At 46.6% G+C, this 65,628-nt stretch overlaps 1 protein-coding gene across 1 annotated transcript; it reads right to left on the reverse strand.

Moving 5' to 3' along the window:
- Nucleotides 1–29,385: 29,385 nt before the first annotated feature.
- Nucleotides 29,386–60,359, reverse strand: LOC115085846 (E3 ubiquitin-protein ligase TRIM39-like). Its single transcript, XM_029592348.1, has 5 exons — nt 60,311–60,359; nt 55,279–55,374; nt 54,592–54,822; nt 52,731–52,753; nt 29,386–29,577 (listed from the first exon to the last, which is right to left on the reverse strand). Exons 2-5 carry the CDS (start codon nt 55,360–55,362, stop codon nt 29,421–29,423), a joined length of 495 nt encoding a protein of 164 aa, XP_029448208.1. The 5' UTR covers nt 55,363–55,374; nt 60,311–60,359; the 3' UTR covers nt 29,386–29,420.
- Nucleotides 60,360–65,628: the final 5,269 nt, after the last annotated feature.

The following is a 65,628-nucleotide window of genomic DNA, read 5'->3' on the forward strand; positions in this document are numbered from 1 at the left end:
TACGATTACATCGAACAGGGAGATAAAACTTGGATCAAGTAACTTGGGAATAAAGTACAATGAATACTAAATGGTAATGAGATTCTAGACTGAAACCTGGCTAAGTGTCTAGGAGTCACGGTACATGGTGTACATGTTTGGATAGATTGAGGGGAGATTATTGGTATGGATGAAAAGCTTGTTCGAATAGCCAAGTTTTGAGTCTCTTTTTAAAGGTGATTGGGCAAGGTTCCTTCTGGAGTTCTTGAGGTAGAGAGTTCCACTGCGCAGGGCCCGCTGTCGATAGAGAACGTTTATTTAATGAAGTTTTGATGGGTGGGGCGAGGAGAGTATCTCTATAAGCTGTTCTCACCGGTCTGGAGGTTATATGTGGATGCAAAGGGATATTGAGATCCAGTGGAATGAGCTTGTGTATAGATTTGTGTATGATTGTTAGTATTTTATAAGAGATTCTGAACTTAATTGGAAGCCAGTGAAGGTTTCTTAAGATGGGGGTAATATGATTTCTTTTGTTAGACTTTGTCAGAATCCTGGCTGAAGCATTTTTAAGCATTTGTAACGGCTTTATGGTGTTAGCTGGGAGGCCGAGTAGGAGGGAATTACAATAGTCAATTTTTACATCATAACAAAAGGTGGAAATTACATAGAACAGGGGCGAGGGGCGAAACTGGGAGTAAATATAAACAAGGGAAGGGGGGCTCTAGGGGGGAGCATGTGAGTCAAACAATAGAGTGGAGGGTAAATGAGAAATTAACATATTAACAAATTTACAAGTAGGAGTGGGAAGGGAAACATATTTACAGAGAAGAGCATTACTACATATATGAGTAGAGAAGGAGGGTAGGGGTACGTATACTAGTCTGGGAAGGCCTGGTGGAAGAGCCATGTTTTGAGCATTTTTCTGAATTTAAATGGACATGGCTCAAGGTGGAGGTAGGAGGAAATGGCATTCCATTGCGTAGGGCCAGCAATTGATAGGGCGCGGTCCCTAGTTGCTGAGAGGTGTGCTTTCTTGAGGGGTGGGACTTGAAGTGAGCAGGTGAGGTTGGCTCTGGTGGGGCGGGCAGATTGTGTGATTTGGAGAGGTTCGCTGAGCCATGAGGAAATATTTTTGTAGATTGTTTTGTGTATGATGGTGAGGGTTTTGAAGAGGATACGGGATGAGACAGGGAGCCAATGCAGGTCCTTAAGGTCGGGGATTATGTGGTCTGTTTTGCCAGTGTTGCTGAGGAGTCTTGCTGTAGCATTTTGAAGTATCTGTAGGGGTTTGATGGGGGAGTGGGGGAGTCCAAGGCATAGGGAGTTGCAGTAGTCCAGCTTAGATGAGAGGGTGGCTTGGACGACTGTTGAGATCATGTGTGTGAAGTAGGGGCTTGAGCTTTTTAATGATATTGAGTTTGTAAAAACCTCCTTTAAGGACGGAGCTGATGTGATTTTTTAGGTTCATAGTGGGGTCGATGAGGACACCAAGGTTACGGACTGGAGGCCGTGATATTAAGGAGATAGTGCTCGGATCATTGGGTGGGAGGAGCTTGAGAGTTTGATGGTTATGGATAAGGAGAAGCTCGGTTTTTGAGGAGTTGAGGGCGAGTTGGAGGGAGGTGAGTAGGGAGTTGATGGAGGAGAGGCAGTCCTCCCAAAAGCTTAGAGTAGTGGAAATGGTTTCACGGAGGGGTATGATAATTTGAACATCGTCTGCGTAGATAAAGAATTTGAGACCCAGGTCTGAAAGAAGATGACAAAGTGGCAGTAGGTAGATGTTAAAGAGAGTGGATGAGAGAGAGGAGCCTTGGGGTACTCCTTGAGCGAGGAGAAATGGGAAGATTCTGAGCTGCCTAGTTTAACAGAGAAGCACCTGTTGGCCAGGTAGGATTTGAACCAAAGGAGGGCAGTGCCTGAGATACCAATGTCTGCGAGATGGGCGATGAGTAGGTTGTGGCTTATCGTGTCAAAAGCAGCTGAGATATCGAGGAAAGCTATGAGAAAGTTGTGACCCTGGTCAAGGCCAATGAGAAGGGTGTCTGCAAGGGAAAGTAGGAGAGTCTCCGTGCTCAGGTTCTTGTGGAAACCAAATTGGGAGGAGTGAAGGATGCGGTTGTCTTCTAAGTAGTCCATCAGTTGAGTGTTTACTACCTTCTCCATAATTTTGGCAATGAAGGGAAGATTAGATATAGGACTGTAGTTAGCGGGGTCTTTGGGGTCTAGTGATGGCTTCTTGATTAGGGGTTTGACTACTGCGTGTTTTAGTGTGTCAGGAACTGCGCCGGTGGATAAGGAGCAGTTTATAATATCTGCTATTGGTTTTGCAATGATGTTGGGAATGGAGAGGAGTGCCTTGGTGGGGATGGTATCAGAGGGGTGGGAGGCCGGCTTACTTCTTTCGAGGATGGACTCAATTTCCTTGGGGGATGTGGGGTCCAGGGAGTGTAGCCCATACATGGGGGATGCGGGGTGGTCATTACCAGTGCTAGGCATGGGGGTAGTGGCCGTGGGGGTGGATGTAGGGTGGAATCTTAGGAGTAAGTTGGCAATTTTGTTATGAAAGTACTGAGCTAGCTCTTCACATTTTGTGCTGGCGTCGATATCAGATGTGGGAGGGATGACTGGTTTGGTGAGCACTGCAACATAGCTGAAGAGGGCCTTGGGGTTGAAGGTGTATTGGTGAATCTTGGTGGCGTAGTAGTCATGCTTGGTTTTTTGGATAGCGAATCGGTATGTGTGAAGGTAGGATTTGTAGGCAGAGGAGTTAGGTGTAGAGGGGTCCTTGCGCCATATTCTTTCTTTGAGTCTAAGGTTGTGCTTCATTTGGAGTAGCTCGGAGTTGTACCAGGGCTTTTTGCTTGAGGGTGTAGAGTGTTGTCTGCGGGTGATGAGTGGGCATAGGTTGTTGGCTATGTCCCGGGTGAGGTTGTCCCAGGAGTTGAGTGCAGAGTTGGGTGATGAGTGATCAAGCTTGTCGAGGGATTCCGAGAATGCTAAGGAGAGTTCCTCAGATGGGCAGGATTTGCGGAAGGAGAAAGTGTTGTATTGTGGCTGTTTACTGATGGTGGTGGCGCTTGTGGTGAGGTTTATTTCAATAAGGAAGTGGTCAGACCACGGTACTGGGGTGCATGAGGCTGTGTTAGGGGTCTGTATGCGGGAGTTGATGAAAATGAGGTCTAAGGTATGCCCTGCTTTATGAGTGGGAGTAGCGATGATTTGGGTGAAGCCAAGGGCTTGTAGGGCAGCTAGGAGGGTTTCACAGGAGGGTGATAAAGGTAGGGAGTCTACATGGAGATTGAAATCTCCCAACAGGATGGCGGGTTTTTCATTGTTAATGTTGTCAGCTATAACTCCTCCCAGTTCTATTACCTTGTTATTTGTAACTGCTTCCTTCTACACAAATAGGTTATTGAATTGTTTACTGTACACCCCTGTTATATGTAAACCGGCATGATGTGTTTGCAACATGAATGCCGGTATATAAAAAATTTTAAATAAATAAATAAAATAAAATAAGTTCAATGAGTGGCGAATGATTGTGTTCCAGAAGGCCTGGGGGGGGGCGTAGACAAGGCATATTTGAAGATCCGTGGATTTGAAAAGGCCAATTTCTAGCTTTGGGGGGCAGATGTTCAGAGGCCTGAGGTTGAAGGTTTTTTTGGCTACTAGGAGTAAACCACCTCTTTTTTTCAGCTTAGGCAGTGAGAATATGTCATGTGTTTGTGTGGGGAGTTGGTTCAGGATCACGGTGTCGGTGTATTTGAGCCAGATTTCGGTGACTGCACATATGTCGGGTTTGTGGTCATAGAGGAGGTCATCAAGGATGTGGGTTTTTTTGGAGAGGGACTGGGCGTTTAGTAGCATAACGAATAGCGTGGTGAGACCAAGGAACTGGGTTAGGGGGGAGATGAGGATGGGCAGGAGGGAGTTACGCCGGATTGGTGGAGTTGCATAGCTGGGAGTGGGAGGTCTGCACAAAGGGTGGTGTATGCGGGGGATGGGGAAGGAGTTAGGAGGGGTGCAGGCCTGGGGAGGCATTGGAAGGGAGGGGAGGGTGGTACAGGAGGGGTGGGGGTTAGGAGTGAAGCAGGCAGGAGGTGGAAGCGTGGGGGGTGCTTTGAGGGAGCGTGGGAGAAAAGGAAAATGAGTAATGAGCAGGCGCTCGAGGGTGAGGTTTGACTACTGCAAGCGTAGAGATACGTAGGAGGCAAATGGGACTAAAAGCAAATTCAAGTCAGTCATGAGAATATATCGGTCATGAATATAAAACAGCAGAATATTGGCAGAAAGCAGATGAGCACAGTGCGGATTCAAATTCTAAGCATGCTGGCACAAAGGTTGAGTTATATGGAGGCAATAATAGGTGAAAAATGGGCAAAACAGTTGAAGAGTTTTATACAACCAGCCAGTTGGAGATCCGAAGGTTGGTCTTGTCTTGCACTCTGGCTTGCACGGAGAAAGGAAAGGAGAGCAAGGAGACGCACTAATGGACGGGCCCCTTAGGTCGTGCTCCTTCGTGCTCTCGATGTGCGGCACCGTTGAGATGAGTTCAGCTATAAGGGTCAGAAAGGCCTGCCTCCCAGGCGTTGGGTAGGACGTAGCTCCCACCCAGGATTGGAGGGTCGGGAGCGCAGGGAGGGTAGGTGGGTGGCACGGCTTGTCGGTGTCTGCGCGGTCCTTACTTTCTTTCTTTCTGTCTTGCTTTTTTGTTCGCTGGGCTTCCTTTGTTGCAGCCTTTTTCGGTGGGGTTCGTTGTTTCTCTTGTTCTCTTATTGGTTTTCTTTTCTTTTTTCTCCCGGCATCTCTCTCACATTGCGGAAAAAAACAAAGAAATGGATGCCACAAGATAGTCCTTTTCAACGTTTAATCAAGGAGACGTAAGATTCTTATAAACATGCCCGACTCTGGCCGAGTTTCGCCACCAATGGTGGCTGCCTCAGGGGCTTGTTGGTCACAGAGTAGTATTCAGATGGTGGTCCAAATAAGATCAAATGTATATCTATGTCAATCGCGCGTTTCTCGTAGCGATTCGTCTCCTCTCAATAACAGTCTGTTATTGAGAGGAGACGAATCGCTACGATAACAGTCTGTTATTGAGAGGAGACGAATCGCTACGAGAAACGCGCGATTGACATAGATATACATTTGATCTTATTTGGACCACCATCTGAATACTACTCTGTGACCAACAAGCCCCTGAGGCAGCCACCATTGGTGGCGAAACTCGGCCAGAGTCGGGCATGTTTATAAGAATCTTACGTCTCCTTGATTAAACGTTGAAAAGGATTATCTTGTGGCATCCATTTCTTTGTTTTTTTCCGCACGGCTGTACTGGATCGCCTACCCTGCTGTTTTTTGGGCCCATCTCTCTCACATTGACGCTTCTGGTGTCGGGTCCCTCACTTCCGGTGGGCACGGGACGGCTCGGGGTCGGGTCCACAAAGCGTGGCGACGGGGTAGGCTTCGTGTCAGCCGAGCTGGCAGGTTTCGGGTCGGCGAGGGAGGGGCATAGATCCAGCTGGTCAAATTCTTTGGTTAGGTGGGAGCTGAGGATTTCCGGGTTGCACAGTCTCCTGAAGTGGACTGGAGGTTTTTTGTGGTGGTTGGGGGGTGGATTGAATGATTTTAAAGACTGTGTTGATCAATTTGTGATCCGACCATGGGATTGGTGTGCATGTCGGTATGGAGGAAGGAGTGAGACCTTCATTTACAAAGATTAAGTCCAGCGTGTGTCCTGCTTTGTCTGTAGGGCCGTTGATGATTTGTTTGAAGCCCATATCACTAAGCGTTGTGAGAAATGATTCGCAGTTGGAAGAGAGAGGGGTCTTGTCGACGTGAAGGTTGAAATCTCCCAATATTATAGCAGGGGCATCTGTGTTGATGTATTTGGCTATGTGTTCAATTAGGGGCGGATTTTAAAAGGAGCGCGAATAGCCTACTTTTGTTTGCGCTCCAGGCGCAAACAAAAGTACGCTGGATTTTAGTAGATACGCGCGGAGCCGCGCGTATCTGCTAAAATCCTGGATCGGCGCGCGCAAGGCTATGGATTTTGTATAGCCGGCGCGCGCCGAGCCGCGCAGCCTACCCCCGTTCCCTCCAAGGCCGCTCCGAAATCGGAGCGGCCTCGGAGGGAACTTTCCTTTGCCCTCCCCTCACCTTCCCCTCCCTTCCCCTACCTAACCCACCCGCCCGGCCCTGTCTAAACCCCCCCCTTACCTTTGTCGGGGGATTTACGCCTCCCGGAGGGAGGCGTAAATCCCCGCGCGTCAGCGGGCCTCCTACGCGCCGGGACGCGACCTGGGGGCGGGTACGGAGGGTGCGGCCACGCCCCCGGGCCGTAGCCCCGCCCCCGGAACGCTCCCGACACGCCCCGAAAACGCCGCGCGGTTCGGGCCCGCCCCCCCGACACGCCCCCGACACGCCCCCCTCCGAAAACCCTGGGACGTACGCGAGTCCCGGGGTCTGCGCGCGCCGGTAGGCCTATGTAAAATAGGCTTCCCGGCGAGCAGGGCTCTGAAAATCCACCCCTTAGTTGGGATGGATCTGTTTCCACGTGCCCCACAGATTAGGCAAATTTGCAGAAGGTTGGATTTAAAAACGGCGAATTCCAGGGTAGAAGATGAATTTGTGTATTGCAGAGAGAAACATAGCTCTTTTTTTGCCGCAAATAGAAGACCGCCGCCACTTTTTTAAAGTCTGGGGATTGAAAAGACATCGTAGGTAAGAATCGGACTGGCAAGCGGCAATCCCTTGGTGTGTGAACTCGAACTGGTAAGCGACGACCCTCTGGCACTCGACCTTGGACTTCTTCTGGACCATCGTCTCCAAGGGCCCACCTAAGTCCCAGCGGCCCGGGTCCCTATGGGCCCCTCCCGAGGGGACCACGGGCTTCCAGGGGTGAAGCTCCAGTTGGCCCTTGCACCGACCTTACGACTCCTTGACCTCTCAAAGGTCCACCTAAGTCCCAGCGACCTGGGTCCCCATGGGCTCCTCCCAGGGGCACCATGGGCTTCCAGTGGCGAAGACCCAGTTGGCTTCTTCGACGCCACAACTTTTCATCTGCCTCCACGGTTTCCTCAGTTTCCAGGGCCGAGGGTTAGCCGATCACATCTTCTGTTCCGCTTCGCCACCCAATGGGAGAACCTAAGGATCCACCTCCTAAGGTATACCAACCTCCCTTCGACCCAAGGGTTCACAAGCCTGAGTATAACACCCCTGAACCACAACGAATTAGGCAATTTCGTTGAAATTGCCTAATTCGTTATAAATGAATGCACATGCCTAATGTTAAATACATGCTGTTCTGTTTGCTGTAAGCTATTTCTAGCATTCTCTTGCTTGCTCCGCTGTTGATGCCTCTGCACAAGTCTTTTCTCTTGTTCTTTCTTCTGCAGCCTGCATTTATGGTAATCACATTGCTGGTCTTTAATATCTTATTCCCCCTGCTCCTAATCTTACCCAATATACTGAATTTGGCTTTTCCCTTTCTACCTATTAGGTTATTTACTAGAGTTTGTTGACACCCTCTCACAAATGTTTTCTGGTAATGTGGTATTTCTGTTTATCAATATTCCTGTTTCTACCTATGACCAGAACATCTTATGTTTTTCTATGTTTTCTTTTTCTTCTTTGTCCACTACAATGGACTGCCTCTTATTATTCTCTATGTACCCTTTAAGAATAATTTCTTCCTTCTACCAGTTTAATGTTTTTTTATACTATCCTTCTATGCTCATGTAATGTGAACTAAAGCTTAAGACTAATGTTATGATAATGCAGTTATACTTGCAGTTCAACGACAGAGCTGACTGACTTTCATTTTAACTTCAGCCTTAATGCTGCCATTTGCTACCTGAAGACTACTTGTAACTGTACCTAATTTAGGGATTTAGAGGGACACACCCAATACAAACCAAGGGTTAGTTGCTAGAATACACTTCTTGGCCTAGTTGCCATGGACTGTCTGTACATACCTGTCACCTTCTCTGATGTCTTCGTGTGCCACTCTTGCATTTGAAAGTGGCACAAGAGGGAAATGATATATATGTGTGCCTGAAGTCTGAAATCAACACAGAGATTGCAGCTTGGCCTAAACCAGAAAGGATTTTGGGTAACTGAAAACTCTGGCCATAAGACTGACCCTAGCATGATTAGACTCTGGGAGACATCTGGAATGAATTTGGAGCTGTTCAAATATGGAGGAGGGTCAAGAAGTCACAAAGAGCATATGGACGAGGCCACGTCTCACAGAATACCGTCTCGACTGAGCGGCCTCAGTGAAATCAGAGAGTCCAGGAGATTCCCCTGAGATTAAAAGTCTGATTAAGAAACTGAAAGACTGACAGAACAAAGAACTAACAGAAGATTGACAGTAATCAGCAGACACGTGAGTCTCATCTAGGCCTTAATTGGATCTCAAGGTGGGAGGGAAGTACAGGGCAACTTAGATTTAGTTTGTCATATTTGGACACAAGACATGTGGTACCTGATACTCCCATTTTATGGATTCCAATTAGGGATCATTGTATGTTTTACCTATAAAAAGCCAGCACTCACTGGCATACGGGGAGACACACAGGAATAGCTCTGAAAAAGATGGAGCTGTTACTCCGTGTCTTCCAAAGGTCCCCTAATTGCTTTTATATGCAAAAATAAACTTAAATTTGTTTCTACTAAATTTGGTATTGGACCTTTGTGTTCTTGGGGCAGCACAGTCAAGCTGATTTTAATGGCTCCACATTCTACATACATCCTGCTTATCTGGACTGATCTGGATATGTTCAAGAAAGGAAAATTGGTTCTTACCTGCTAGTTTTCGTTCCTGTAATACCACAGATCAGTCCAGAGGCCCATCCTGAGGATCTCTGCCGAAAGACTGCTTGGTCTACTGCTGTATTTATTTGCAAAGCAGATTTGCCATTTTTTGGCTTCAATTCCTAGGTTTAGCATTTCCACATGGTTATCTAGTTGGTCAGGGGTATCCATGTTGGGAGCCTCATTCGCTCTTTATTTTTTTCTTAACTTGGCTTGGGTATCGATTAATACTGAGGGACTGCAGGTGGCATTCTCGTGTATGTGGCAGTACCCAAAGTTTTGTTCTCTACCTCCATCTGCTGGTAGGGATGAATAAAACCCGCTTGTCTGGACTGATCTGTGGTATTACAGGAATGAAAATTAGCAGGTACGAACCAATTTTACTTTCTCTGTTTTTATGTACATCAGAGGTATAAACCCCCTAGAATTATTCATGTAGTAACAGTAACGAGGGCAGAAAAGGACCCAATGGTCCATCCAGTCTGCCCAGCGAGCTTCTTATGGGAGTAGCTGCCGCTCCGTGCAGGTTACCCCCAAACCTTATGTTAAAGGCAGTAATATTTACAATCCACACCCAGCAGCCGTCACACCCATAACAAAATTACTGCTAGCAACATTTTTACAGGGTGAGGAGCCGTCCTGGTGATTCAGACAATGCTGCTTGAACCTGCTTTGCGTTTGGACTTGGCCATAGAAGCCGTCCTGAGCTTTTCCCTAATGTCTGCGTATCAGGACCCCGGACCATAAAAGTCGGGCCCAGCATTGGTTGCTGTCTGAATCCAATTCCCCTCCCCGACTGTTGAAGTGGAGAGCGATGTTGTAGTTACATCAGGATCAGGTCAGTTAATTGGCTGAGGGTAGTAATCCCCATGGCTTCTGCTAGGGGTTGCAGCTGCCACTCCCTGCAGGTTACCCCTCCTTCTTAATTCCCAGCTCTAGCCTTTAGGGATCCACAGTGTTTCCCCCATGCATTTTTAAATTTGTTTACTGTTTTTGTCTTCACCACCTCTTCCGGAAGGACATTCCAGACATCCACCACCCTCTCCATGAAGAAATAGTTCCTGATCTTGGATCTGAGTTCACCCTACTGACTTCTTCTTATTGCTATTTGACAGCTAATTCAGAATTGCCAGTGCGCCCTCTTTGGGATTTTACTGATTTCTGCGCCAGAAAGTTCTCTCTGTACTGATTTTACATTTTTTTCTCCTTTTCTAAGGCTGTTCCCTGTACATACCCGGATCAGTCCAGACAGTGGGTTATGTCCCCCTTCCAGCAGATGGAGTCAGAGAAAAGCTTGAAGGGCACCTTCTCAGTCACTGGTGCACCCTCTGATTCCCTTCAGTATTTATCTGATTCCAGCAGATGAAGGCTGCAGAACCTGCGGTTCCCTAGTAAACTTTAAGAAGATTAGATTATTAGCCTTTTCCTCTCTAATTTCTTACTATTTTTTTTCTCTCTCTATTGTCGATGGATCAAATAAAAAAAAAAAAAAAGTTTGAGGGAGCTAATATTTTACTAGTGTTTGGTCACTCCTTATCTTGTAAGAAAATCTACTTCAGGCAGATCCTGCAGCAGGCTAGTTTAGTACTGTTTAGGCTCTTTGGGTAAGTTCTGTAATTTTTTATTTAATAGACTCAGTTTTGGATGTCTGGGGGTCAAGTTGGTGGTCCAACCTCTCCCCCCTCCCCCCTCCCCCCCCCCCCCCTAACGACCCACTGCCCTGAGAAGTCGCTGCCTCGGGGCAGTGCTAGCAGAGAGGCAGCATTCCTCTGCTTTAAAAAAAAATAGCCTGCTGTGTCCATTTGAAAGTGTTCTTGCATTATGAGTCTGCTGAGGTAAGCAGCCATTTTACTTCTGTCTTGTTGGACTTTTTGCAATAAATATAATGAAAAGCAGAACAGACTCCAGCCTGGTCAGTTCTCTGACTTTCCCTAGTCTTAGACCGCTCCAATGATATCACATGCACAATCATCAAACCTTTTTCTGCTGGAATGAAATCAATAGAACTAGAGGTCATGAAATGAAACTCCAGGAAGGACAACTCAGAACCAATGTCAGTGATAAAAACCGTGGAGCCCTAAACACAAGAGGATGGAAATAAAGAAAAGAGTGCAGGGGGGTAACTGGGGGTAACTTTCTGCTGTGGTGGTTACTACCCTTAATAAATAACAGTAACAATGCTTAATGCAGCTCCATCGGCAGTGGGAAAAGAGGAATTGGATTCCTACAGCAACCATAGAGGGCCCTGACTTTCAAGGTTTGGGGAACAAATAAACATGGGGGTAACTTGCTGATACGGCTGTTACTACCCTTAATAAATAACAGTACCAAGGCTTAATGCAGCTCCATCATTGCTCTCTGCTTCCACGGCAGTGGGAAAAGGGGAACTGGATTCCTACAGCAACCAACGAGGGCCCTGACTTTCAAGGTTTGGGGAACAAATAAACATGGGGGTAACTTGCTGATACGGCGCTTACTACTCTTCATCACTAAGCCTGATACTTTTGATTCAGCTCCATCACTGCTCTCTCTACTTCCATGGCAAGGATTAAGGGAAACTAGATTCAAACAGCACCCGAGGTCCTGACTTTTACAGTCCGGGAAACTGATGAGCCTGGGGGTAACCTGCAGAGTGCAGCAGATACTGGCATAAGCTTGCTGGGCAGACTGGGTGGATCACTGGCTGCTTTCCTGCCATCTTGTCTATGTTTCTATGTAAGAGGATTAAGGAGAGAGGTTTGTCCTCTTCATCTTCAGGCAGATCTAGGCCGGGTTTGAAGGGAGAAGAAGTCAGTGCTCCCGGGCAGGACAGGGGGCATCCAGCTTTGGTGGCCTTTATGGAGTTATGGGAAGGGCTTCGTAAGAGTCTCCGTAGGAAAATAAAGAAAAGAACATATATTGACATTTTTAAGTTGTTGGAAGGGAGGAGGGGTGCTAGGACAGACAAACAGAAGGGGAAGAAGGCGGCAAAGGGGGATATGGGTTCTAAGGAAGTCCCATGGAATATGATAAATTGGGTGCAATGTTTTCTGAGGTTGGCCAGTATGGGAGGTCATTTTGATCCCTCACAGTACGGGGCCCTCCTTGCTTATGGGGATAGGATCAGAGATTGTTAGGGATGGGTTTGGTTGAATTATGATGAGCAGTTCAGGGATAGAATGGAGAAGAACCAGTATGTGTCATGGTGACTCAGGTCAGCAATCCCTGGCTGACCCAAATGAAGAACAAGGGTCACAGTGGTGGTGTTAAAGCTGGTGGGGCAGGTCAGAGTGGATCGGTAAAGGATTAGAGTTACAGGGGTGCTTCCCTTCATGATTTTGGGGACAAAGCATGTACGCAGGTTAAAGGACAGTCCGTGGGACAGGAGGTTTGTTGGAGAGTTAATAAAGCCACGTGCTTGATCCTGGATTGCAAGTTTAGACATGCGAGCTCAGTCTGAGGAGCCTGGCATTCTGCATCCAAATGTAGTCATCAGGGCACAGGAGAAGCGGGTACAGGAGGGGTGGGTAGGGTAACCAAGTAAGGAGGCTCTGCAGGCATTGGCACCATCACCGCTTAGGGTGAAGGAGATGAGTGCTTGGTTACAAATTTATCTGAATAAGGACGATGCTGTTTTATTAAGGGAGGGATTTGAGATGGGGTTTGTGATTCCTTATGTAAGCCCGGGAGGCAGGGGAAGGGCAAGAAATGTGAGTTCTGCCAGGCATTGGGGCAGATTTTAAAAGCCCTGCTCGTGTAAATCCGCACGGATTTACGCGAGCAGCGCGTTGCACGCCGGCGCGCCTATTTTCCATAGGCCTGCCGGCGCGCGCAGAGCCCCGGGACTCGCGTAAGTCCCGGGGTTTTTTGTCGGGGGCATGTCGGGGGCGGGGCTGATCGACGCGGCATTTTGGGGGCGGGACGCGGCGTTTTGGGGGCAGGCCCGGGGGCGTGGTTTCGGCCCGGGGCGGTCCGGGGGCGTGGCTGCGCCCTCCGGAACCGCCCCCGGGTTGCGTCTCGGCACGCCAGCGGCCCGCTGGCGCGCGGGGATTTACTTCTGCCTCCGGGAGGCGTAAATCCCTGGACAAAGGTAGGGGGGGGGTTAGATAGGGCCGGGGGGGGTGGGTTAGGTAGAGGAAGGGAGGGGAAGGTGAGGGGAGGGCGAAAGAGAGTTCCCTCCGAAGCCGCTCCGATTTCGGAGCGGCCTCGGAGGGAACGGAGGCAGGCTGCGTGGCTCGGCGCGCGCCAGCTGCCCAAAATCGGCAGCCTTGCGCGTGCCGATCCTGGATTTTAGCGGCTATGCACGTATCTACTAAAATCCAGCGTACTTTTGTTTGCGACTGGTATGCCAACAAAAGTACGTGAACGCGCAGTTTTTTAAAATCTACCCCATTATGTGGAGGTGGTTAGGGACAAGTTGGGGGTCAGAATAGTCTTGGACGTATCATTGGTCCTGTCGCAACACAGCCATTTGTGATTCCTTATGTGAGCCCGGGAGGCAGGGGAAGTGCAAGAAATGCGAGTTCTGCCAGGCATTATGTGGAGGTGGTTAGGGACAAGTTTGGGTTGGAATAGAGTCTTGGACGTATCATTGGTCCTGTCACAACGCAGCCATTCCCAGTGATGCATTTGTCCCCTCTGGGCCCGAAGAAAGAAGATGGTAAATTCAGGTTAATACTGAATTTATAATCTCCTGAGGGGTCTGCCGTAAACAACTTCATCCCTAGGGAATGGGGTTCAGTCCTGGGTGCATCTTTTGATTTATTTATTGATTTATTTGTTTAGTTTTATATACCGTCATTCGGTTCAGCCATCATAACTGTTTACAAAAATCAAACAGAGAATAAACCATTAAAAACATTGATGCATAAATTAATAGGGAAAAAAAGAAGGGATCGGGGAGAGGTTGGTGTTGAAAAAGGGAGCATAAGGAAAAGAAGGGAAAAGGATAGTGGTAACAGTATTGGTATTTAAACATATTCAGGATGGTCTTCTAGTGTTAATTATAAGTTCATACTGCTATTATGATGGTCGTTGCCAGACGATATTTCAATATCTCTTTTGCATGAGTATGGTTGGTAGTCTTGGTTAAAATTAGATTGTTGAAATAAATAATCATTAACGTAGACTTTATGAAAAAGAAAAGTCTTTAGATCTTTTCTGAAAGTTTTGATATTCGTTTGAGTTCTTAAATAAGGTGGTAAGGAGTTCCATTTTTTAGGACAGGCTATGGAGAAAGCTCTGTTTCTTGTTGAAAGATGAGCATCTTTGATGGATGGAATTATTAGACGAGAGGTATTATTTGATCGAAGATTCCTGTTGTTGTTCTGTAACGTGATTTTTAAGCTTGTTTGTTTGTGGTGATCGGAATGAAATAATTTGTGTATAATTATTAAAATCTTATAAGCAATTTGTGATTTAATAGGGAGCCAGTGTAGTGAAGATAATATAGGGGTAATGTGATCATTCTTTTTTTTTTTTCCAGTTAAAATTCTTGCTGCAGCATTTTGAAGAATCAGTAAAGGCTTGATCTTGTTATATGGAAGGCCAATCATAAGGGAATTACAGTAGTCAATGGTTGAGAAGATAATTAGTTGTAAAACTGTTCTGAAATCTACTAAATTTAGAAAAGGTTTTATCTGCCATAGAATTAGGAGTTTGTGATAACCTTCTTTGATTTTGGTGGTAATGTGGTTATTATAAGATAGGTTATTGTCAATTATTACGCCAAGGTTTCTGGCGTGATTGACAGGGGATATTGGCTTAATTTGATTGTTAGTTGTGAATAATGGTGGCGGTAATACAATGGGTTTTTTGTTCATTATGGGGCGGATTTTCAGCGCCCTGCTCGCCTAAATCCGCCCAAAACCGGGCGGATTTAGGCGAGCAGGGCCCTGCGCGCCGGTAGGCCTATTTTACATAGGCCTACCGGCGCGCGCAGACCCCGGGACTCGCGTACGTCCCGGGGTTTTCGCAGGGGGGGGCGTGTCGGGGAGTGTCTGGGGGCGGGCCCGGTCGTCGCGGCGTTTTGGGGGCGTGTCGGCAGCGTTTTGGGGGCGGGTACGGGGCGTGGCTACGGCCCGGGGCTGTCCGGGGGCGTGGCCGCGCCCTCCGGACCCGCCCCCAGGTCGCGTCCCGGCACGCAGGAGGCCCGCTGACGCGCAGGGATTTACGTCTCCCTCCGGGAGGCGTAAATCCCCCGACAAAGGTAAGGGGGGGGCTTAGACAGGGCCGGGTGGGTGGGTTAGGTAGGGGAAGGGAGGGGAAGGTGAGGGGAGGGCAAAAGGAAGTTCTGTATTTCACATAAGGAGTTGCCGTAATAAAATAATAAATATACAACGTTTTGAAAATCTTCCCAGGAACTCACTCTGTTCTTGCACTTGTATTGTGGCTAAACCATACTGTCCCAGAAAGTCCTATAAGGTATTGAATTACACCACCTTCAGCAGAGATTCCATCCAACATCGATCTCCCCAGCCTTGCAGATTCAGATTTCTTCTTCAATAAGCTTTATACCAACACAAGAAAGGTTCCCAGATGACTACATGACGGGCTACAGTGTCATGCTGTTTGGCTCTTATGTAGTAATAGTGCATCTGCCACAATCTCTTTATGACAGACAATGCTGCTGGGGCCCAATTCTTTCGCCAATGTGCCGCCAGCTCCTGTCATCCAGTATAGCTGTGTTTAAAAAAGGATTGGATCAGTTCTTGGAAGAGAAGTCCATTACCTGCTATTAATTAAGTTGACTTAGAAAATAGCCACTGCTGTTACTAGCAACGGTAATCTGAAAGCAAGTAGATTTCCGGCTGAAGAGATATAGTAATACTCAACATTTGGGATATCATATGCTGTATCCACTTCCAATATGGCACGATCTTAGGACATTCCCACCAGATATGTATAAACATGCCAACATAATTACACTGTCTCCAACAATTAGCGTCTTGGGCGGGATAGATTTTATGTAATTTCTCAGGAGTGTAATACCAGCGAGACAGCAATTTATAGTTGGTTTCCATTAGGTTCGCAGAAATGGACCGTTTAGTAAGATTGAAGATACAGCGCTGCCATCGAGTAGGTGACCATTGTAATTGTAAGTCCTTTACCCATTCAGACTGGTATCGATGGGTCGCCTGAGTTAGCCTGGTCAACCACACATAAATATTAGAGATTGCTCCTTTGAAACCAGTTTGGGTACAGCAAAAGTTCTCAAAATTAGTTCTCGGCCTGGTCACAGCTTCCATGATGTGGGAGTCCTGCAGGCAATGACGCAATTGAAGATAATGATAGTATTCCTTGTCCGGTAGACCATATCGTTGTTGAAGTTCCGCATAAGGGATAATTTGTGAATCCTGAATGAGCTGCCCATAACACCAGATTCCCCACTTGCTCCACGTGAAGTGCAATGTACCCTTCGCATTTAGCAAATACCCATCTTTATATAAACCAATCGGTAACAATGGTGAAATTATCCCCTTCCCAGACAGAGTAGATCGACACTTGTGCCAAATATTCAGGGTAACCAGAGTAAACGGATTGTCCCTTTCCCTCTCTCTATCCTTCATCAGGAGCGCCCATACTTTTTGGTACAAAGAAACCCCATTGCCTGTTGACTGTTCTATAATTGCCCATTGTTTAGGGGTTTGGCCTGCCGACCATTCCGGAATTACCCTTAACTGGGCAGCTTGATAATATTGCAGGAAATTAGGCACCGCTAGGCCCCCCTCCTCCTTCGCTTTATAAAGGACCTGTCTGGCTATTCTCGGTGGTCTCCTGCGCCATATAAAATGGAATACCCTTGCATGTAAGGTTTTCAAGAATTTTGTTGGCAGCTCGATGGGTAGCATCTGGAATAGGTATAGCCACAGTGGTAACACATTCATTTTTATAGCCGCCACTCTCCCCCACCCAAGAAAGCATATAGGGGCACCATATCTCTAAATCCCTGGCTGTTTGTGTCATCATTGGTGTATAATTTAAAGCAAACAGTTGTCTCCAGTCTGCACTCAGGTTAATACCCAGATACTTTAATCCGAGGTTTGACCATTTAAAAGAGAAGTGATCCTGGAGACAAGCGATCTGCTGGTTAGTGAGCGACACATTCAATATCTGTCTTATTCATATTGACTCTAAACCCCGAGACAGCACTAAACCTATCCAATTCCTGGATCAAAATAGGGAAGGTAAGTTGGGGATATGCCACCGAGAACAAGATGTCATCCGCAAATAGCAATATTTTATATTGGGCATCCCCACTGACAATTCCTTTAATATCCCCATTGTGTCGAATAATAGTCGCTAAGGGCTCCATGTACAGAGCAAACAATAATGGGGATAGTGGGCACCCCTGTCTGGTACCCCTTTCCAAATTAAATGTAGGGGAGTGAACCATTAACTTTTATACAAGCCTTGGGCGAGGCGTACATAGCTGCGATCCACGTCCTAACGTTATCCTCCAGGCCAACATTTTCAACACACTAAACAAAAATCCCCAGTGGACACGGTCAAATGATTTCTCTGCATCCACCGCCATTAATATAGCTGGGACCCCATGTTCACGAGCTGTCCACATCAAATTAAGCACCTTGCGTATGTTGTCCCCTGCTTGTCTACCCGGTATAAATCCAGATTGGTCCGGCTGTACCAGCATTGGAATCACCATATTTAATCTATGTGCCAAGACTTTCGCCAAAATTTTTAAATCAAGATTAAGTAAAGATATGGGTCTATATGACCCGCACAATGATTTATCCTTTCCTGGTTTAGGTAATACAGTAATACCTGCCAGTTCCATAGTTGGTGGTAACATTGGGGCCCTGAGAATATCATTATAGACCAATTGCAAATATGGAATAAGGAGGTCCTTCTCTTTTTTATAAAAGAGACCCGAAAAACCATCCAGGCCCGGGGCCTTGTGAGGCTTAAGATTAGAGATAGCATCCAAAATTTCCCCTCTGGTGATAGGCTTGTCCAATATTTTTGACTGTTCTGCACTCAAGGTTGGCATCTTTATCCCTTGCAAATATGCGTCAATTTCCCCTACTGGTATGGACTTTTCTGCTGTATACAATTCCTTATAGAATTGGGCAAATCTGGCCCGTATGCCTGAATTGTCCAGGAGATAATTTCCCCCAGGCCCCTTTATTTTTAATATAGTGCTCTGCACTATTTGCTGCTTTAACTGCTTGGCCAGCAGCCTGCCCGGTCTATTGCCCTCCAAAAAATGGAAGCCTCTAATTCTATCTAACTTGTCCATTATTTCCCCATCCAATATATTGCGTAACTCGTTACGCTTCTTATCCAGGTCCCTAAGGGTACGCCCCCCCCATATCTTTTATGTTTTTTCTCCAGAAAATCAATATCTTTAATCAAGATCAGGCGTGCCTTCCTGGATTCTTTCAGATGTGCTGCGGCCATGGCAATAAGCTTCCCTCTGATAACTGCCTTAAAGCAGTCCCACAACCTACTTCACCATTGTTATTAAGAGAGAAATATTCTCCAGTCTCTGACCGCAAGGTATCACAGATCTGGGCATCCATGAGCAGAGTATTATTTAGTCTCCAATATTTGACCCCTGGCTCATCCTGTAAAATACAAAAGGAGCCCTGAATAATTGCGTGATCAGACCATGTGATATTTCCTATCTTGGATTCTTGACACCCCGCACACCTTAATTTACTACCTAGCCACATATCTATTGGGAGTAAGTCCCATGAACTCTGGGAAAAAAACGAATAGTCTCTTACTTTTGGATGTTGTAAGCGCCATATATCCACCAGTCCCCAATGTTCCATTAGAATTTTTAATCTCGCTCTATGCCCTTTAGTCCCGCCCCCAGGCCAATTACTGTGATCCAACTGAGGCTGCAATATGGTGTTGAAATCACCCCCCATCCAACGGACCTTGGATAAAATCGCTCAAGGATTGTTTTAACTGAATGAAAAATGCGCCCTGATTCTGGTTAGGCGCATATATATTAAGTAGTGTCACAAGTACATTATCAATTTTAGCCACCAGAGCTAGGTATCTACCCTTCCTATCTCTCCTGCTGTCTATAATTTCCACTCTTAACTCTTTGGCAAACAAAATGCCTAACCCGCATATCTTCCTCTCCTCACAATTAGAAGCAAAAAAGACCTGCGGGTAGGCCTTATTTCTTAACAACCGCTCATCCTTTCTCAAGAAGTGAGTTTCTTGTACAAAGATGACAGAGGCCTTATAGGCCTTCGCGTCCTTAAATAATAATTGGCGTTTCCTAGGATGGTTTAGGACTTTGACATTAAGAGATACAATATGCAAATTAACCATCTTCTCTATGGACTAGGACGCCGTTATTTGAGCCCCTGCCCCTCTCCGAAGAATCCCCCTTTACAACCCAACATGAAACCCCATTTTTATACACCAGACAAGTTTCCAAAAAAAAACCCCAATCCCTTCCCCCTCCTCCTTCCACCAACAGTGAGGCATCCATCCTCACCCTAAATACAGTGGAGGAATGACATCATCCTGTGTAGCCTAATAGCAAAAACTATATTACTCATTCAACTTTTCCAGATCTTATACTTGAAATGCCCCCCCCCCCTATGCCTGAATGTAAGCCCCATATATGTGCCTAACAGCATTCTGTACCCATTGTCAACCTACAACAGAAAGGACTGGTCAACCCCTCTGCTTTTGCACAGAAGCAGAGCCAACCCTAGGGGAATAATGAAATACTCCACCCCCCCCTTATTTAAAAAAAAAACAAACCCCTCCATCCACATCTAAACACTGGAGAGTATTCATCCCTCCTTCTGACCAAATCCTCCTTTGTTGCTGTCGTGTCCTCGCAGGCGTTTTCCCCCTTTTCTCATACGTTGCCATTTGGGTGCAAGACCAGTCCCTGCTTGCTGAGTCCCGGCTGCCTGCAGTTTCACTTCAATTCCATGCTGGCATAAAAATTTCTCCGCTCCTTCTGGTGTTTTCGCCACACACGAGGTCCCACTGATGGTGAACATTAAGCCAAATGGGTACAGCCACCTATAACGCACATTCTCTGCTCGCAGCGTGTCAGTGATATTTTTCATCGCCCTGCGTTTTTGCAATGTGACTGCCGACAGATCATTGAATATTTGGATCGCCGCCCCATGCCACATGATGTTCCCAATAGAGCGTGCCTTAGCCATTATCGGCTCCTTGATAGCAAAACTATGAAGGCATGCAATTACATCCCTAGGCTTATTGTTTAGAGGCTTACCCAAGGCCCTATGCGCTCGGTCAATGTTAATCAGCTGCCCATAGGGTGTCGCAGACTCAGTACTGAGCACTGCTTTGCAGATATCTTGTACCAGCTTCACATAATCTGTAGTTTCTTCTGTCTCCGGGATTCCTCGAATACGAATATTGCAGCGCCGCTGTCTATTTTCCAAATCCTCAACTTTAGTGATCAGTTCCTCTGTGGCCTGTTGAATGGCGTTGATCTCTTTAGTCTGTTGCGAAATGGCTGCTGCCTGTTCGTCTGTACTCTGTTCCACCACGTGCATCCTCTCCCCTAGCTCCTCCACCTCGATGCGAAGAGCGCCCATGTTTTCTTTTATTTCCAGCTTCAAGGACTGTATAATCTCTTTTTTTTAGCTCTTGTAGCCACATTTTCAATTCATTTCTCGTGGGACTTGGCTCATCAGTTGGCGTGTTCTGGGCCGCCACCTCTGCCGCTGACCCCTGCGCCATGTTGCCTTCTTCCCCAATGTCGGCATGCTCGTATGCGCTGCGTTCCCACTATAGGAGAACTCCGATAAATCAATTGTGCGCTGGCGAGTTGACATCCGAATCACCTATTCAGCGGCACAGTTAAAGGATCGTCCAGGGACGATTTCACTGGTTTTTTCCTCTTTTAAAAGCAACAGCTACACGGAGCTGTAAGCTTAAGCGGCCATTCACTGGGGCTGACGTCACTTCCTCCTGGCAGATGAAATTTAATGTGGATAAGTGCAAGGTGATGCATATAGGGAAAAATAACCCGTGCTATAATTACACAATGTTGGGTTCCATATTAGGTGCTACAACCCAAGAAAGAGATCTAGGTGTCATAGTGGATAACACATTGAAATCGTCGGTTCAGTGTGCTGCGGCAGTCAAAAAAAGCAAACAGAATGTTAGGAATTATTAGGAAGGGAATGATGAATAAAACGGAAAATGTCATAATGCCTCTGTATCGCTCCATGGTGAGACCGCACCTTGAATACTGTGTACAATTCTGGTCACCACATCTCAAAAAAGATATAGTTGTGATGGAGAAGGTACAGAGAAGGGCAACCAAAATGATAAGGGGAATGGAACAGCTCCCCTATGAGGAAAGGCTGAAGAGGTTAGGTCTGTTCAGCTTGGAGAAGAGACAGCTGAGGGGGGATATGATAGAGGTCTTTAAGATCATGTGAGGTCTTGAACGAGTAGATGTGACTCGGTTATTTACACTTTCGAATACTAGAAGGACTAGAGGGCATTCCATGAAGTTAGCAAGCAGCACATTTAAGACTAATCGGAGAAAATTCTTTTTCACTCAGCACACAATAAAGCTCTGGAATTTGTTGCCAGAGGATGTGGTTAGTGCAGTTAGTGTAGCTGGGTTCAAAAAAGGTTTGGATACGTTTTTGGAGGAGAAGTCCATTAATGGCTATTAATCAAGTTTACTTAGGGAATAGCCACTGATATTAATTGCCTCAGTAGTGTGGGATCTTCTTAGTGTCTGGTTAATTGAAAGTTCTTGTGGCCTGGTTTGGCCTCTGTTGGAAATAGGATGCTGGGCTTGATGGACCCTTGGTCTGACCTGGCATGGCATTTTCTTATGCTCTTATGTTCTAAACTCCGCCTTACATAGAATGGTGCCACCTACCCCAGGCGTTGCAAACATGTTATTGCTATGTTGAGATCCGATTCCAGCGTAATCGGGTTCGATGCTACTATTAACCAGTCGTCGAGGTAAGGGAAAATAGTTAGCCCCTGTAAGCGAAGATGGGCCACCACCACCACCATGCATTTTGTGAACACCCTGGGGGCTGCCGAGAGTCCAAAGGGCAGGACTCTGTATTGGTAATGTCGATTGTGGTACTGGAAACATAGGTACTGCCAATAGGATTTGTGGATTGGAATGTGTGTGTACGCATCCTTGAGGTCTATAGAACACATCCAATCCTTGGGTTGTATTAAGGGTAGGATGGATTTCAGAGACACCATCTTGAACTTTTCCCGAACTAGGCACTTGTTGAGTTCCCTGAGGTCTAGGATGGGTCGAGTGCCCCCCGTCTTCTTTGGAATGAGGAAATATGGAGAATAGAACCCCTGGCCCTGTAATGCCCGAGGAATTGGGCGGATTGCTTTTTGTTGGAGAAGAATGGTTAACTCCTGGGCCAATTGGGTTTGTGATGGATGTCTCTTTTTCAGGGGAAAGTGAGGAGTGATTGGTTTGGATAGGAAGTGTAACTGATATCCGTCCTTTACGATGTCGAGTACCCACTGATCTGTCGTGATGGTTTGCCATGCGGCCAGACAAGCCGTTATTCTGCCCGGGAGAGCTTTCGGTAACCTGTGTGGTGGTGGTGGCAATGAGTTCAAAAAGACTGTGAGGTCTTTGCCGGAACTGTTGGCTGTTGTGGTTGTTGTTGCCGCTGTGTGCGAGGTCTTCCTCTCCTTTGTTGTTGCGGAGGGTTGTTATTGGGTTGCCTGTGGTAGGGTAGATAGGGTTGTTGTCGAAAATTCTGATAACTCCTGTATGGTTTCCTGGAGAAAGGCTGTCTGCGTGAGGCAGAGAAAAATCGTTTGGCCAACCCTGGGGCAGCAAGTGATTGGACCGCTAGTGCTTGATCCTTTAGCTTACTTACTGTGTCATTGAGGCGGTCCCCGAAGAGGTTATCGCCTGTGCATGGTAAGTTAGCTAGTCTCTCATGGAGCTCTTCTCGGATAGCACTAGCCTTCAGCCAGGCAAGACGTCTGGCCGCTATAGCCATGGCAGAAGCTCTGGAAGAGTTTTCGAAACCCTCGTAGACTGCTCGTAGCATATGACGAGTGCATTCTTCCATGTCCGATATTAGGGACGGAATGGTCTCTCCTGATGACGTAAACATGCACTTGGTAGCTTGTAAGAACATAAGAAAATGCCATACTGGGTCAGACCAAGGGTCCATCAAGCCCAGCATCCTGTTTCCAACAGTGGCCAATCCAAGCCATAAGAACCTGGCAAGTACCCAAAAACTACCGTATTTTTCGCTCCATAAGACGCACTTTTTTTCCCCCAAAAGTGGGGGGAAAATGTATGTGCGTCTTATGGAGCGAATATAAAAAAAACAAACAAAAATCTAACAACCCCCCCCCCCTCCTGACTCCCCCAAGACCTGCCGACTTAGTTTACCCTGACCCCCCCAAGACCTGCCGACTTAATTTACCGCAACCCCCCACCCTCCTGACCCCCCCAAGACCTGCCAAACGTCCCTGGTGGTCCAGCGGGGGTCCAGGAGCGGTCCGGGAACGATCTCCTGGGTGTGGGGCCGTCGGCTGCCAGTAATCAAAATGGCGCCGACGGCCCTTTGCCCTCACTATGTCACTGGGACCGACCACTGCTATTGGTCGGTCTCAGTGATATAGTGAGGGCAAAGGGCCGTCGGCGCCATTTTGATTACTGGCAGCCGACGGCCCCACACCCAGGAGATCGTTCCCGGACCGCTCCTGGACCCCCGCTGGACCACCAGGGACGTTTGGCAGGTCTTGGGGGGGTCAGGAGGGTGGGGGGTTGCGGTAAATTAAGTCGGCAGGTCTTGGGGGGGTCAGGAGGGTGGAGGGTCGCGGTAAATTAAGTCGGCAGGTCTTGGGGGGGGGTCGCGGTAAATTAAGTCGGCAGGTCTTGGGGGAGTCAGGAGGGTGGGGGTTGTTAATTTAAAGTGTGGGATGGGGTTGGTTTTTTTTTGGGGGGGGGGAGGGGTTCCCAGAGAAAAAAGTTTTCTGATCTGGGGAGTGGACCGAAATGGCCCTCCCCAGACCCGAAAACAAAATGGGGAGGAAAAAAAAAAAAAGCTATGCTCTCCCCTAATTTGCTCCATAAGATGCCCAGACGCAGAGCCGGTTTAGCACAATTTTTTTTTTTTTTAAATTTTCCCCCTCTGAATCCTAGGTGCGTCTTATGGTCAGGTGCGTCTTATGGAGCGAAAAATACGGTAAGTCTCTTCCATGTAACCATTGCTAATGGCAGTGGCTATTCTCTAAGTGAACTTAATAGCAGGTAATTTACTTCTCCTCCAAGAACTTATCCAATCCTTTTTTAAACACAGCTATACTAACTGCACTAACCACATTCGCTGGCAACAAATTCCAGAGTTTAATTGTGCGTTGAGTAAAAAAGAACTTTCTCCTATTAGTTTTAAATGTGCCCCATGCTAACTTCATGGAGTGCCCCCTAGTCTTTCTACTATCCGAAAGAGTAAATAACCGATTCACATCTACCCGTTCTAGACCTCTCATGATTTTAAACACCTCTATCATATCCCCCCTCAGTCGTCTCTTCTCCAAGCTGAAAAGTCCTAACCTCTTTAGTCTTTCCTCATAGGGGAGTTGTTCCATTCCCCTTATTTTGGTAGCCCTTCTCTGTACCTTCTCCATCGCAATTATATCTTTTTTGAGATGCGGCGACCAGAATTGTACACAGTATTCAAGGTGCGGTCTCACCATGAAGCGATACAGAGGCATTATGACATTTTCCGTTTTATTCACCATTCCTTTTCTAATAATTCCCAACATTCTGTTTGCTTTTTTGACTGCCGCAGCACACTGCACCGACGATTTCAGTGTGTTATCCACTATGACACCTAGATCTCTTTCTTGGGTTGTAGCACCTAATATGGAACCCAACATTGTGTAATTATAGCACGGGTTATTTTTCCCTATATGCATCACCTTGCACTTATCCACATTAAATTTCATCTGCCATTTGGATGCCCAATTTTCCAGTCTCACAAGGTCTTCCTGCAATTTATCACAATCTGCTTGTGATTTAACTACTCTGAACAATTTTGTGTCGTCTGCAAATTTGATTATCTCACTCGTCGTATTTCTTTCCAAATCATTTATAAATATATTGAACAGTAAGGGTCCCAATACAGATCCCTGAGGCACTCCACTGTCCACTCCCTTCCACTGAGAAAATTGCCCATTTAATCCTACTCTCTGTTTCCTGTCTTTTAGCCAGTTTGCAATCCAGGAAAGGACATCGCCACCTATCCCATGACTTTTTACTTTTCCTAGAAGCCTCTCATGAGGAACTTTGTCAAACGCCTTCTGAAAATCCAAGTATACTATATCTACCGGTTCACCCTTATCCACATGTTTATTAACTCCTTCAAAAAAGTGAAGCAGATTTGTGAGGCAAGACTTGCCCTGGGTAAAGCCATGCTGACTTTGTTCCATTAAACCATGTCTTTCTATATGTTCTGTGATTTTGATGTTTAGAACACTTTCCATTATTTTTCCTGGCACTGACGTCAGGCTAACCGGTCTGTAGTTTCCCGGATCGCCCCTTGGGCCCTTTTTAAATATTGGGGTTACATTTGCTATCCTCCAGCATTCATACATATACTGTACCATGTAAAAGTTATGGTCGCCGCATCTCAAAAAAGATATAATTGCGATGGAGAAGGTACAGAGAAGGGCTACCAAAATGATAAGGGGAATGGAACAACTCCCCTATGAGGAAAGACTAAAGAGATTAGGACTTTTCAGCTTGGAGAAGAGACGACTGAGGGGGGATATGATAGAGGTGTTTAAAATCATGAGAGGTCTAGAACGGGTAGATGTGAATCGGTTATTTACTCTTTCAGATAGTAGAAGGACTAGGGGACACTCCATGAAGTTAGCATGGGGCACATTTAAAACTAATCGGAGAAAGTTCTTTTTTACTCAACGCACAATTAAACTCTGGAATTTGTTGCCAGAGAATGTGGTTCGTGCAGGTAGTATAGCTGTGTTTAAAAAAGGATTGGATAAGTTCTTGGAGGAGAAGTCCATTACCTGCTATTAGGTTCACTTAGAGAATAGCCACTGCCATTAGCAATGGTTACATGGAATAGACTTAGTTTTTGGGTACTTGCCAGGTTCTTATGGCCTGGATTGGCCACTGTTGGAAACAGGATGCTGGGCTTGATGGACCCTTGGTCTGACCCAGTATGGCATTTTCTTATGTTCTTATGTTCTTATGGTGAATTCGTGCCGTAAGCATTGCGTTCTGATAGACTCGTTTCGCAAAGTCATCCAGGGCCTTATTATCCTTCCCTGGAGGAGCAGATGCATGAGTCTTCGGTTTCCGGGACTTTTGTAGCGCGGACTCCACCACTATGGAGTCATGTGGAAGTTGAGGGATCGCATACATTGAAGGCTTTTGAAGTTTGAATTTTAGATCCGTTTTCCTGGATACGGCTGGCAGAGCAAAGGGGGTGTCCCATGATTTTTGCAGGACCCCGTGTAGAATCGCGTGTGGTGGAAGAGCCGACGGTTCCCCCAGCGCGTCGAAAATTTTTAGCAATCCCAATGTTTCCGCTCTCGGTTCCGGTAGCTTTTGGACATCCAATTTTAGAATGGTTCCTATCTTATCTATGAACTTGGGGTAGGTGAGATCCTCCGGAGGGGGATAAGGTTCCGCTGGTTGATCCAGAGGATCAGATGGGTATCCGGTAGAAGACAGCGGTGAGGAGTGTATGGATATGGAGTCTCCTGGGGGAGATGGGGAACGGGCCAGAGAGACTGGTGAAGAAGGAGATAGTGTAGACGGTATATCTCGTTGGGTTTGCTGTTGAGTAGGTTTAGTGTCATCTGTCGGGGAAGTGGACTTAGGAGGTAGAGTGTACGATGATTGTAGAGTTTCAAAAAAGCCCACTAAGGACTGTGTCAGGTCCCAAAAGGCTTTTGAGGTTTGAGGTGGCATTGCAGGACGCTTTTCCAAGTGAGGTGGTTCGTGCGTTAACTCTGAAGGAGGAGGATTAGAATGTCTCTCGTCCTCTGATGGATCACTCCACTCCGTTGCCTGTTGACGAGTGGACTGTATACTTCTTGATCTGCTAGAGGATGGAGATGACGAAATTGGAATAACTCCATGAGACGTAGATTGAGATCGATCAGACTTACTCTTATAATGGGAGGAAGATGAAGATGAAGACTTCACTCCTTTGTGATGGGACACATGATGTCGTTTTGAGTGACTATGGTCCCTACTCGAGGAGGGGGAAGAGTCAGAATGGTGTCGATGTCTCTTCCTTGTTAACGAATGTCTACGGTCTCGTGACTGTCTGTCCGCATATTCTGTTCTGTAGGAACAGCTATCTAGTCGTTTACCCTCCTGCGGATCAGTACTTGTGTTGGGTGGGGATACTATTTCCCGCGGCAACTTCTCCGAGACTTGACCCAGTTGTTCCGTTTGTTTGGGTTGGACTGCGGTGCTGTCCTGTCCCTGCAATGGGTGTTTGAATGAGAATCATGTTTTGATGCTGATTCCATTCTTTTCTTCTTCGGCGCCGATTGTGACTCCGGCGCCGGGTGAATTCTCGGCGCCGAGTGTTTTCGGTCCGACTTTGATGGCGGTTCTGCCTGTGACTTCGGCACCGACTGTTTTGGCTCCGAGTGAGACTTCGGCTCCGAGTGAGACTTCGGCGCCGGCTGAGACTTCGGGGCCGGCTGCGATCCTAGCGTCAATCGAGACCTTTTCGGCGCCGTTTCGGCCTTCTTTGGTATCGATTTGGATCCTTCCGGTGCCGTTTTTGGAATTTTTTGCGGCGGCTCCGAGTCTCTATCTCGCTCCAGGTGCTGTGATAGCATTAAGGACCGCACTGGATTGCTTTTAATTAGCGACTGGGTACTGGGCTCAGACAATTTGTAAGGCCCTTGTTTCCCAGATTCCGGACATTGGGGGTGAAGACCAGATCCCTGGTTTACCGCCTCTTTGTTTTTTCTCTTCGCTTCACGTACCTTTGGGGACTGTGGGTCCTAGGAAGCTGCTCTCTTACTGGAGGTTGATGTCCTGGATTTTGGTCCCGGAGAAGAGTGGGTCGTAGACGCTTTGTCTTCCGACGAGTGTTCCAGCCACCTGTAGCTCCTATGCCGACGAGCCCTCGGAGACATTCTATCCAATGTTCGCAGTCGGTTTGAATGTGGTCGCGTCCTAGACAGCGGTAGCATAGATCATGTCCGTCGGTGACGGACAGGATCTTGCCGCACAGACACGGCTTGAATCCCGACTGTTTTTTAGACATATTTATTTGGATACGCTTTCTTCTTGAGGAGAAAAAGGCTCCGCGTGTGCTCCTGCGCGCGGAAAAAAACAGACTGAGGAGAACCGTTGACTACTGCGTGGGAACCCACGCGCAGCCGCAGAGGATCAAAGATCTACACTCTGCTACGAAGCTCTGCCTCCCGGGCCCTGATTGACAGTTCCCATACAGCATGGCTAATTCAGCCCTGCTATCGACGGGAAAGTCCTGCATTCCCATGTTAGAGGTTACCGCACTCTCCGCACGGTGTTTGCTAGTCTGGGGGAGGGGGAACAGTGGGGGTAAGAGTTTTGTGAGAGCGGGTGGGGAGAGAGGGTGGCAGGAAGCCTTGGATTACAACAATAACCAAAGGGGAAACAGGAGGTCCCCCCCCCCCGACACATTTTACTATAAGGGCGGTGCATGGCAGGAGGGGGGGCTGCACGGCTCGTCCCACTGGGACAATGTTCATATAATGGGGCAGGGGGTGCACATCGGGCCACTGCCCACAAATGACATTTCTTTTACATTTTTACTGTGCTACTTACCTGGATATCTTTTGAAGATATTGAGATAAATAGCAAGTTATTCAGCCACACAACATCAGATAACTCAGGCCTGGACTGAAGCAGGTGTAAAGTTATGCGGCTAAGTCAGCAGGGATAGTACAGAATCAACTAACGTAGCGGGATAATGAAACCCTCCCAGAAATGCCAAGGGGCATTGAGCCCAGAATCCGTCCCTGACACTGCCAGTCTGGGGCACAAGGACCCGGCAGACCCCCAATAACTGATGCATTTCTTGTATCTCACCCCCAAGGATAAGCACCGGCTTTCCCGAGTCCACCTGGCTAATAACTCTTTATGGACTTTTCCTTCAGGGACTTCTCCAATCCTTTTCTGAAATCCAAATGCTCTGGCAACAGATTCCATCGCTTGATTGTGCCCTGAGTGAAAAATCCTTCCTAGGACTTGTTTTAAATCTGCCACTTGCTACAATCATGGGGCGTCCTCTAGTCCTAGTGAAGTTTCAGAGGGTAAATAACCATTCCCTATTTATCCGTTCCACCCCACTCGTGACTTATAAATCCCAATTATATCCCCTTCTCTGCCTTCTCGTCCTCCACAAGTCTCTCTATAGAATATACTGAGAGAACTCAGAGATTTACATTTAAAATGTGTTTCATAGGGCAAGCTTTGCAATATGAAATTTTAGCAAATGTAAGAGAAAGCGACAGAATAAATAAGAGATCGGGGAAGACGGGAGAGAACGGGATCAGGAGCACAAACAGAGGAAGGGGAAGGAGAAGAGGGGAGCAATCTCTCATCTGTACAGACAGATTGCAGATCTGCATCTGAGAAACTCCACATTCTGACTGCTAATGATTTAATGCAAACAAATAAAGCAAAAGTAAAAGAGAGAGATTCTTCTACCTCCAAAGCTTGTGATCAGTTTCTTCAATTGCTGAGGGTATCTCAGTGGGAAATCCATTCTCAGGTCAGTAGAAACAGCCTCTGGTTCTGGAAACTCCACCATCTGACACCTACAGGTAAGAGAGTCACTGGGATTATTCTGGGAGATGTTCAACCCCAGGGGACAGAGATGGGACAGGAGGAGAGAATGAGATATAACTACAGGTAAGAGAGTCACTGGGATTATTCTGGGAGATGTTCAACCCCAGGGGACAGAGATGGGACAGGGGGAGGGAGTGAGTCATTGGAATTATTCTGGGAGATGTTCAACCCCAGGGGACAGAGATGGGACAGGGGGAGGGAATGAGTCACTGGGATTATTCTGGGAGATGTTCAACCACAGGGGACAGAGATGGGACAGGGGGAGGGAGTGAGTCATTGGAATTATTCTGGGAGATGTTCAACCCCAGGGGACAGAGAAGGGACAGGTGGAGGGAGAGAGTCATTGGGATTATTCTGGGAGATGTTCAACCCCAGGGGATAGAGATGGGACAGGGGGAGGGAGTGAGTCACTGGGATTATTCTGGGAGATGTTCAACCCCAGGGGATAGAGATGGGACAGGGGGAGGGAGTGCGTCACTGGGATTATTCTGGGAGATGTTCAACCCCAGGGGATAGAGATGGGACAGGGGGAGGGAGTGCGTCACTGGGATTATTCTGGGAGATGTTCAACCCCAGGGGATAGAGATGGGACAGGTGGAGGGAGTGCGTCACTGGGATTATTCTGGGAGATGTTCAACCCCAGGGGATAGAGATGGGACAGGGGGAGGGAAAGAGTCACTGGGATTATTCCAGGAGATGTTCAACCCCAGGGGACAGAGATGGGACAGGTGGAGGGAGTGCGTCACTGGGATTATTCTGGAAGATGTTCACCCCCAGGGGATAGAGATGGGAGAGGTGGAGGGAGCGAGTCACTGGGATTATTCTGGGAGATGTTCAACCCCAGGGGATAGAGATGGGACAGGTGGAGGGAGCAAGTCACTGGGATTATTCTGGGAGATGTTCACCCCCAGGGGATAGAGATGGGACAGATGGAGGGAGGGAGTCACTGGGATTATTCTGGGAGATGTTCACCCCCAGGGGACAGAGATGGGACAGGTGGAGGGAATGATTTGTACAGGAAAATTGGTTCTTACCTGCTAATTTATGTTCCTGTAGTCCCACAGATCAGTCCAGACTCCTGGGTTTTGCCTCCCTTCCAGCAGATAGAGTCAGAGAGAAACCTCACAGGCACTGCCTCTTAACCTGGTGTGTCACCTGCAGCTCCTCAGTATTATTTATTTATTTAAAAAAATGTTTAGATATCGCGTCAGTGTACAGAGAACAGGAACATACGCCAGAGCGTTATACATTTAACATAAGGTTAATATATGAATTCTTAAACATGAAACAAGTAAACATAATTAAAGCAAAACATATCAATTAAACGCAACTTAACTGAGCAACGTACCCAAGCCTAAAATATCTAACAAAATTTCTAATAAATCAGCTCTATAATACACCCCAGAATGAGCAGAGGAAAAGATGAAAATTCATAAATTGAAAACCAAATTTGAAACTTTTCTTGAAAAGACTAAATGGGAAACCTATGCCATTCTTCAAATTCTCCAGAATCATTAGGGTAAACAAAACCAAGCACACTCTCCAAACATTCCCTCCACCAATGGGTGGACTGATCTGTGGTACAACAGGAATGAAAATTAGCAGGTAAGAACCAATTTCCCTTTCCCTGTACCTACCCATATCACTGCAGACTCCTGGGATGTGCCAACGCTTCCCTAACTGGAGTGGGACTGTGAGAGTCCTGCACAAAGTACACCTTCACTGAAATTTCCAACATCCGAGGCCAGGACGTCCAATCGGTAGTGTCTGGCAAAGGCATCTAAGTAGCCACCCTGTAAATCTCTTGTGGTGACACTCGCTGACATTCTGCCCAGGAAGTTGCCTGGGAACGAGTAGAATGAGCCCTTAATCCCTCCGGGCCGGGTCGATGGCAACAAATATATGCAGAACCAATAGCCTCCTTCAACCAACATGATATAGTGGCCTTTGAAACTTTCAGATCTTTTTTTGCACCACTCCATAGCACAAAAATGCGATCCAACAACCTGAAACTATTTGTGACCTCAAGATGCCGCAACAAGGCCCTTCTGACATTCAGACATCTTAATTCCTTTGCATGAGACTTACCCCTCTCCAAATTTGAAAAGGCTGGAAGCTCCACTGTCTGATTTAAATGGAACACTGAAACGACCTTTGGCAAAATGACGGGAACATCCTCAGAGAGACTCCGGAATCCTCAAAAATTGTTCCATACATGATAGGACTTGAAGTTCAGAAACCCATCTGGCTGAACAAATCGCCACCAAGAAAACCATCTTCAAAATCAGATCTTTTATGGTGGCCCTATTAAGAGGCTCAAAAGGTGCTTCACACATACCCTTGAGGACCAAATTAAGGCTCGAAAAAGGACACATTTTACAAACCGTGGGGGTCGCAAAAAAGTTTTGTCCCTTGGTAGAAATGTATCACATCCGGTTGTGCAGCCAGATTTGTTCCATGAGCTTGCCCCGCAAGCAGCCTGAGGCTGATGCCTGCACACTCAGGGAACTAAAGAACAAACCTTTCTTCAGGCCTCTCTGCAAAAAGACTAGAATCTGCAACCAATGCTCAACGAGGATCAACCGCCTGCTCCATACACCAAGACTCGAAGATCCTCCAAACCCGGACATACGCCAAGGAAGTAGAGGTCTTGCGAGCTCACAACTGAGTAGAAATAACATCCTCTGGATATCCTTTCTTTCTTAATTGCCCACTTTCAAAATCCAAGCCGCAAGACAAAAGCGATCTGCTTGATCTGAAAATATAGGGCCCTGCCGCAGAAGATTTGGAAGATGGCCAGGCCTCAGGGTGCCATCCAGTCCTAGATTAACCAGGTCCATAAACCAAGGCCTTCATGGCCACTCCAGAGCCATGACAATCACCTTTCCTGGGTGGATCTCTATTCTCCTTATAACCTTGCCCACCTGAGGCCATGGAGGAAACACATAGATCAGAACTTCTTGTGGTCAAGGAAGCACCAGGGCATCAACCTTTTCCACTTTGTGCTCTCTTCTGCAACAGAAGAAATGTGGTGCCTTGTTAGTCCTCTGGGTTGCCATCAAATCCATGTGAGGCACGCACCCCCTGTGAGAAATGAGGATCATCGCTTCCTGCAATAGCTCCCATTCTCTGGGGATCCAACTGTTATTCGCTGAGATAATCCTCCTGCACATTTTTGGACCCCGCTATGTTCAAGGCCGCTAGCAAGGCCAGATGCTGTTCCACCCAGGACATCAGTATTTCTGCCTCCCAAGCAACCGCTCGACTCTTGGTATCTCCCTGGCAGTTGATGTAGGCCACTGTAGTTGCATTGTCTTACAGGACTCTGACTGCATGGTTGTGTAAAATGGTAAGAAACTCCTGCAGAGCCAATTGTACTGCTCTCGTCTCTAGGCAACTGATGGACCAGTTTGCTTCCTTTGCTGCCCGGCATTGACTGGGACTGGCACACAGCTCCCCAACCAGAGAGACTGGCATCAGTAGTCACCACCATCCATTGAGGAACCTCACGATCCACCCCGCTGCACAAATGATCCTGGCCAAGCCACCTCGAAAGACTGGACCTGGCAAACTCTGTAAGCGGTAGTGAGAGATGGAAGTGCTCTGACATCGGATCCTGCCGGGATAGCAATGCTTTCTCAAGAGGCTGCATATGAGCAAACGCCTATGGGACTAGCCCCAAGGTTGAGGCCATGGAACCAAGGACCTGCAAGTAATCCCAGACCCTGGGCACTCGGGCCTCCAACAGGTTCTGAACTTGAGCCTGAAGCTTGACAAACTGCTCCTCCATGAGAAATACATTCCGCAGTCGGGTACTGAAGCAGGTGCCTAAGATGCACATGCTTCAGTACCCGAAAGTAAGGACTAGTAAAGTTCCAGAAAATGTCCAGGTAAAGCCAGTTTGGGTGTGGCTAACTCAGAGGTTGGGGGTAGCTAACCTTGAGAGCCAGCTGGAATAATACAGACTGCTTAGTGCCAGCCCAGGAGCGGAGCCAACTGTTTCCAGTGCAGACAAGCTGCAAAGCATTATTAATTTATTATATTGTAGAAGCTTCTGTGTATAAATACTGCTCTGTGCTTTCATTATCCATTTCTCTTCTAGTTTTAGTTATTGTTTATTAATTTGTTTGGTTTCTTGCTATTGGTTTGCTTTAAGATTTAAAAAAAACACCAAAAAGAAAAAAAAAACAGTATTTCTCTTATTGTATAACTGTCTTTAATAATCTCTGTTTAATATTGGGACATAAGTGCTGTGGGATCATTTAATAGCTAAAGGACTAGTTAAGTTCCAGAAAGTGTCCTGTTCTACCCAGCCTGACCTAGGTTTAAACTGTTTAACTCCCTCCCATCCTACCCCCATCGGTTTGTTTTTCTAATGTAGTCTGCCCCACTTCATAATTGACAACAAGATAAATTAGTAAATTGGTATTTCCTTAGGTGTTAACAATCAATTTACCAAAATGAGGACTATCCAATGTAACTATTGTGGAGCCTTTATTCTTAGGGAAAGCATATGGAAACTTAGAGCTTGCCCCATTTGTGCAGAACTCTCTTCCTTGAAAAAGGAGCTGGCTGAAATTAAAGCTGAATTAGCTTCAATAAAGAGAATATCACCCACATTACATTACTCAGGAATTAATTCCCCATTACCACAGAAAAACCAGGAGTCAAGAAAAAAGAGAGATAAAGTGGGCTCGGGTAGGATAAGACCTGTGACCCACAGACACCCATTCTTGACAGTTGGGCAGCCCACAAGTATACCCCCCCCCCCCCCCACACACACACACACACTCATACAGGACATTAAGGAACTCAAAATCCAGGATTACAGTGAGCTCTGGTAGAATTAGACCTGTGATGCAGAGACACACACTGTATCAAGTGCAACAAGTACAAAAAGCTTACTCTATATTAAACACTGAAGAAGTTCTTGAGAAAAAGATTGAAGTGTTACCTGAAAAGAGAGAATAAACCCAATGCATACAGAAATTCCAGATCAGTAACTAAAGGAAAAAGCTCATTGTGATGGATGACTCTGTCATCAGTGGCACAACTGCAAAGGGAAAGAGTGAAGTGAATAACAAACTAAAGTCTCAAAAGGAATCCAGGAAAAGCAGTAACCTTAACGAGAAAAGCTGGAAAGCTATGACCACAAATGCTCGTATTTTGTGTAATAAAATCCCAGATCTGCAGGCCCTAATGGTGGAGGCGGACTTGGACGTTGTTGCTATCACAGAGACATGGTTCACAGAATCTCATGATTGGGATACGGCAATACCAGGCTATAACTTGTTAAGGAAGGATAGAGAGGACAGGAAAGGGGGAGGAGTGGCTCTTTATGTCAGAAACAATATCCAAGCATCTGAGCTGCAAGGAAGATGGGGCAATGAAGAAGCACTATGGGCTGACCTAAAAAACGATGGGGCATCCATTTATATTGGAGTGGTTTACAGGCCTCCAAACCAAAAGGAAGAGCTGGACAGAGATCTGGTTGAAGACATCCAAAAGATAGGAAAGAGAGGAGAAGTGGTGATCGTTCAGGACTTTAATCTGCTGGATCTAGACTTGAGAATCCCTTCTGCAGAATCTAATAATAGTAGAGAAATAGTGGATACCCTGCAAGTAGCTTTGTTCAAACAAATGGTTATGGAACCCACAAGAGAAGGAGCTATACTCGACTTAGTGCTCACTAATGCAGATAATGTCTCAGACGTCCAGGTGGGCGCCCACCTCAGCACCAGTGATCATCAAACGATATGGTTTCATATCACACACAGGATATGTAGAAGAAGCACAGACCCAAGTTTTACAGTTCAAAAACACAGACTTTGATGAAATGGGGAAGTACCTGGAGGAAGAACTAAAAGGTTGGGAGAACGAGAAAGATGTGGATCAACAGTGGACCAATCTAAAAGGAGCAATCAAGGCAACTAATCTATATGTCAGAAAAGTAAAGAAAAGGAAAATGAAACCTATCTGGTTCTCAAAGGAGGTGGCTGACAAAATAAAAACTAAAAGAACAGCATTCAAGAAATATAAAGGATCCCAAAGGGAGGAGCACAAGAGAGAATATCTGATGGAACTGAAGGAGACGAAGAAAGTAATCAAGATGGCAAAAAGTCAAGCGGAAGAAAGGATTACCAAAGAGATAAAACAAGGTGACAAAACATTTTTCAGATACATCAGAGAAAGGAGAAAAGTTCAAAATGGTATAGTGAAATTGAAAGGTGGAAAGGATCAATGTGTGGAGAGAGATGAAGAAATGGCAGAAATATTAAATGAATACTTCTGTTCTGTGTTCACTAAGGAGGACCCTGGAGAAGGACTGTCCCTAGTTAACAAGAAACTGGAGGGGAGTGGAGTAGATGTAACTTCATTTACAGTAGAAAATGTATGGGAAGAGCTGGGGAAACTGAAAGTAGACAAAGCCATGGGACCTGATGAGGTTCCTCCCAGGATACTGAGGGAGCTCAGAGATGTGCTGGCGGGTCCGCTGTGTGACCTGTTCAATAGATCTCTAGAAACGGGAGTGGTGCCAAGTGATTGGAGAAGAGCAGTGGTGGTCCCGCTTCACAAGAGTGGGAACAGAGAGGAGGCTGGTAACTACAGACCGGTCAGCCTCACTTCAGTGGTGGGAAAAGTAATGGAGTCACTGCTGAAAGAGATAGTGAACTATCTACAGTCGGGAGAATTGCTGGACCAGAGACAGCATGGATTCACCAGGGGAAGATCCTGTCAGACAAACCTGATTGACTTTTTCAACTGGGTGACTAGGGAGTTGGAACAAAGAGCACTCAAAGTCATCTACTTGGATTTCAGCAAGGCTTTTTATACGGTCCCGCACAGGAGGCTGGTGAATAAAATGAGAAGCTTAGGAGTGAGTGCAGAGGTGGTGACCTGGATTGCAAACTGGTTGACAGACAGAAGACAATGTGTGATGATAAATGGAACTTACTCTGAAGAGAGAGCGGTGTTAAGCGGAGTGCCGCAAGGATTGGTGTTAGGACCGGTCCTGTTCAATATCTATGTGATATGTGGGATGATAGTGTCTAATCTGAAGTCAGCGAAACAATGTGACAAGGCGATAGCTAAAGCCAGAAGAATGCTGGGCTGCATAGAGAGAGGAATATCGAATAAGAAAAGGGAAGTGATGATCCCCTTGTACAGGTCCTTGGTGAGGCCTCACCTGGAGTACTGCGCTCAGTTCTGGAGACCATATCTCCGAAGAGACAGAGACAGGATGGAGGCGGTCCAGAGAAGGGCGACCAAAAAGATGGAGGGTCTTAATCGAATGACTTATGAGGAGAGATTTGAAGAATCTAAATATGTACACCCTGGTTTAAAGGAGGAGCAGAGGTGATATGATATAGACTTTCAGATACTTGAAAGGTTTTAATGATCCAAAGATAACGACAAACCTTTTCCGTTGGAAAAAAATCAGCAGAACCAGGGGTCACGATTTAAAACTCCAGGGAGGAAGACTCAGAACCAATGTCAGGAAGTATTTCTTCACAGAGAAGATGGTGGATGCCTGGAATGACCTTCCGGAGGAAGTGGTGAAGACCAAAACTGTAAAGGACTTCAAAGGGGCATGGGATAAACTCTGTGGATCCATAAAGTCTAGAGGATGTGAATGAAGAGTGGGTGGCTCACGGGAACGATGGTTACTACCTGGGATAATACCCTTATTCAATAAACATACACACGGTTAATGCGACTCCAACATTGCTCTAAGCATTCGCAGCAATGAGGAAGTGTGGAAAAAAGGATTTGCATTCACAAAAAAGCGGGGAGTAGCTTGCTTGATACGGCAGTTGCTACCCCAAACCAAATAAGCTAATACTTCACTTTCAATGCATGATACTTCACTTTCAGTGCATATCCAGCATAGCTCTCTGCTTCAACGGCAAAGGGGAATGAAGAAAGGTGGATCTATATTCAGGCAACAATCAACAAGGACTGAATTACACAGTCTGGATAAACAGATAAGCATGGGTGTAATGTGCTTATTGCGGTGGTTAATACCCCTAACTAATTAAGCTATTTCACTTAGATGCAGTTCCAACACTGCTCTCTACATTAATGGCAGGGGTGGAAGGGAAATAGAATACAAAAGGTTACTATGAACCAAGAGAAACATAAGTATGTGAGAGAAAAAAAAAGTGCGAAAGCTTGCTGGGCAGACTGGATGGGCCGTTTGGTCTTCTTCTGCCGTCATATCTATGTTTCTATGTACGTCCAGCACCTGTGAAGGTGAAACGTTGCTCTTCGACAGATTGACTATCCATCCCAGCAATCTCAGCACCACACCTCGGCAAAGGACTTCCGACTTCGGCCGGATGAGCCAGTCGTCCAGATACGAGTGGATCAGTAGGCCCTCCTTTCTGAGACCTGCCACCACTACCACCATCACTTTAGTGAAGGTCCTCGGGGCCGTTGCTAGTCCGAACGGGAGAGCACAGAATTTAAAATTCCTCTCCAGGACCATAACTCTGAGGTGCAATTAATGATTCGAATGAATCCCTTTGTGTAGGTACGCCTCTGTCAGATCTAAGGAAGTCAAGAACTCCCTGCTTCTCACCGCTGCTATGACGGACCGCAGAGTCTCCATCCAGAAATGGGAAACTTTGAGAGCTAGAGTCACCTCTTTAAATCCAGAATTGGTCAAAAATGTCCTTCCTTTTTGGGCACACAAAATAAATTGAATAACGCCCCGTCCCCTTCTTGTTCCAGGAAACGGGGACAATGGCCCCCAACATTTGTAGCCTCTGTATGGTCTGCTGAACATTCAACTTCTTTTCCGCCAAGGCACAAGGAGACACCATAAACAGGTTTCGGAGCAGCCGAGCAAATTCTAAAGCGTAGCCTTGTCCTATCACACTTAGAAGCCACACTTAGAAGCACCCATGAAATGGCTGATTCCAGGAATGCAACCTCCCCGAGGTCTACCTTTGACCAACACTCAGAGCTCTCCCCTGGCAGAAATGACTTTGCCTCTGAAAGTGAGAGCGCACTGGGAGAAAACCTTTGGACCCTCTTGGCTTGTCCTCCAGTAGCTTGTGGACCTTGTTATCTCCCAGATTCTTTATCATCTACTCCAAGACCTCTCCGAACAGAAGTTTGCCCTTAAAAGGCAATGCTCCCAGCTGAGCTTTGAACAAAAGGTCCGCTGACCAATTCCACAAACAAAGAAGTCTCCTGGCCAAGATTGCAGATATCATCATTCGGGAAGACGTGAGAACAAAGTCATACAAAGCATCCGCCCCATAATTGACCGCCGCTTCCAATCGCTTCAATTGTTCAAACTCCTGGGGTGCCATATTGCTGTCACTTTGCAATTGTTGCACCCATCGCAAACTAGCCCAGAGCATAGGTCTTCTGCAGACAGCCACCCGGATGCCCAGCACCAATATCTCATAAATCTTCTTAAGAATCATCTCCAGCTGCTGCCCCAGCTACCAGAATGGTAGTCCTCTTCGTAACTGCCAAAACCGAGGCATCCATCTTCGGCACCTTCAAGAGCTCCAGAGTGTCTTCGGGCAAAGGATAAAGCCTATCCATGGCTCTGCTCACATTAAGGCCACTCCCTGACCACAGCTCTTTCACTGACCTGAAAAGGGAAGGTGTTTGAAAGACTCCTCAAGCTGGACATGACCGGATCTACTTTCTCCAGGTCAGCCTGCTCCTGTGGAAACAATATTCCCAGCTCCGCCAGAACAAGTGGGCTCAGGAATCTATGTTCCTGTCTTTGAAACAGGCAAACCACCTTAGGATAGTCACCCTCTATAGATGGGGCCAAGCCTGCGTCATCCTCTGAACCTTGCACCAAGTGAAAAGTATCTGCGTTGGGACAACCAACCCCAGATGGCAACCCCCGATCTAACTCCTCTGAGGAACCGTCCTTGGTGGCCCCTGTCCCAGAAGGACCCAGGATCCTCCAAATCCTAGTGGCCCCTGAAAATCTGGACTTCTTCCTGGGGAGGACCTGTTATCCTCTGCTTAAAAGAGGGCCGCTCCATGGCCTTACGGGCCAAATAGACTTTATGCAGCAATAAAACAAACTCTGGCAAAAAAGGGGAGGGACCCTCCGTATCTTCATCCAGAGGATCTAGCTCCTCCCCTGAGAGGTCCTCTGGGATCCCCGGGTCTCCTCCATTGAGGGATATGCTGAAGAAAGCACAGGCAGGAGATCCCCTCCCTCTGCTGCAGCTTGTGACATACGTGCAAAGGAATCCAAAATGGCTGCCATTCCTGCGCCAAGCGGGAATGGAACAATGGCCTCCCATGCTGCAGCTTTAGGCCCACTGGACTCCTGCTGCAAAGTCAAAGCGTGGTCCTCACCCCGACAGGTCTTCCCCACCAGGGAGGCAGCAGTAGCAGCGGTCGGCTCTAGAAAGGTGCACACCAGTCTCTCCGGCCATGAAAATGACTGCGTGGCACACACTGGGAGGTGCAAAGTGAAAACATTGGTCACCCGAAGCCCTTCTGCCACCGACGGGAATCAAGCAAATACATTCTCTATCCTTTTCCTATTTCTCCCTTTTATTTCCAATAAACTTTAGAACTTTAGAAAAAACAGACAGAAATCAGCTAGAAATAGCAACTAGAAGCCTTATCTGAAGGTGGCAGAGGCTTCTCCCAAATCTCCTGAGGGGAGGGAACTGGACCTCCGGCTGTCACCCCTGGTGTGGCTCTGCGAGCTATGAAGGGTCCCCAACCCCTGCTCATCCTCCTCTGAAAAACCAAGAGGGATGGTCCCCCCAGTACCTGCCAACATCCTGGGAGGGAATTTCACCGAATCTATCCTCTTCTATTTCTTCTTGCTTTTTTTTTTCTTAGGTACAGAACTGCAGGTTTTGCATGTCGCGTGTCCTGGCCATGGTGTTCATATCTGTGCTAGGAGTTAGCAATCTGTTAGAATCAGGGTTGCGGCCTCCTGAAGGAGGGAGGAATTAGCAGTCTGTTAGAATCTCCATGAGGAGTTAGCAATCTGTTATATCTGCTGTTCTCTGGACTGCGGAGTAGCAACCTTGTTAAAATCGGTGTTGCGAGCCCCTGAAGGAGGGAGGAGCTAGCAATCTTGTAGTGTCTCAGATATCATCTTGCTATAGAGTAGCAATCTGTAATGAATCTGATATAGTAGTGGGTACATCCCTGGGCCGCTGGCAGATGACCACGCCCCCGGGAGGATATCCCGAGAGGGACCCCCGGCTAGGCTTGAGTATAGAGACAGACACACATTAGTTCTTTTATTAAACAGTTTTTGAAACCACCAGAGGTGGCAGTAGTGAGCTGATATGCCCGGCAGGGCTGTAGTCCCTCAGGTACTGGAACAGCGATCCCAGGAAGGCTGAGCTGTTGAGAAACTATACATAGTGAGTAGGCAGAGTAGGGAGAGTTCATGAACAGAACTGGATGACAAAACTCACATAAGGTCTCAAGGAAGCTCAGGATCTGGAAAGGTTTAGGCCCTCAAGGAGCGAGTACCTGGTTCCAGGGAAAGCTCTGAGAGCGCGATGGTAACTCACAATTGTTTGTAGCAGCGATAGCTTCCAGGCAGAAGAGAATCTTCAGAGTGTTCAGGAACATGGGCCCTCGAGGAGCGAGTACCGTTCCTATCTGTAATCTGAAATAAAGAAAGAGAGCGAGGCCTCAGAGGAGCGGGTACCTCTGGTAAGTCCGAGGAGGCAGAGTAGCTTGGACGAATCCTTAGCGAGTCCTTGCTAACTCAGTTTGTTAGCGATAACAAAGACCTTTAAATATTGGAAGCCAATATTGGAAGCGGATGACGTCATCTCAGGGGGATGCCCCTGAGGTTCGCGCCCTTGCTGGTACATCAATCAGAGCGCGCGCCCTAAGTCTTCAGGCAACATGGCGGATCTGCAACATTGAGCCGGTCCGGGGATGCCAGAGGGAGATGCTGCAGCAGCCAGCCATCCATCAGACCCGGAGGGAGTCGTCACAGAGGTAAAGAGGGCAGAGTGAGGGCGTCGAGCAGCGACGGTCGCAACACGTGGCAGGCCAGCAACCGGGCCTACTCACCTCTGGCGCCCGGCTCCTGGACCTGGCCCGTCCTCACTGGCAGCAGTGGACAGCTGCCTGCGTTCCCGCACCCCTGCTGCCTCCTTGCGCGCTCCCAGTTGTTCCGCGGACCCCTCCGGCTCCTGGCAGGTTTTCCCATGTGTGCCACGGGGAGATGCTGCTGTTCAGCGTCCTGCCTCCTCCTAGGTGCGCAGGCATACCCTGTCGGCCTTTAAAGGGGCCGCAGCAGGAAACCAACCTGTAGCCCCGGATGATGACATCACCGGGCCCCGCTATTTAAGGCAGGGCCCGCTACTCACTCCTTGCCTTGGCAACAGGTCTCTACCCTAGTCGTGTGCTCCATTGCCCGTTCCTGTTCCTGACTTCGTTCCTGGTTCCTGTTCCTGACTCTGTTCCTGGTTCTACCTAGCCTCTGCCTTGGATTGATTACTGGCTTTGACCCTTGCTTCATTGGACTATGCTCCGGACTTATTTCTGGCTTTGACGGTTGCTCCTCTGTACCTTGCCTAGCTGTGCCGCATGCCCCGACTCCAGCCTGTTCCTGACCTTGCCTCTGGTATCTCTTCGGACTCGGCCTTGTAAGGCTTTGGACTTCTACTGCCCAGGTGTCACCTATCCCTACACTCTGGTCGTCTTTGCCATCCTTGCCTCTGAAGTCCTGCTTCGTCTGGACCTGTCTAGGTCCCTCAGATACCTCTGCTGGTCCCTGGCTGCCTACTTCAAACATCCACTGGGAGTCATAGGATGGAGGCCTATCTATGATCAGCCTGCCCCGGCACCCAAGGGCTCAACCTGCGGGGACGAGGGCTGGTATTGGTGAAGCTCCAGTTGGCCTCCGTCTTCCAACCTACTCTGCTTCCCAACGGTGGGGATCCATGGGGGGAGCCCTACAGATAACATCAACCCCACCTCAGGCCAAGGGTCCACCACTAGCGCAACAGGTTGCCAAAGCCATGGATTCTGTGGATCCACGAGTCTCCTCCATTGAGAGATATGCTGGAGAAAGCACAGGCTGGAGATCCCCTCTCCCTGATGCAGCTTGTGTCTTACGTGTGAAGGAATCAAAAATGACCATCATTCTGGGCCTGGCTCTGAAGATCCAGGAACAGCAGCGATTCTTAGAGGCACTGGCCTCCTCCATTGAGCGCCTCCATGCTCGCCTAGATACTCATGCTGGGTCTGCATCACTAACATCTGCACCACCCAACCCTCAGCCTTCACCTTCGCCCTCCAGGGCTCTGCTGGCCCTACCTGCTCCACCCTGTTTCAATGGGGACCCCAGGTTCTGCAGAGGGCTTATCAATCAGTGTTATATGCAGTTCACTCTGCAGCCCTCCATCTTTCAGGATGAGCTTATGAAGGTTACCTTCATTCTTTCGTGTCTTGAGGGCAAAGCGATGGCAAGGTTATCTCCCCTGTAGGAGCATTTGGACTCCCTCCTCCAAGAACTGCCACATTTCGTGGCCGTCTTTCGTCAGACCTTCGACGACCTGGGGAGCAGGCTGTAGCTAGTTCCAGTCTTCTACGTTTGCGGCAAGGCCATTGTTAGGGAAATTGCAGAATCAGCTGCAGTACTGACATTCGGCCTGGAGTAGAGATGACCTGACTATCTATCCTTGAGTATTGTTTAGACTGGAACTGCTGGCAAGGAGTAATCCTGTCCCACAAACACACAGTCTAGTTTGGCACGCACACTTGTTGACATTGGGCTATAAAGGACGAACAGCTATGGCTGCAAGGTGGGGAGAGCGAGAAACATACTTTCGCCTTGCTGGCAAGCAAAGCACTGCGTGTCACTTTGTAGACGTACGAAGTGACTGGGTCCCTTTTGCCTGTACTGGGCTCTCTCTCTGAGACAGGCTGATGAAAAGGGTATTGTGAGTATTGGCCGAAATATTGTGCACGGATACAGATGAATATGCTTAGAATTGTTCTTAATGCTTAAGAACTGTAAGAACTGTACCTTTTAATATTTAGAACTGTATATGCTTAGAACTGTACCTTTAGTGCTTAGAACTGTATGCTTAGAATTGTATATTTTAGTACTTAGAACTATATACCTTTAATACTTAGAATTATTAAGATTGTATATCAATAAACATATTATTTTACTCTTACCTTATTCTCGCCTACCTCACTCCTAACATTTGGCGACGAGGGTGGGATGGCTTTATTTAAAAAGGCTTTATTTAGAAAGAAAGCAAAGCAGCCATCTGAACCTGTTACTCCTGTGGATGTTAAAATCCCAGGATGGGAAAAAACTCCCTATTCTGTGCTGGCTCAGGAATGGGCAATGAATATGGGATTGGCAGAAGCATGGGATGTAGGTAGCGAACCTGTAAATATTGTAGACAAATTACAAGAGGTCCCAGTAAAAAAAGGGCAGGAACTGGAGGCAGTAGGAAGACGTGGCTGGCTTTTATTGACAGGATACAGAAAGTGTCACGAAGAAAAGCACAGCTTGCAATTGAAATTAGCTGAACTAGAAAAAGAAATGGATGGTCTGCTAAAAGACAACATTATGTTGCGATGCCACTTAGAAACAGTCTCCCAGAAAGCAGACCATTATCAATTAGTGGCAGAGCGAGCGACTGTGCGTCTGGCACAGCATAAATATCGAAAGCGTAGACAAGTGAATAAAATGAAAAATGAATGGAATCCCAAAACATGGGACGGGATTATTTGGGATTCCACAGATACAGACAGTGCAGAGGCGGCAGAAGTAGAATCCCCGTCAAAAGTAAATACTGTTGAACAAGCATGCCCTATTGTTCGGCAAGCGGTAGAACAGGAGGCTACCCAAGTGTTAGAAGATTTCACACAGCAAGATAGAATGGAGCATGAATTTCCCGCTATACAGACACAGAAAGTTAGTGACCAGCCTTTAAAGGCAGCTGGATATACTCCTAATTTAACTTCAGAGCACCAACTCCCAAACCCCACTATCCCCCTACTGAATCAGCCTACAGGGAATTCAGCTAGGGTTGATATCACGAACAGAGTTCAATATACTCCCGTTATAGAATCAGATTCCCCAGCCCGTGAACAGATTAATGAAACATTTGGAGCCTGTGGCTATCAGCATAATGACCCAGCCTCTTTAAAACCTTTAGACAAGTGTTTAAGAACAATTGAGGGTCAGAATGAAAATTGTCATGAGACAACAGCAGATAGGGTAGATGCCCCAGTGGCACACAATACCCCAGTAACACACAATACCAGGTTTAGGAAAAGGGGAGTGCCTGGCAACACTCCGTTACATTTTATTGCCCCTATCATTCCTTTCTTTGCAGTAGTAGAACACTTTTTTGCTCTGCCGCTCTTACACAAATGTGTCATGATTATGTATCCCATTCTGTGTGTATTTAAGTTTAGCATTATGTGACAACAGAAGGTGTCGTTTGTTAGGAATCACAAGGACACTAAACTAGAATTAAAAGCAGCAACTAAGAAAAAGCACTTTTTGGAGCAGCAGTATGTGGGAAGAATCCATGGCATTCTAATGCCTTAGCAGACAAATTCTTTTGGTGATATAGAAAATAAGATTTCTAAGTATATCCATGCCACAATGCTCAAAAATGAGCACAGCCTTCATATGACTATTGTTAAATATTACAAATGCTTGGTCACAACGCTTTAAGATTGGCTAAAAACTGGAGAAAAAAAAATTTTTTTTTTCCCCTGCCCATTTGGCAAAAGATATACAACGCTATGAGCAGTGTAAGACTGATTTAAGTGAGACTTAGAAATCCTTTGGGAACACCATAAAACCAAATCCTCCTCTGATTAACACCACTGCGAACAGAGGAGCAAATGACCCAGAAGAGGGGGGAGTGAAAATCCGCCATTGCATACATCTGTAACAGGATGTTGAAGGGAAGCTTATATTTAGTTAGAAGTTTTGTGGCATTTGTTATTGAGAAAAGGACATACAGGAAATATTGTCACAAACCCCTGGATTTTACTTTCAGTATTTATCTTCCCTTCCCGGTAGGCCCCTATGTGGCCTCAGCTGATAACCTAATGAAAAGCTTGTAATATTTTAATTGTGCAGCTATAGATTTAGCTAAAACAGAAGCAGGGAGAGACTAAACTTTTTTTTTCTTTCTCCTATCTAGTGATTTTTAACCTTAACGGTGCTGCTCAGTTACTTATAGCTAGCCATTTAAAAAGATTACAATTAACCTCTCTTTGTATGTGAGATTTTTCTTTTACAGATTTACAAGAATAAAAACTGCTGTACAGGAAGCTGAGGGTTTTTCTCTCTCCTAGATTTTGTTTTGTTTTGTTTTTTCTGAACAGATCTGTTTTAAAAATTCTGATTTTTGCTTAATTTTGGATCCAAAGATTTTTGTTTTTACTTTTAAAAAGCCTACTTTTTGAACTTTAATGTTCGATAATTGTTTTTCTGTCTGTGGTTCTCTGTCATTATATGTTCTGTTTGTGTGTCATTGTGTGTAGATGAAGACAGAGTTTACTGACTAGAAAAGTGCACTGAATACACAATAGCTTCTGACGTCATTTAAGTGAAGCAGTCACTGCTAAAGTTTTATTGACAAAATGTTTTAATAATGTTTTAGAGTATATTATGCTAAGGGGTGACTTTTTGATTACTTGCCAGTACAGTTTTACCCAAGGGAAGGGAATGTATTTGTCTTCCCTATTATGAAAACACAGGCCGCAGCTTGTGTAGCAGAGCTGTCTCCAGTCAAGGCCTAGCGTACCAAGATAACGGTACTTTTCCATCATTTGTTTAGGTACAGGTTCAAGTGATGCTGTTAGTAATTCTCCACTTTTAGAAGGGGGGCCTTCCCCCGTAGACACTGTCAGCAAATCTTTAAAAAGCTGAGCAGGCTTGAAGGGGGGGTCTAGCCAGTCAAGCAACCCCACAAGCTTTTCCTTGCAAATTCCGATTGCTTTTATTATGTTTCACAGAACTACAGGTTTTGTTTTGGTTTTTTTTCCCTCAGCAATGAGGACGGAGATATCATTGTAGCTCAGAATTTCTGCTAACTGACTTTATGCTCCAAGGTTAAAAACTAAAATTGGTATTATTCCACAGTGGCTCCGAAGGCAAAGAAGAAAGCTGTCCCTGCTCAGACCGAGGCCTAGTTAGAGTGCCTCCGTGAGGCTTAACAGAAATACGAAATAATTTGACTGTAAATAATTTTGTTGTATGCCTGATTTTATTTTCCAGGTCGACAGCCTTCCTGCCATGAAAGAAGTGAGACTAATATTTTTATTTTTCCAGGTTATTTTCTTTTCCACTTTTAAACAGAATTCTGATTTTTGTTTTACCCTGGCCAATTCAAACATTTTCCAGTTTTTTTTTGGTTTCACTTTACTTTTTGATTTGATTTTTGAGCTCACAATATGTGTTAATTGTTGTTTTGTCTTTTGTGCAATGAATAGATGTGTGACAGTTTGAATGAAAGGATGTCTAAGCACCTGGGTTGCTTTTGTCTGAATGTTGTGTTACTTTATAGAAAAGTGGGAAACAAAAAAGGGATTAGATATTATGTAGCTGTTTCTTTGAATTATGATAAAATTATATTGGATATCCATCTGAATAGTGTATATAGGGATTATTGCATACCAGAAGTTATTGATGTTTATTGTAGAGTTTCTTATTTACTTAATTTCGGTTTTTATCAGGTATTAATCCATACACACAAACATCTGAATTAGTGCTGGGCGTGCAGCGGCTGTACTTCGAGGACAGCTTCCAGAGTGCTGTGCTGCGAGACATATTCACATCATTTGTCATTGACCTCATAACTTGAAGTCATCCCACCTTTGCCACAGAAGATACCTTGAATCTTTCATTTTATGGACTGAAGTGCTCAGAATTTCCTTGTTCCATGGGGGTGGCCTTACTTAGACAATGTTTTTAAGTAATATGTATTTCTCTTTGAAATGTAATAACTGATAATTATGATGAAATATGATTGTGATACACTTAGTAATACCTGGTCACACTGTTACTTGTGCTTGTTACTATTTTGATTCTCACGTTAATGATACTGAATTGATGCAGTTTTATTGCTCTGTAGTTGCTCTTCTCTGAGTTAATGGTTCAGACAATAGTTTTTTTTTAGAAAGACCTAGACTAGATTTTTGAAACAATAATTTTTGTTGTTTTCTTTTTTTGGCACCACCACGGGGTGGGGGAATATGTACTACACCTGAGTTTAACTGTTCCAGATACCTAAAAGATAATGAGATTAGCAGGCTGCATGCTGCCAGTGGGAGATGCTGTTGAGCAAGGACCTAAGACCATACTTCATCGAGGGGTGGAGAGGCACCCAGATCACTGCACATATGGATGCAGGCTATACTGAGCGCAGTAGGCCTGATGCTGGATCCTCAATGAAAGGTGGCCTATATATCTATCCTGATGAGCTGGGTGTCCCCCAGAAGTCAGAGAGGCCAACCACATACAACAGGAAGAATGGAGATCGCAATGGATGACAGAAGATTCAAGATACTGAGACCAATCACTGTGGACACTCCTGGCAGGGCACAGGCACGCCTTGCTACTGTTTTAAATTGGGCAGATCTCTGTGTCAGTTAAACTCCAGGGCCATGCAGTTTAGATGGGGTTTAAGTATTGATAAGGATATTCTGACCCATTACTCAGAAGGAGCTTTTTCTTGCCTATCTTGTTTTTCTGTTTGCTAGTCCTGAGAAGACCAGCGTTTCATGCATGTTCAATTACATATTGTTTTGACCTATGTAAATATAGATTAGCACACTGCCTCTCATAAATTACAGCACATGTTAGCCTGTTTGAATAAGTCTATAGATATTGTGTCACTTAAAACTCTATTTGTAGCTGAACATCTTCATTCTTTGAGTCACAAAATCATTGACGACCGGTCGCTCCACTATGTTAAATTGGCTCCTACACACTATCATACTTGTCATGTGTATTTGTATCCTGTGTTGACCCATTGTGTTCACCAATTAAGTTGACCACACCCTCTTACTATAGCCTCTTCCACTACTGTGGATTGCAGGACATGATTACTCAGGGGTGGAATGTTAGGGAAATTGCAGAATCAGCTGCAGTACTGACATTCGGCCTGGAGTAGAGATGACCTGATTATCTATCCTTGAGTATTGTTTAGACTGGAACTGCTGGCAAGGAGTAATCCTGTCCCACAAACACACAGTCTAGTTTGGCACGCACACTTGTTGACATTGGGCTATAAAGGACGAACAGCTATGGCTGCAAGGTGGGGAGAGCGAGAAACATACTTTCGCCTTGCTGGCAAGCAAAGCACTGCGTGTCACTTTGTAGACGTACGAAGTGACTGGGTCCCTTTTGCCTGTACCGGGCTCTCTCTCTGAGACAGGCTGATGAAAAGGGTATTGTGAGTATTGGCCGAAATATTGTGCACGGATACAGATGAATATGCTTAGAATTGTTCTTAATGCTTAAGAACTGTAAGAACTGTACCTTTTAATATTTAGAACTGTATATGCTTAGAACTGTATACTTTAGTGCTTAGAACTGTATATGCTTAGAATTGTATATTTTAGTACTTAGAACTATATACCTTTAATACTTAGAATTATTAAGATTGTATATCAATAAACATATTATTTTACTCTTACCTTATTCTCGCCTACCTCACTCCTAACAGCCATTGAGCACTCGAGTATACAATTGAGTTTTGAACTCTCGCCATGCAATTGGCTTGGCAGGAGGATTGCCTCCGAGCCATTTACTTGGACAGTCTGTCGTCTCAACTCAAGGATGAGCTTGCAGCCCACGAGCTACCCTTCCTCTCTCGAGTATCTCATCAACCTTGCAGGCCGAATCGACCACCACCTCCAGGAGTGTCACGGAGAAGTTTGGATGCCGCGACATCCCACTGCGGAACGTTCCCGCTCTCCACCTCTGGCAGGATCCGCCCCCAGTGGAATACCACCGACCTCCAAAGAAGAAGAACCTATGCAGCTGTGCTGAGGCCATCTGACCCTGGAGGAACGCCTCAAACGGAGGCATGTGGGTCTGTGCCTGTACTGCGGGGCTGCAGGGTACCACTTATCATCTTGTCCCATCTGTCCAGGAAACTCCCCGGCCTAAATTCAGTTGGAGTCTTGAACTTGGCACTACTGCTCTGGCCCCTCAGTTGATACTACCTGTTACCCTGACTTGGGACTCTCGTTCCTTTCCTACCTTGGCTTTGATTGACTTGGGAGCAGGTGGGAATTTCATTGTCAAGGACCTGGTTTACCTCCTAGGCATCTCCTCTTGCGCTATAGTGAAACCACTATTCATCGCCTCCATCCATGGTGACCCATGACCCAGAAGGATCTACCAGGTTACAGAACCTATCCATCTCCTCACCTGAGCCCTGCATGAAGAGAAGATTGAGTTCTTCATCCTAGAAAACTCCATCCATCCAGTAGCCTTAGGGTTACTGTGGCTCCAGTGCCACTCCCCCCAGTTTGACTGGGAGACCTTACAACTCGCAGAGTGGAGCCCACCTTGTTCTCAGATGTGCCTCAGATCATACAGCACGTCCACGCCATACGCTATGACGGCGTCTAGCTTTTCCGCCTGTTGTGCCTCCCCTGGAGGCAGGTCCTGAGTTCCGGGTAGTTGTTGGACCCACCGGAGTCATGCACGCTGCATCAGGGAGCTACAAACAGCAGCCCGAACTCCCAAGGTGGACGCCTCAAACACTATCTTCAAATACACCTCAAGTTTGTGGTCCTGCAAATCCATGAGTGCTGCTCCTCCAGTCACAGGAATAGGTGTCCTAGCCGTGACTGCGGATAGACACATCCACCTTCAGTCCCTTAAGTAGTTCTAGGGACTCCTCGGGGAGTGGATACAGTCTGTCCATCACTCTGCCAACCCGCAGAGAGGCCTCCGGAGTCTCCCTCCCCCTGGACAGCAATTGGAGAAGCATAGGATGAAATGGAAAGTCTTCGAAGGTGGCTTGAGCCCTGGTAGGATGGGATCCCCTCTCTTTGGTGCAGTGCTGGCGGCAGGAGCCTCCTGGGGGGCCTCAATATCTAATCCGGCCAGGACATGTGTGAAAAACGGAACCATCTCATCGCTCTGGAAAAAGCATAGAACCCGAGGAACATCCCCTTCGACTTGCGCCGAGGTCGTCGGGTCATCTAGATTAGGGTCAGAACCGGTTGGCTGGGCAACCGGCTGAACCCTAGAGGATCCTGAAGGGGCCACTGGAACGGCAAGGCCAGAAATACTGGTGCTGTACTGGGCCATGATGGTACCAATCCCCGAGGCTCCCCTGCCACGTCCGGGAGTTCCCCCAGACTGACCACTTTAGGAGGAGGGGGAGCCAAAACCGCCTCCTGGTGCTGGCTGAGCCTTGCCAAATAAGCCTCAAGCATCAGCAGAATAAATTCTGTGGAAAAAGGCTCCAGGGGAGGAATGGCTGGAGGAGGAGGGGGCCCGGAGGGTCTTCTGAGGGCGGCTCTGCGTCGGGGAGGTGCACTGGAAAGAGAAGCGGAGGAGAATGAAGTCCGTCCAGGTCTGAATCCCCAGGAGGCAGCGCTGGAGCAGCAAGTAGTGGATCCAAGATGGCCACCATTTCCGCGTTGGACAGGAACGGGGCTGACCTCCTCAGAGCCTGGCGCGTATTTGCACATGAAACAAACTGCCCTATAGGGCTCGAGGTGCCCTCCCCGCCGGGGAGGCACCAAGTACACAGGCCTTCCTGGGAGAGCCACGATCCGGGCTCCCCGCAGGCGCTGCATCGCGTCAGCCGCGGCATGGAGGCAAGTAAAGAAGGGCTTGGAACCCAGACCTCCAAAAACCTTCGATAGCAGGAACGAAATCAATGTCCTGCGCTGCCTGACGAACTTCAACGACCCATTCCGTTTTTTGGGGTTTTTTTCCCAAGCCAGAGGGATGTTGCGTCTCTGAAGCTTAGGGGCTGCCCTGAGGAAACGACATCTCCGGGCAGCGGGGGGTCGCTATCGAGGGGGAGAGGTTGGACCCCCAACTTCACCCCTAAAGGCAGCAAATGACAGCCCTGTAAAAGGGAAGTTACCAAACTTACCCCCAAAACAATACAGCAATAAATACAAAAGATGGCAGGTCTGCCTGCAGCAGGACAGCCCATAGGAAGCAGAGCAAAGCTACAAGGAAAAGCCTCTGCCTTTCTTTCTTTTTTTTTTTAAATAAGATCCATCCAAGTAAAAAGTGTTAACAAGAAAACAGGAGAAATAAATCAACAAAGACTATTCTCACAGAAAGAAAATGGGAGAACTGAAGGTGCAACCCGAATCTGCTGGAGTCAGAGAAATACTGAGGTTTACAAAGGGCGCACCAGTCATGAGGGACCGCCCTCTCAGTTTCTGCTCTGACTCCATCTGCTGGAAGGGGGACATAACCCAGGGGCTGGACTGATCCTGGTACGTACAGGGAAAAGCAGTTTATGGATTTTTCCTCTAGGAACTTATCCAAACCTTGTTTAAACCTAGTTACATTTATTCTTCTAACCATGTCCTCTGGCAATGAATTCCAGAGCTTAACTATGCTCTGAGTGAAAAAGAATATTCTTTAATTTGTTTTAAATGAGCTGCTTGCTAACTTCATGGAGCGCCCCCTGGTCCTTCTGTTATCTGAGAGAGTAAATAACTGATTCTCATTAACTTGTTCAAGTCCTTTCATGATTTTGTAGACTTCTATCATATCCCCCCTCAGTTGTCTCTTCTCCAAACTGAAAGGAGATTCTAGGATGGAGAAAGAGGAGGTTGGGAGTCACAAGATGAAGTCTGGTGGGGGAGAGGGGTTGTGTTGGTGGGAGAGAATAGAGGGAAGGCCAAAATGGGGAAGGAAGAACAGATTTGTGATTCTCCTTACTATCCCCTCGCCTCCATTCATCAATGCTTGTTATCATCCTTAATCCCCTCAGTCATTCCTATCTCCATCTCCCCAATTCCTAATCCCACTTCTCCCTCCAGATCACCAATCAATAAAATCCCTTGTTGTCCCTCTCCCACTCCACGTCTTCCCCACCCACCCCCACACCATTAACAAAAATAGAAATATCCAGCCAATTAGCAAAGATGAGAAAGTAACTTGTACCTGCTCAGGGTGTCCTTCACATCCTAGAGGAGAAACGAGACAGAGATTATTTCTAGCTCCACCCTACAGATCATGAGCAGTTGTTATACACTTCAGGATATTCCACACTCAGATCTGTGCAATGAAACAACTGCCTGTTTATAGAGCAAAGCAACTCCATGCAATGAAAGAGGATCCTCCTTCCTCCTTCTCACAGGCAGGGAGCAGTTTGATGAGGAGCAGGCACTGGGATCTCCTAATGAGAGCTGCCTGGGAAGGAAAAGGAGAGAGCCAGGGACTGAGGGGTTTTCTTATGAGAGCTCCCCTGGAAGATGTGAGGAGAAAGGCTGGGACTGAGGGGTTTTCTTATGAGAGCTCCCCTGGAAGATGTGAGGAGAGAGGCTGGGACTGAGGGGTTTTCTTATGAGAGCTCCCCTGGAAGATGTAAGGAGAGAGGCTGGGACTGAGGGGTTTTCTTATGAGAGCTCTCCTGGAAAATGTAAGGAGAGAGGCTGGGACTGAGGGGTTTTCTTATGAGAGCTCCCCTGGAAGATGTAAGGAGAGAGGCTGGGACTGAGGGGTTTTCTTATGAGAGCTCCCCTGGTAGATGTAAGGAGAGAGGCTGGGACTGAGGGGTTTTCTTATGAGAGCTCCCCTGGGAGATGTAAGGAGAGAGCCCGGGACTGAGGGGTTTTCTTATGAGAGCTCCCCTGGAAGATGTAAGGAGAGAGCAAAGAAAGGGATTCAGGAAAGGGAGAGGAGAGGCCTGGGGACCAGGAATGGAGGATGATTTTCTTGTGTGCAGTTGGGGTGGGATGGAATGGAGGAGGAGGGAGAAGGAAGAGGAGGAGGAGGGGGGTGGGAGGAGGAGAAGGGGTGGGAGCAGGGAGGAAGAGGAGGAGGTGGGGTAGGAGCAGGGAGGAGAAGGAAGAGGAGGAGGAGGGGAGGGAGCAGGGAGGATGAGGAGGTGGGGTAGGAGCAGGGATGGGGAGGGGGAGGTGTTGGACAGGGAGGAGGAGGAGGGGTGGGGTGGGGACAGGGACGGGGAGGAGGAGGTGGTGGGGTGGGATCAGGGATGGGGAGGGGGAGGTGTTGGACAGGGAGGAGGAGGAGGGGTGGGACCAGGGATGATGATGAGGAGGAGGGGTGGGGGCAGGGAGTAGGGGGAGGAAGTGTGGGACAGGGAGGAGGAGGTGGGGTGGGAGCAGGGATGAGGAGTAGGAGGGGTGGGAGCAGGGAGGAGGAGGAGGAGGAGGGGTATGAAGGAAGGTGGAAGGGAGCGAGGGTGGTGCTCCTTGTCCCCTCCATTCCCGAGTGTCACTAGAGATCTGGGACCCTACAGAGCAGAGTCGGGAGTTACTGGAAGATGCTCCCTCTGTCTCTGATTTGTTATAATAAAACCTCTCGCAGGACTTACATCTGAGCTTTCCAAGAGCCGGGACCGGCTGGGGCTTTCAAGACTGGGCTTATTCTTCCAGGGAAGGAAGATTTACACTTTACACAATTGTCTGCAAAATATCAGCAGCCGACCACTGATTGCTCCCGTTATATTCAGATTTGCTGTTTCTTCAATCAAAAGGAGCATTTTTAAGTGGCTGAAAATTCTCCTGAGTGAATGCAGCCAAGACCCAGATCTAATTCCTGATCTTACACAATTATAATATCAAGTAATCCTGAAAATCTCCATGTCTGCACCTATGCATATAATTATTCCTACCTCAGATTCCCACTGATTTATCTGATGTGTTTAGCCTGCCTTATGTATCACTACAGCTGATATTCACAGGGAAATGATTATTTTAGGGTTTTTATATTGTAAGTGAATCCCAGCAGCCCTCATGGCAGATCTGTAACTTCCTTAGAAATCTCTCTGAGCTGTCACCTTCAGTAACTCTGCTGCTGGCTGCTGACTCTTCTCCTCTATCTCGGAGATCAGGAGCTTGATGGAGGAGCTTTGCTCTTCTAGCCGGGTCACATTTTCCCCGATTCTCTGCAGAATCTTCTTCTCTTCCTCCTCCAGGCTGGAGCGAAGGATTCGCTTCTCCTCGGTCAGAAGCCGCTGCATCTCCTCAAAGTAAGACTCAATCCTCCGTCTCTTGATCTCTGTCTGGCTCTGCATGGAACAAAGATGGAAATCTCAGTAACACGGCCCTGGTTTAGGTGCACAGGGCTCTGGATGCAGCTCCTGCAATGAACAAGTAATCTCTGCTGATCCCAGAGCCCTCCTGAGCTCTGTGTCACCCGAGGATCCACCACCAGAAACTGCGTCACAGCTCTCAGGAGTCAATCAAAAGCTGCAAATATCAAATGCTTACATCAGAGGAAAGTTATCTCTCACTTCACACGTGGTTAAGGGGTAAATGTACATCCTGGAGTGCAACTGGTTAAAAAGCATCAGGCCCGAGGTATCCCTGGCCTCTGAGGGAGAGAGCAGAAATGATCCCCAATCTGCCTGTCCTCAGCTAATAAGCACCAGAAATACTCCCAGGCCCTCTGTAACAAGGCAGGTTGGATCCTAGGGTTCTCTGATTGATCTGGTTCAGGGCACTGATGAGACACAGACACCCACCCTCAGCTCCTCAGCTTTCCTCTCCTCACTGGATTTAAGCTTCAGAAGATCTTCCAGCTCCTTTCTCAGAGGCTCCAAGTGCATTTGGATTTTTTTCTGTGAAAAATAAACATCTTTCATTTAAGTTTCAATATTATTTTTAAGAATAGAATTTCCACATACAGAGTACATGTGAGACAATAACACAGTTTAGATAATCTTTAAAAAGATTGACACATGCCTTGTATCCCTGCCCAGCCTCTGCTAGGAGAGTCACAAACAGGCCGATACAGTACAATGCACTCCGACGGAGAGCACTGTTAACCTGTCATTGGACGCACGTTTTCCCTTACCCCTTATTCAGTAAGGGGCGGAAAACGCGCGCTCAACATGCAAATACATGTTGATGGCCCTATTAGGTATGCCCACGCGATTCAGTAAGTAAAATGTGAGGGAAAGGTTTACGATTTCAGTTATCGTCTTAGTTATTGATGGTTTGAGATTTTTTATCGTTGTAATGGGTATGGCGTCAATAGGGTGTTTGACTGGGTTCATTTTTTTAATGATCATTTGGACTTCCAAAGATGATGCTGCCTCAAAGTTGGGCCAGCTTTTTGTTTGAATGTTCGGTATTTTCTGGTCTTGTGAGTCATTTTTTAGGTTGTTCTTTATGAGGATTTTAATTTTTTCATTAAAGAAGTCTGCAAAGTCATTACTAGTGATCTTTGTTGTTGATTGTGGCTGATCATCGTAAGATGATTTCGTTAGGCTTTTTACTATGTTGAAGAGCATCTTAGGGTTTTGTTGGTATTTGTTTATTTTGTTAGTGTAGAAGTCTTTTTTTTGTTTTATGGATGAGTTTTTTGTATTCTGCTAGTTGTGCTCTGTATGCGTTTAGTAGTGTGGTTGTTTTGTTGTTTCTCCATGATTTCTCTTTTTTTCTGAGTTTCCGTTTGGCTGCTCTGATGTTTTCATTGTACCAAAGGTTCAGATTTTTTGGTTCTTTTATAGTTTTCTTTATCATGGGATTTATCTTATCTGCTACAGTTCTAGTTATGGTAATCCAGGATGATGTTGCATTTTCGTGTTTGATAGGTCTATATTTGTTAGTTCAGTTTAATAGATTTGCTTGAAGAGTTTCAATGCAAAAAGGTGGACGGTATGAGAAGGATTTAGTTGTGCTTTTTCTTGTTGTGAGTTTACAATTTGAAGATAAGTTTGCGTGGATGATAGAGTGGTCTGACCATGGTATTTTTGTTATCTTAGTTTGGTGGTTTGACCAAATGTTAGTGTTGATGAAGACTAGGTCTAGTGTGTGACCTGCTATGTGCGTTGGGCCATTGATAATTTGACTGAGTCCCAGTGATGATATTGCGTCAATGATTGAGGTGCAGGCAGGAGAGTAGGGGGGCAGTGTCCATGTGTAAGTAAAGTCATCAAGAATAATTATGGGTTTGTTGATTGATATTTTGGTCAGGAAAATTCAATAAGTGGTGAGCAGTTTCGATCGAGAGTATTAGGGGGGCAGTATACTAGACAAATTTGATACAGACTTTCAGATACTTGAAAGGTTTTAATGATCCATAGTCAACAATAAATCTTTTATGTTGGAAAAAAATCAATAGAACTAGGGGCCACGATCTGAAGCTCCCGGGAGGAAGACTCAGAACCAATGTCAGGAAGTATTTCTTCACGGAAAGGGTGGTAGATGCCTGGAATGCCCTTCCGGAGAAAGTGGTGAAGACTAAAACTGTGAAGGATTTCAAAGGGGCATGGGATAAACACTGTGGATCCATAAAGGCTAGAGGATGGGAATGAAGAGTAGAGCCATGGAGGTGGCTTGCTGGAATGTTGGCTACTACCAGGTGATTAGTACCCTTACTCAAAAAGCCTTCGCATGGTTAATGCAACCCCAACATTGCTCTCTGCTTCAATGGCAAGGAGAAATGATAACACATATCTCCTCCCAAACAAAGACATTCAGCTTAATGCTTTCGAACCCATCACAATCACAGAGATACAATCGGTGCTGAAGATAATGAAACCTTCATCTCACCCATTTGATCAAATCCCTTCCAAAATGCTTCTTCTCATCCCTGATACTATATCAAAAACCCTAGCCGAAATCATAAACTGTTCCCTGTCACATGGTATCTACCTAGATGACCTAAAAACTGCCTCAATCAAACCACTCCTAAAAAAACCAAATCTAAATGCATATGATCCCAACAACTTCCGCCTTATTTCCAACTTCCCATTCATAGCCAAAATCATGGAAAAATTGGTAAACACTCAACTATCCAACTACTTAGAGGACCACAGTATTCTGTCTCCAAACCAATATGGTTTTCGCAAAGCCGCAAGCACCGAAACGCTACTCCTCTCACTCACGGACTTCCTCCTCTCCGGAATTGATAAAGGCCAAGCATTTTTACTAATCCTCCTTGACTTCTCGGCGGCCTTTGACACCGTCAACCATGTCCTCCTTCTAAAACAACTGGCAAACATTGGATTGACAGGTGCTACACTAACCTGGTTCAAAACATTCCTGGAAAACAGAGGATATAGAGTCAAAATTCACAATACAGAATCCCAATATCACCCTTCCAACCGAGGGGTGCCGCAAAGTTCATCGCTTTCACCTACGCTCTTTAATATCTACCTGCTACCCCTATGTCATCTACTCACAAAATTAAGCCTGAAACACTTCCTCTTCTCAGCCGACGTACGGATCGTGATCCCCATAAAAGAATCAATCTCAAAAACAATGGAATACTGAGATAGTTGCTTATTATTTATTTTTTATTTATTATTTTTTATATACCGACATTCATCTCAATTGAGAGATCACACCAGTTTACATTCAGGTACTGTAGGTATTTCTCTATCCCCAGAGGGCTTACAATCTAAGTTTTTGTACCTGAGGCAATGTAGGGTAAAGTGACTTGCCCAAGGTCACAAGGAGCGACAGCGGGACTTGAACCTTGGTCTTCTGGTTCATAGTCCACTGCTCTAACCACTAGGCTATTCCTCAAACATCTCATTGCCAACCTAAACCTCGTCCTCAATGCTTCTAAAATGGAATACCTGCTCATATCACCGGAAAACAACAACACACATTCAAAGCCACCAGCCATCCTTCAAACCACACACGTAAGAGACCTAGGAGCCATCTTAGATAACTGTCTTAACCTCAAACCATTCATTAACCAAACCACCAAAGACTGCTTCCACAAATTACATATTCTGAAAAGAATAAAGCCACTTTTCCACGCTCAGGACTTTAGAACAATCTTGCAAGCAATAATCTTTTCCAAACTAGATTACTGCAATTCACTACTACTAGGCCTCCCAGCTTCTTATACCAAGCCTCTACAAATAGTACAGAACACAGCAGCCAGAATCCTTACAAACTCCAGGAAAATCAATCACATCTCCCCTATCCTCAAAGACCTTCATTGGTTACCGATCCACTACAGAATCATGTACAAATCTATCAATATCATCTACAAGGCTATCCACCAACACACTCAACTCAACCTACAAATCCCATTTAAAAAACACACATCCGCCAGACCCATCAGGGAATACTACAAAGAGTCTCTCCAGATTCCACGTGCCAAAACCTACCAACATAAATCCTTGAGTCTCAGAGCTTTCTCTTCAGCAGGTCCAACTCTATGGAACTCTATCCCACCTGACTTGAGACAAGAACCATGCACTCTAACATTTAGGAAAAGACTAAAAACTTGGCTTTTCAAAAAAGCATTCCCAGGCCTTGATTAAAACCTCCACCCATCAGCACAACTCGCATTCAAAAATTGGATTAAAATAAGAGTCCACCAACTACCCACTCTTACTCACCACCTTATTATCATCCTTCACAACTGTATCATATTTATTTATTTTGCTATACAACTATATTATTTGATGCAATTGGCTGAAATGTAAATATTTCTTTGTTCAATCTCTCCCCCTTTCCAGATCCTGTTTTATTGTAACTTTCGCACATCCATATTATTGTTTTACTGTATATGAAGTTTGAATTGGGAATATTGTTACTATGTTACTCTCTGCCTTACACACATTGTTAATTGTAAACCGGTTTGATGTGATGCTAGTCATGAAACTCGGTATAACAATAAATAAATAAATAAATAAATAAATAAATAAATAAATAAAAATGTGGAAAAGAGAATTTGCATTCAGATAACAACCAAAAAGGACTAACGTCATAATCTGGGTAAACAAATAATCCTAGGAATAGTTTGCTTATTACGGCGGTTACTACCCTAAACCAATTAAGCCTGATACGTCACTTTGAAAGCATATACAGCATTGTTCGCTGCTTCAACGGAAGGGGAAAGGTGGAAAACAGGATTTACATTCAGACAACATCCAACAAGGCATCGATCTATGCAGTTTGGGTAAACAAGCATCGTGGTAACTTGCTTAATGCGGCGGTTACTATCCCTTAACCATAAGCCTTATGCTCGCCTTTGATGCAACTCCTACATTACTCTCTGCAGGAAATTTGAATTAAACAGTTACCAACAAGGGCCCTGAAATTGGTGGTTGATGAAACCGATAAGTGTGGGAAAATAAGTGTGGAAAGCTTGCTGGGCAGACTAGATGGGCCAATTGGTATTTTTCTGCCGTCTTTTCTATGTTTCTATGACACACACCTTGAATTCCTGCACTGCCTCCTGTATGGGGATCACAGTGTGAGATCTGTGACCCCGGGACACACTGTGATAATAAAGATACTGACACACACCTTGTATTCCTGCACAGCCTCATGTATGGAGATCAGGGTGTAAGATCTGTGATCCCGGGACACACTGTGATAATAAAGATACTGACACACACCTTGTATTCCTGCACAGCCTCCTGTATGGGGGTCACAGTGTGAGATCTGTGACCCCGGGACACACTGTGATAATAAAGATACTGACACACACCTTGTATTCCTGCACAGCCTCCTGTATGGGGATCACAGTGTGAGATCTGTGACCCCGGGACACACTGTGATAATAAAGATACTGACACACACCTTGTATTCCTGCACAGCCTCCTGTATGGGGATCACAGTGTGAGATCTGTGACCCTGGGACACACTGTGATAATAAAGATACTGACACACACCTTGTATTCCTGCACAGCCTCCTCTATGGGGGTCACGGTGTGAGATCTGTGACCCCGGGACACACTGTGATAATAAAGATACTGACATACACCTTGTATTCCTGCACAGCCTCCTGTATGGGGGTCACGGTGTGAGATCTGTGACCCCCGGACACACTGTGATAATAAAGATACTGACACACACCTTGTATTCCTGCACAGCCTCCTGTATGGGGATCACGGTGTGAGATCTGTGACCCCGGGACACACTGTGATAATAAAGATACTGACACTCACCTTGTATTCCTGCACTGCCTCCTGTATGGGGATCACGGTGTGAGATCTGTGACCCCGGGACACACTGTGATAATAAAGATACTGACACACACCTTGTATTCCTGCACTGCCTCCTGTATGGGGATCACGGTGTGAGATTTGTGACCCCGGGACACACTGTGATAATAAAGATACTGACACACACCTTGTATTCCTGCACAGCCTCCTGTATGGGGGTCACAGTGTGAGATCTGTGACCCCGGGACACACTGTGATAATAAAGATACTGACACACACCTTGTATTCCTGCACAGCCTCCTGTATGGGGATCAGGGTGTGAGATCTGTGACCCCGGGACACACTGTGATAATAAAGATACTGACACACACCTTGTATTCCTGCACAGCCTCCTCTATGGGGATCACAGTGTGAGATCTGTGACCCCAGGGCACACTGTGATAATAAAGATACTGACACACACCTTGTATTCCTGCACAGCCTCCTCTATGGGGATCACAGTGTGAGATCTGTGACCCCGGGTCACACTGTGATAATAAAGATACTGACACTCACCTTGTATTCCTGCACAGCCTCCTGTATGGGGATCACAGTGTGAGATCTGTGATCCCGGGACACACTGTGATAATAAAGATACTGACACACACCTTGTATTCCTGCACAGCCTCCTGTATGGGGATCACAGTGTGAGATCTGTGACCCCGGGACACACTGTGATAATAAAGATACTGACACACACCTTGTATTCCTGCACAGCCTCCTGTATGGGGATCACAGTGTGAGATCTGTGACCCCGGGACACACTGTGATAATAAAGATACTGACACACACCTTGTATTCCTGCACAGCCTCCTGTATGGGGATCACAGTGTGAGATCTGTGACCCCGGGACACACTGTGATAATAAAGATACTGAAACACACCTTGTATTCCTGCACTGCCTCCTGTATGGGGGTCACAGTGTGAGATCTGTGACCCCCGGGACACACTGTGATAATAAAGATACTGACACTCACCTTGTATTCCTGCACAGCCTCCTGTATGGGGATCACAGTGTGAGATCTGTGACCCCGGGACACACTGTGATAATAAAGATACTGACACACACCTTGTATTCCTGCACAGCCTCCTGTATGGGGGTCACAGTGTGAGATCTGTGGTCCCGGGACTCTCTACAAATATCACAGATTGGTCTCTGATCCTCTTCACAGAACAGCTTCAGCTTCTCCTCGTGCTCCTCACACAGCCCGGGACACACTGTGATAATAAAGATACTGACACACACCTTGTATTCCTGCACAGCCTCCTGTATGGGGATCACAGTGTGAGATCTGTGACCCCGGGACACACTGTGATAATAAAGATACTGACACACACCTTGTATTCCTGCACAGCCTCCTGTATGGGGGTCACGGTGTGAGATCTGTGACCCTGGGACACTCTGTGATAATAAAGTTACTGGCACACACCTTGTATTCCTGCACAGCCTCCTGTATGGGGATCACAGTGTGAGATCTGTGACCCCGGGACACACTGTGATAATAAAGATACTGACACACACCTTGTATTCCTGCACAGCCTCCTGTATGGGGATCACGGTGTGAGATCTGTGACCCCGGGACACACTGTGATAATAAAGATACTGACACACACCTTGTATTCCTGCACAGCCTCGTGTATGGGGGTCACGGTGTGAGATCTGTGACCCGGGGACACACTGTGATAATAAAGATACTGACACACACCTTGTATTCCTGCACAGCCTCCTGTATCGGGATCACAGTGTGAGATCTGTGACCCCGGGACACACTGTGATAATAAAGATACTGACACACACCTTGTATTCCTGCACAGCCTCCTGTATGGGGATCACGGTGTGAGATCTGTGACCCCGGGACACACTGTGATAATAAAGATACTGACACTCACCTTGTATTCCTGCACAGCCTCCTGTATGGGGGTCACGGTGTGAGATCTGTGACCCCGGGACACACTGTGATAATAAAGATACTGACACACACCTTGTATTCCTGCACAGCCTCCTGTATGGGGATCATGGTGTGAGATCTGTGACCCCTGGGACACACTGTGATAATAAAGATACTGACACACACCTTGTATTCCTGCACAGCCTCCTGTATGGGGGTCACGGTGTGAGATCTGTGACCCGGGGACACACTGTGATAATAAAGATACTGACACACACCTTGTATTCCTGCACAGCCTCCTGTATGGGGATCACAGTGTGAGATCTGTGACCCCGGGACACACTGTGATAATAAAGATACTGACACACACCTTGTATTCCTGCACTGCCTCCTGTATGGGGATCACAGTGTGAGATCTGTGACTCCGGGACACACTGTGATAATAAAGAGACTGACACACACCTTGTATTCCTGCACTGCCTCCTGTATGGGGATCACAGTGTGAGATCTATGACCCCGGGACACACTGTGATAATAAAGATACTGACACACACCTTGTATTCCTGCACTGCCTCCTGTATGGGGGTCACAGTGTGAGATCTGTGACCCCGGGACACACTGTGATAATAAAGATACTGACACACACCTTGTATTCCTGCACAGCCTCCTGTATGGGGGTCACGGTGTGAGATCTGTGACCCCGGGACACACTGTGATAATAAAGATACTGACACACACCTTGTATTCCTGCACAGCCTCCTGTATGGGGATCACAGTGTGAGATCTGTGACCCAGGACACACTGTGATAATAAAGATACTGACACACACCTTGTATTCCTGCACAGCCTCCTGTATGGGGATCAGGGTGTGAGATCTGTGACCCCGGGACACACTGTGATAATAAATATACTGACACTCACCTTGTATTCCTGCACAGCCTCCTGTATGGGGATCACAGTGTGAGATCTGTGACCCCGGGACACACTGTGATAATAAAGATACTGACACACACCTTGTATTCCTGCACAGCCTCCTGTATGGGGATCACAGTGTGAGATCTGTGACCCCGGGACACACTGTGATAATAAAGATACTGACACTCACCTTGTATTCCTGCACAGCCTCCTGTATGGGGGTCACGGTGTGAGATCTGTGACCCCGGGACACACTGTGATAATAAAGATACTGACACACACCTTGTATTCCTGCACAGCCTCCTGTATGGGGATCACGGTGTGAGATCTGTGACCCCTGGGACACACTGTGATAATAAAGATACTGACACACACCTTGTATTCCTGCACAGCCTCCTGTATGGGGGTCACGGTGTGAGATCTGTGACCCGGGGACACACTGTGATAATAAAGATACTGACACACACCTTGTATTCCTGCACAGCCTCCTGTATGGGGATCACAGTGTGAGATCTGTGACCCCGGGACACACTGTGATAATAAAGATACTGACACACACCTTGTATTCCTGCACTGCCTCCTGTATGGGGATCACAGTGTGAGATCTGTGACCCCGGGACACACTGTGATAATAAAGATACTGACACACACCTTGTATTCCTGCACAGCCTCCTGTATGGGGGTCACAGTGTGAGATCTGTGGTCCCGGGACTCTCTACAAATATCACAGATTGGTCTCTGATCCTCTTCACAGAACAGCTTCAGCTTCTCCTCGTGCTCCTCACACAGCCCGGGACACACTGTGATAATAAAGATACTGACACACACCTTGTATTCCTGCACAGCCTCCTGTATGGGGATCACAGTGTGAGATCTGTGACCCCGGGACACACTGTGATAATAAAGATACTGACACACACCTTGTATTCCTGCACAGCCTCCTGTATGGGGGTCACGGTGTGAGATCTGTGACCCTGGGACACTCTGTGATAATAAAGTTACTGGCACACACCTTGTATTCCTGCACAGCCTCCTGTATGGGGATCACAGTGTGAGATCTGTGACCCCGGGACACACTGTGATAATAAAGATACTGACACACACCTTGTATTCCTGCACAGCCTCCTGTATGGGGATCACGGTGTGAGATCTGTGACCCCGGGACACACTGTGATAATAAAGATACTGACACACACCTTGTATTCCTGCACAGCCTCATGTATGGGGGTCACGGTGTGAGATCTGTGACCCGGGGACACACTGTGATAATAAAGATACTGACACACACCTTGTATTCCTGCACAGCCTCCTGTATCGGGATCACAGTGTGAGATCTGTGACCCCGGGACACACTGTGATAATAAAGATACTGACACACACCTTGTATTCCTGCACAGCCTCCTGTATGGGGATCACGGTGTGAGATCTGTGACCCCGGGACACACTGTGATAATAAAGATACTGACACTCACCTTGTATTCCTGCACAGCCTCCTGTATGGGGGTCACGGTGTGAGATCTGTGACCCCGGGACACACTGTGATAATAAAGATACTGACACACACCTTGTATTCCTGCACAGCCTCCTGTATGGGGATCACGGTGTGAGATCTGTGACCCCTGGGACACACTGTGATAATAAAGATACTGACACACACCTTGTATTCCTGCACAGCCTCCTGTATGGGGTCACGGTGTGAGATCTGTGACCCGGGGACACACTGTGATAATAAAGATACTGACACACACCTTGTATTCCTGCACAGCCTCCTGTATGGGGATCACAGTGTGAGATCTGTGACCCCGGGACACACTGTGATAATAAAGATACTGACACACACCTTGTATTCCTGCACTGCCTCCTGTATGGGGATCACAGTGTGAGATCTGTGACTCCGGGACACACTGTGATAATAAAGAGACTGACACACACCTTGTATTCCTGCACTGCCTCCTGTATGGGGATCACAGTGTGAGATCTGTGACCCCGGGACACACTGTGATAATAAAGATACTGACACACACCTTGTATTCCTGCACTGCCTCCTGTATGGGGGTCACAGTGTGAGATCTGTGACCCCGGGACACACTGTGATAATAAAGATACTGAC

The sequence above is a fragment of the Rhinatrema bivittatum genome, chromosome 2 (genome assembly GCF_901001135.1).
Source record: "Rhinatrema bivittatum chromosome 2, aRhiBiv1.1, whole genome shotgun sequence".
Taxonomy (NCBI): domain Eukaryota; kingdom Metazoa; phylum Chordata; class Amphibia; order Gymnophiona; family Rhinatrematidae; genus Rhinatrema; species Rhinatrema bivittatum.

Coding starts and splice junctions, on each gene's coding strand:
- LOC115085846 (XM_029592348.1), bottom strand. CDS start 55,362: ATGCACTTGGAGCCTCTGAGAAAGGAGCTGGAAGATCTTCTGAAGCTT. Junction 54,823..55,278: donor GGAAAGCTGAGGAGCTGAGG/GTGGGTGTCTGT, acceptor TGTTCCATGCAG/AGCCAGACAGAGATCAAGAG. Junction 29,578..52,730: donor GTGAAGGACACCCTGAGCAG/GTACAAGTTACT, acceptor TCTTACCTGTAG/GTGTCAGATGGTGGAGTTTC.